This window comes from Festucalex cinctus, chromosome 19 (genome assembly GCF_051991245.1).
Source record: "Festucalex cinctus isolate MCC-2025b chromosome 19, RoL_Fcin_1.0, whole genome shotgun sequence".
Taxonomy (NCBI): domain Eukaryota; kingdom Metazoa; phylum Chordata; class Actinopteri; order Syngnathiformes; family Syngnathidae; genus Festucalex; species Festucalex cinctus.
In genome coordinates this window covers 18,430,744-18,502,832 of record NC_135429.1, presented here as the reverse complement: position 1 = coordinate 18,502,832, position 72,089 = coordinate 18,430,744, and the positions used below count along the sequence as shown (strand labels likewise).

General features: G+C 40.8%; 2 protein-coding genes and 4 non-coding genes across 6 annotated transcripts; 5 read left to right on the top strand and 1 right to left on the bottom strand.

Moving 5' to 3' along the window:
* Nucleotides 1–4,665: 4,665 nt before the first annotated feature.
* On the bottom strand, nt 4,666–10,333 carry LOC144007626 (uncharacterized). Its single transcript, XM_077507425.1, has 7 exons — nt 9,878–10,333; nt 9,361–9,657; nt 8,397–8,645; nt 8,143–8,283; nt 7,940–7,999; nt 7,247–7,785; nt 4,666–6,185 (listed from the first exon to the last, which is right to left on the bottom strand). The coding sequence occupies exons 1-7, from the start codon at nt 10,263–10,265 to the stop codon at nt 5,937–5,939; spliced, it is 1,923 nt and encodes a 640-aa protein (XP_077363551.1). The 5' UTR covers nt 10,266–10,333; the 3' UTR covers nt 4,666–5,936.
* A 10,231-nt stretch (nt 10,334–20,564) lies between these two features.
* LOC144007990 (triple functional domain protein-like) lies at nt 20,565–39,691 on the top strand. Its single transcript, XM_077507992.1, has 19 exons — nt 20,565–20,643; nt 20,714–20,780; nt 20,858–20,924; nt 21,018–21,498; nt 30,178–30,377; nt 30,516–30,660; nt 30,741–30,836; nt 31,046–31,166; nt 31,239–31,364; nt 31,682–32,991; nt 33,080–33,189; nt 34,127–34,193; nt 34,262–35,520; nt 36,012–36,248; nt 36,426–37,718; nt 37,838–37,928; nt 38,049–38,235; nt 38,412–38,533; nt 38,808–39,691. The coding sequence occupies exons 5-6, from the start codon at nt 30,225–30,227 to the stop codon at nt 30,636–30,638; spliced, it is 276 nt and encodes a 91-aa protein (XP_077364118.1). The 5' UTR covers nt 20,565–20,643; nt 20,714–20,780; nt 20,858–20,924; nt 21,018–21,498; nt 30,178–30,224; the 3' UTR covers nt 30,639–30,660; nt 30,741–30,836; nt 31,046–31,166; nt 31,239–31,364; nt 31,682–32,991; nt 33,080–33,189; nt 34,127–34,193; nt 34,262–35,520; nt 36,012–36,248; nt 36,426–37,718; nt 37,838–37,928; nt 38,049–38,235; nt 38,412–38,533; nt 38,808–39,691.
* Nucleotides 39,692–48,930: 9,239 nt separating this feature from the next.
* Nucleotides 48,931–49,003, top strand: trnav-uac (transfer RNA valine (anticodon UAC)). Its single transcript has one exon. It is a non-coding gene; the product is annotated as a tRNA-Val (tRNA).
* A 218-nt stretch (nt 49,004–49,221) lies between these two features.
* Nucleotides 49,222–49,294, top strand: trnav-aac (transfer RNA valine (anticodon AAC)). Its single transcript has one exon. It is a non-coding gene; the product is annotated as a tRNA-Val (tRNA).
* Nucleotides 49,295–55,245: 5,951 nt separating this feature from the next.
* On the top strand, nt 55,246–55,318 carry trnav-uac (transfer RNA valine (anticodon UAC)). The gene has a single exon. It is a non-coding gene; the product is annotated as a tRNA-Val (tRNA).
* Nucleotides 55,319–56,514: 1,196 nt separating this feature from the next.
* On the top strand, nt 56,515–56,587 carry trnav-aac (transfer RNA valine (anticodon AAC)). Its single transcript has one exon. It is a non-coding gene; the product is annotated as a tRNA-Val (tRNA).
* The last annotated feature ends 15,502 nt before the right edge of the window (nt 56,588–72,089 follow it).

Below are 72,089 nucleotides of genomic sequence, written 5' to 3'. Positions count from 1 at the left end.
AATTTTCAAAGTCCCATGCTGGCCAGAATTTTTTCTAAGTCTGACGCCTGGCCAAAAATTTTCAAAGTCCCATGCTGGCCAGAATTTTTTCTAAGTCTGATGCCTGGCTGAAATATTTCAAAGTCCCATGCTGGCCAGAATTTTTTCTAAGTCTGACGCCTGGCCGAAAATTTTCAAAGTCCCATGCTGGCCAGAATATTTTCAAAGTCCCATGCTGGCCAAAAATTTTCAAAGTCCCATGCTGGCCAGAATTTTTTCTAAGTCTGATGCCTGGCTGAAAATTTTCAAAGTCCCATGCTGGCCAGAATTTTTTCAAAGTCCCATGCTGGCCAGAATTTTTTCTAAGTCTGACGCCTGGCCAAAAATTTTCAAAGTCCCATGCTGGCCAGAATTTTTTCAAAGTCCCATGCTGGCCAGAATTTTTTCTAAGTCTGATGCCTGGCTGAAAATTTTCAAAGTCCCATGCTGGCCAGAATTTTTTCTAAGTCCCATGCTGGCTAGAATTTTTTCGAAGTCCCATGCTGGAAAGAATTTTTTCTAAGTCTGATGCCTGGCTGAAAAATTTCAAAGTCCCATGCTGGCCAGAATTTTTTCAAAGTCCTATGCTGGCTAGAATTTTTTCTAAGTCTGATGCCTGGATGAAAATTTTCAAAGTCCCATGCTGGCTAGAATTTTTTCAAAGTCCCATGCTGGCCAGAATTTTTTCTAAGTCTGATGCCTGGCTGAAAATTTTCAAAGTCCCATGCTGGCCAGAATTTTTTCAAAGTCCCATGCTGGCCAGAATTTTTTCTAAGTCTGATGCCTAGCTGAAATTTTTCAAAGTCCCATGCTGGCCAGAATTTTTTCAAAGTCCCATGCTGGCCAGAATTTTTTCAAAGTCCCATGCTGGCCAGAATTTTTTCTAAGTCTGATGCCTGGCTGAAAATTTTCAAAGTCCCATGCTGGCCAGAATTTTTTCTAAGTCCCATGCTGGCTAGAATTTTTTCGAAGTCCCATGCTGGAAAGAATTTTTTCTAAGTCTGATGCCTGGCTGAAAAATTTCAAAGTCCCATGCTGGCCAGAATTTTTTCAAAGTCCTATGCTGGCTAGAATTTTTTCTAAGTCTGATGCCTGGATGAAAATTTTCAAAGTCCCATGCTGGCTAGAATTTTTTCAAAGTCCCATGCTGGCCAGAATTTTTTCTAAGTCTGATGCCTGGCTGAAAATTTTCAAAGTCCCATGCTGGCCAGAATTTTTTCAAAGTCCCATGCTGGCCAGAATTTTTTCTAAGTCTGATGCCTAGCTGAAATTTTTCAAAGTCCCATGCTGGCCAGAATTTTTTCAAAGTCCCATGCTGGCCAGAATTTTTTCTAAGTCTGACGCCTCTCCGAAAATGTTCAAAGTTCCACACCAATCTTTTCAATAGCCTAGGTTAAAAGGGTTGCAGTACCGCCGGCCACCATCGGGGGGCGCTGCAGATAGGGCACCCGGTTCCCTATCTGGGGGCCTTTCCACCCAAACCGCAAAATGGAGTTGTCACGATTTCAGAAGGGAGCAATTTCAGACGAGGCACCTCCAGGGCCGAACAAGGGAGGCTCACCAGACTTATGTCCGACAAAGAGGAGGGTTGGGGCGGCCTCCTTGGGCAGACGGCCTGCTCTCTGGCCTGGTTGTCAAATTTTTTCAAATTCTGACGCCTGCCCGAAATATTTCAAAGTCCCACACCATTCATTTCAATAGCCTGGGTCACCAGGCCCGAAAATTTTCAAAGTCCCATGCTGGCCAGAATTTTTTCTAAGTCTGATGCCTGGCTGAAAATTTTCAAAGTCCCATGCTGGCCAGAATTTTTTCAAAGTCCCATGCTGGCCAGAATTTTTTCAAAGTCCCATGCTGGCCAGAATTTTTTCTAAGTCTGATGCCTGGCTGAAATTTTTCAAAGTCCCATGCTGGCCAGAATTTTTTCAAAGTCCCATGCTGGCCAGAATTTTTCAAAGTCCCATGCTGGCCAGAATTTTTTTCAAAGTCCCATGCTGGCCAGAATTTTTTCAAAGTCCCATGCTGGCCAGAATTTTTCAAAGTCTGATGCCTGGCTGAAAATTTTCAAAGTCCCATGCTGGCCAGAATTTTTTCTAAGTCTGATGCCTGGCTGAAAATTTTCAAAGTCCCATGCTGGCCAGAATTTTTCTAAGTCTGATGCCTGGCTGAAAATTTTCAAAGTCCCATGCTGGCCAGAATTTTTTCTAAGTCCCATGCTGGCCAGAATTTTTTCTAAGTCCCATGCTGGCAAGAATTTTTTCAAAGTCCCATGCTGGCCAGAATTTTTTCTAAGTCTGATGCCTCGCTGAAAATTTTCAAAGTCCCATGCTGGCCAGAATTTTTTCTAAATCTGATGCCTGGCTGAAAATTTTCAAAGTCCCATGCTGGCCAGAATTTTTTCTAAGTCCCATGCTGGCCAGAATTTTTTCTAAGTCCCATGCTGGCCAGAATTTTTTCTAAGTCTGATGCCTGGCTGAAATATTTCAAAGTCCCATGCTGGCCAGAATTTTTTCTAAGTCTGACGCCTGGCCGAAAATTTTCAAAGTCCCATGCTGGCCAGATTTTTTTCTAAGTCCCATGCTGGCCAGAATATTTTCAAAGTCTGACGCCTGGCCAAAAATTTTCAAAGTCCCATGCTGGCCAGAATTTTTTCAAAGTCCCATGCTGGCCAGAATTTTTTCAAAGTCCCATGCTGGCCAGAATTTTTTCTAAGTCCCATGCTGGCTAGAATTTTTTCTAAGTCCCATGCTGGCTAGAATTTTTTCAAAGTCCCATGCTGGCCAGAATTTTTTCAAAGTCCCATGCTGGCAAGAATTTTTTCAAAGTCCCATGCTGGCCAGAATTTTTTCTAAGTCTGATGCCTCGCTGAAAATTTTCAAAGTCCCATGCTGGCCAGAATTTTTTCTAAATCTGATGCCTGGCTGAAAATTTTCAAAGTCCCATGCTGGCCAGAATTTTTTCTAAGTCCCATGCTGGCCAGAATTTTTTCAAATTCCCATGCTGGCCAGAATTTTTTCAAATTCCCATGCTGGCCAGAATTTTTTCTAAATCTGATGCCTGCCCGAAAATTTTCAAAGTCTGACGCAGGACCAAACATTTTCAAAGTCTGACGCCTCTCCGAAATTTTCCATGTCCCACGCCTGTCCGAAAATTTTCAAAGTCTGACGCCTCCGAAAATTTTCAGTCTGACGCAGGCCCAAACATTTTCAAAGTCCCACGCCTGTCCGAAAATTTTCAAAGTCCCACACTTGTCCGAAAATTTTCAAAGTCTGACGCCTCTCCGTAAATTTTCAAAGTCTGACGCAGGCCCAAACATTTTCAAAGTCCCACGCCTGTCCGAAAATTTTCAAAGTCCCACACTTGTCCAAAAATTTTCAAAGTCCCACACCATTCATTTCAATAGCCTGGGTCACCAGGCCCAAACATTTTCAAAGTCTGACGCAGGCCCAAACATTTTTTTCCACATTGTCTTGGGGCAGGCCATACATTTTGGGCATTTCTGTCACAGTGAGTATGGAGGGTGATACAAAGGCATAATGTTGAGGGTGACAGGCCCGAAAAAAGACCGGTTGTTTGGTAAACTATCGAAATTCCTGATGGCCAGTCCGCCCCTGGGCATAAAGATGGAGACTTCAGAAAACATAATAATCATACAATTATCACTGAAATGAAATGATTTCCACCTAAATAAAATAATCAAAAGAATATCACAGTTTAGTCCTTTTGGATGCTTTACAAGGAATTTTCTCAAACAGGAGATTACGTTGATTTTAGTCTTTTATTACACACAATTCGAAACGTGCTAATCATTTAAGTAAAAGCAAGTTAAGTTAAAGTGAGTTGACTTAAGTTTAAAAAAAAAGTACTCACCATTTGAAAATAGCAGGCAAACATTTTGTTCAAAACATTTGCAATGCCTCTTTCCTAATAGATCAGTTGAACGTACGTGTTTTGTAGTCAAGGTTGAGCATTTTAGATTAATTTTGTGAACAGTGTTCCCTCGAACAATATTATAATAATTGTAAAACTAAACAAACAAACAAATCAAAGTTTCTTAACTAGAGCAAGTATTAGTTTGGTGCAACTTGTCTCATTCATTTTGGGGTTTGTTGTCACATATGCAAGGAATGGGCCAATGAAAAATGCACCTCTGGCAACTCTGTTTTCATATGCCAGAAGTGTTCTTCAGATCATGAGGCTGAAGAATGAGGAAATTAGTTTGCTAGTGTGGCGGAATAGAGATACGTTAACTACCACAAGGGGGCAGAGTGTCTCTAATTAGGCAGGTGCCTATAAATAGCAGTGACTTCGTCTATCTTCCACTTCCTTTTCCTCCTTTACGGAGCTGGCGTGGTCTGTGTGCGAGTGGCGTGAACCCTAAGTGAAGGTATGCATGCTTTTATCGACTTGGCCCATTCACGATTTTAGAAGCTTACTCTAGTACTGCTTGGTTACTGTTGCCTGGTGTCCGTGTGGGTGCGCGGCGCTTCCTGCAGGTAGGGCGTTGGCTGTCCGCCTTGTGCAAGGGCTGGGCAGGCGTGAACAAGCTTTAATTAGTGATGGCAAAATGAAGCCCCGTAAAGCAATGAAGCCCTGCAGTGAAATGCTTCACACACACGTAGGGGCTTCAAGATGATTCATTTCCTCGACTACGCCATCATGTGGACAGAAAATGTATAACATGCTTGGTGCATGCAATAAAATGGTGGGGTGCAAATCATGCTCGAAATACAAAAGAATATATATTTGAAGAGTGTTTTAACATGAATTGTTCTGTGTTACTTTGTCTATGTTTGTGCTTATGCAACAAGTGAAAATGTGAAAAAATGAGGTAAAATAAAGTGCTTATTCATTTTTATTTAAAAACAATATTTTTTCCAAAGTTTTTGGACTCAGGCGGTTTCTTTTTGTGCATAGAATTTCACCTGCTTTTGAAAAAACTCTTTCACATGGTACTGATGAAGCAGGGGTGCATAGATATGAGACAGCAAGTTTGTATAAACTTGGAAGCGCATATTTCTGTGATTCCCAGTACTGAAGGGGATTTTCAACTCTGGGGATATTTTCTTCTCTTTCTTGCTGGTTCCTTGAACTCCATCGCAAAAAAAGAAGCTCGTCGTCGTCGGTCAAATCGAATGCAAAATGCAAAGAAGTACCGCAGTAAGGGACCCGAAAACACAAAAAGTGAAGGGGAATCCATAGCTTTTCTTTGCCGCTTTTATTTCGAACTACACTCAAACCTAGCGAATCATTTCCTGAATCAGTCACGTGGTACACCCGCTTCGCGGGGCTTCAAACGTCATCACGTACGTCATCGACACACGCATTGAATCGCCGTTCATGAACCACTCATCTACATTACTCGGCACACGCTTCAGGGATTCGACCCGAGAAGCACATCACTACGCTTCATACAATACAACAGAGTAAAACTGTAGCTTTGTGTTCACTCACCAGGCTCACCCTTCACACTAAGTAAATTAACACAAGATTGTCATTATTTTACTATATGCAATATATTGCACATTCAGTAAAGGGTAACATAACTAATCATATAAAACTGAAAACTCATTTGATAGAGCCAGGCAGATGACAGATTGAATGTAATATGTCTTTTATCAAACAATTTAAAAAAAAATAATTGAAAAAATAATTAAGCTTTTGAGGTATCGAGTAGGCTCTATGCACTTGAGCTTATGGGATTCATTTTATGAACACTTTTACCTTTGCAAGAACCTTAAGGGATGCTTTCTCTTCTGACGTATGGGCAGCAACATTTCAATCTTTCTGAAAGATTTCAAGTGTGGTGCTTTTGTGATGTTTTTGTGTTCAGACTTCTAACCTTTACTGAATAGTTTACCAGGTTGGTTGTGTTTTGTTGTCTCTCTCCTCCCGTGTTGTCCCTATTCTATTGTCATTGCTTACATTTTTTTCAGCATCTCATTTTTCATTTTTTTGAACAAATCTACAGCTGCTTCTTCATCCATTGGATAGTTCCAGCCATTTTCAGTCATGATGTGCCTGCAATGTTCATTACAGGGGTTCCACATTTCAGGGATACGTAACGTCTGGCAAACATTGATACATCTCGGAACTTGTAGTTTGTCCTTTTCAGCTTTACAGCTCGTCTGCAATGAGTTCCAGTATTTTATAAGCCCACTCAGGTTATCCTAAAAAAAAAAAAAAAAAAAAAAAGCCATATTAAAACAATTTCACTTCACTCATCAGTAGGGTTGGGCATCATTTGAATTTGGACGGTTTTTGTTTCGATTCCTTGATTCGACTCGGGTTCCGAACGATTCTCAATTCCAATCCATAAAAAATGCATTCATCTGTTCATTCAGTTCATCTGTCCATTTACATTTGTACTAACCTGCACAGTTTCAACTTAACTTCTTTATTTTACCTCCCCAATTATGACTCACTCGTGTGGTACGAGGCTGAGGAGTTGCAGCCCAAGTAAGGCAGGAAGGAATCTGGAGGTGTTTTTATTATATTTGAAGTGTAACCTCCTTTGCACATTTTTTTTATTTTTTTTTTTATGATGCGTTACACAGAGCAGAAGACTGCTCATTAAAATTTAGCAATGACATTTATAAATCTGAGCGATTCCAGCAGTATTGGAATGTTTGTGCCTGTTCCACTCGGTATACGTTTATCAATGCCCAACCCTACTCGGCAATATCATAGTTTAGTAAGTAGTGTTGTTCCGATACCGATACTGCTATCGGCAAAGGCGCCGATACTGCATTAAAACAGCGGTATCGGTGACTATTCACAAGTAACATACCGATACCATTTATTCCAATGCTAATATAAGATTTTGGATGCAGCATTTTGTGTCTTGCTCGTGCATGACATTAACTGATATGTGACATGTTCACTGCATGCCGATCTAAGATATCGTATTGGCCCTTGAATGCTCTGAACCAATGGCAGGACAGCTTTTTTTTTTTTTTTTTTTTTTTTTTTTTTTTTTTTTTTCTTCCCATGTTGAGGAAAAAAATAACCTTAGGTATCGGTATGTATCGGCCGATACTGCAAAGCTGGGTATCGGAATCGGTATCGGGGGGCCAAACAACGGTATCGGAACAACACTATTAGTATCGTTCAAATATGTACAGTGTATTGTTCATGTTTTAGTGCATGTCTAAAGTTGGTAAAAGTACGATAATTTTAAAATATCTATGTCATATACTGTACATATTTGAATGATATATTTGCCATTTACCTTGATGAGTTTGAGAAAGCAGAACTGGATGAGCGTCTTGTCCAAGTCACTCCCTGTGAAATGTCCATCTAGTCTGAGATTCACAAAAACGTTTGTCCACTTCTCAACACTGCGTTCACATGGGATCAGCAACCAGGACTGCATCTGTTGATCGGTCGTGCTACATGCATCAATGAAGCTTCGTTCCCCTCCATAGCGGTCTGTATGATTATCGCGAAGGAAAATCTGCATTTTTTTGACGTTTCCGTTCTCCATACGTGGGTCAGCCCGCAGCCGCTGTGGACACCCTCCAATATCTTCCACCGTCTTTATGAAGGAGTTTGCAATGACTTCAGGATCGCCATTGACAGGTTCAGCTTCCAGCCACAATATGCGGTGAGTAAATCCATCAATGCAGCCATGAATCGTAATACCAAACGGCTCCAGGTTATCACATGAATCCAGATGCCATAAAGCGTTCGGATGCCTGATGTCGTACTTTTCAATTTGCAGTGTGTCACTCATTTTCTGCGTTAAGTGTTCATCTGTTCTCAATGGTTCTGTGAACAAAGACAAAATGTGTCTGTTAGCATTATCATGGACAATCACAACAATATTTATCACTGATTTATTATAATTAATCATTGAGCTTAATTCCATATTTGAAATAAACTCAGTCATTGTAGCTCTACAACCAGTGTTGATTGCTCATACCTCGTTCTATTGTTTTACTCTGGCATCCTAAAATCTTCTCGGTCATCTTTTTAGCTTGGTCTACAACAAAGAGTCTTGTTTTCATTTATTGGTCAAAAAGAGCATGTGTGGTTCACGTTCAGAAATCAAACATTAAAACAAACTACAGTAAGCATGAAGTCATTGCCTGACGAATGTATTCGTGTGTACTGAATAGTGAATACCTCGAACTTCTTTTCTTGACTCCCAGCATTGAATGATGGAAGCGATGATGATGGTGATGGTGATGATGATGCAAGTGAAGACGACAATTTGTTTGCTAGTTTTGTCTGTATGGATGTCATTTTCAACATCAGATGGCTCGTCTGCAGAAAAGTACAAAAGTCAAACATATTCCGATATTTCAATGTACATTAATTAAGTTCTAACATCATTGGAATCTTCCAGTTGCATGATTTCTAAGGATTATTAAGATTACCCTTGAAGCACTTGCTGGCGGTGAATGTGGCTGTTTGCTTGCTCAGAGGGTTGCTCACGTCACAACGATAAACTCGATCATCAAATTCACCCGTCAGGGTTATTGTTAGATTTTGACCAGGTTGCTCCTTTCCATGTGAGCTCCATTTAAACTCCAACAAATGAGGATGTTGGGAGTCTGTTGAGCACACAAGCGTCGCCTGGTTTGCGCCGCTCATCACACAGGTTATGTTGGGGGCAGTTAGTTGGTCTGTAAACAAACAAGCAACATTTACTGTGATTGTGAATGGACAGGTGACGCATTTTTGACACTTCCCTTAAAAAATAAGTCGAGTGTGAAAGATTTTGTTCCCAGTTTGTAGTATTTGATTGATTATGGGAGCTGGAATGGAGAAGAGCGGGGACACACACTCAAGCAACGTTACATTGAGTCATAGGAGTGCCACTGTATGATAATAATAATAATAATAATAATAATAATAATATAATAATAATAATAATAATAATTAATAATGAATAATAATATTTCAAATGGATGACATCAAATGCAATCAAATACAGTACTTCACCAATATGGCATGCCATGTGAAAGCACATATATATATACAGTATGTACATAAATTAACATGTAACATCCTATTGTTTTGAATGAATAAAAAAATAATAGTTTGAAGTTCTTTTGTTAGTTTTAATGCTGCTTTAGATCTTTGTCTGTTATTTATCAAAAGGATAGTTATTTCAAAGAGGCCTTTTTATTTATTGAATTTTGACACTTTTGGGCTTCCATATAGAACTGGAGTGTAAAATACGACGCGCTCAAAGAAATAGCACATCATGAGAAAAAGCCAAGATGTTATTTTCTCTTACTAAACCCAAATTCAACAAAAGTGACAGTGATTGCACAATAAACATTGCAGAATATTGTTTTGGTGTTAATCCAAGCATGGCAGGAAGCATGAACTTACCTATAACCACAATTCTATACTTGACACGATGATGCTCATTCTTTATCTTCAACTTCAAGTCATAGTTTCCACTGTCTTCATATGTGGCATTTTTGATGGTGAGTTCTGCTGTGTTGTGGTCCAAAGTGATTCTGTTCTTGTATTCAGGGGATAGTAACTCTCCCATGAGGCCCAACACAACCACATGTCTGACCACATCAACACGTACCCATACAATCACATCGGGTTGCCCAAAAATGGGTGGCACCAAGTGTTTCTCTTGACCTTTGAGTACATATTTCAGAACTCGTTCAGAATCTGGGAAAGAGGCAGGATGTATTGACAGAGACAGATGGATAAAAGCATCATTAATATAAATACAAAGTACAATATTGTACAGTATAGCATATAACAACAAGTCTGAGACAATAATATGCAGACATTGATGACTAATAATAAACCCAAATTCAACCAAAGCAATGGATTGCACTATTCTGTTTTTGTGTTAATCAAAGCATAGGTGGAAAGACAAACTTACCTATAACCGCAATTTTGTACTTTAAATGATGATCCTTATTGTTTATCTGCAACTTCAAGTCATAGTTTCCACTGTCTTCATATGTGGCATCTTTGATGGTGAGTTCTGCCGTCTTGTGGTCCAGAGTGAGCCTGTTCTTGTATTCAGGGAACTTTACCTCCCCCAAGTGATCAAAGAATGCCACACCTCTGCCATCATCACGTGTCCACGTAATTATTTGAGGTTGTCCAGGGATGCTTGGCACCAAGTGTATCGTATCACCCTTGAGTACATATTTCAGAACTCGTTCAGAATCTGGGAAAGAGGCAGCTGGATGGATAGACAGAGACAGATAGTTTCTCTTTTTATAATGCAGAAGAATCTCTTGTAACAGATGTATCACATGCATGTTTTATCCTTGCAATTGTTTGGGCACCTCTCTGCCTGTTTGCAATCTCATTGTTGGCATTTTGCTCATCTCACACCAAAGACCCATGTGATGGTACATGACCCCTCATCAACCCATCAAATGGGTCGATGAGGCGTCATGTACCATTCTGCAGTATTGTCACAGATTACTTGAAAAAGTAATGTGATTCCTGATTACTCCTCAAAAAAGTAATCTAGTTACTTTACTGATTATTGTATTGTCAAAGTAACTAAGTTACTCAAAAAGTAACGTATCAGTTACCTTTTAGTACCTATTTCCCCCCTTTGCTGCCTTAACATAAAAATGACAACCGGTTACTTAAATAATACTTATGAAAATGCATGAACTTGAAACATGAATATGTTTCTATGGATGGATGGATGGATGGATGGATGGATGGATGGATAACACATTACACCTGCAGGCTGGTTACAAACTGTAACTATAACATTTACATGTAGGCTGGTTGCAACTGTAACATTTTCCCTTTTCTCAAGTACCAGAGCTGAACTACAGTCATGCAGATAGGCTTTATTATTATTATTATTATTATTATTATTATTATTATTATTATTATTATTATTATTATTTTTATTATTATTATTATTATTAATAGTAGTAGTAGTAGTAGTAGTAGTAGTAGTATTTTGTATTTTTTATTTATTTTGATGTAACCGGCAAACCTCCAACGTTATTTTGCCATGAATGTCTTTGATTGGTCAATCAGAAGAGCGAGAACATGCCGTGATTGCTTGTAGACTTTACTCGCGGGTATGAATAACCCAAATATGCATGTTTACTCCGCTGCGCGAGAGCGACGCGCACGCCGTCTCGTTCGTTAGCTTCGGGGCCAGTTAGCATCACAAACTCAAGTCAACTAAATGGTGAGTTACCGGTCACGGTAAAACAGTCTGTTTCAATGTCCTCGCATATATCTGCACATCCTCTCAACTTTAACGGCAACCGTTTTCCTGCACAATTTGCAAACGACTGTATGTTATTGCATCATATCTGACAGTCTTCTAATCAAACAACCTCCACACGACGAAGGTAACTCACTTTTTTGGGGGGATTTTTCTACATAAAATTAGCATAAAAATACCAGACCTGATTGAGAAAAATGGATAACATTTTTTGATTCAGCAGTCCAAAATAGTCCTACTCCAGTTGAAAAAACAACCAAGTGTTTTGTACTGAGTAAGTATTGGCAGTGTCGGAATATATTTAACAATTATTGTATGTTTATTATAGAGTAAGTAATTAAGTGATACACACTCAGAGGCATATTCACTAAAGGTTTATCCGGTAAAAATGGAGCAATCCGGGAGAACCTAATTCACTAACCACACGCAGATGGGGAAATCCGTCACTAAGTGCCCTGCCAACCAGATCGCACCACGGTGCGCCGGTGTTATTTGCGCTTATTTAAATTAGGTCATTTGCATACATTTGACGCAAAATATGCCCACGCCAATGCAAATGAGACTCATTGATATACAGCGTCTAATTCACTAACGCCAGCGCTAATAGCCACAGTTTGTGTGGCGCAAATAACGTTCAAGTATTAACCTGCCGCAAACCCGATCCCGGGATCATGACAGCAGTCATGGCATGGTGCATGGCCCATGAGAGAGAGAGAGAGAGAGAGAGAGAGAGAGAGAGAGAGAGAGAAAGAGAGAGAAATGATCATTTTTACGTGCCAGATGCATACTGTACGCACACGCTAACCTCTGAAAATATACATATAGAAAACGATCGCACCAATAATTTGTACTTTATGAATGAATCCCGTTGTTGTTGTCTTCTCTGCTCTGTCAGCTTAACTCTTTCACTCCCAGCCATTTTCACAGGAACAATCCCGTTCGCTCCCAGCTGTTTTTCCTGGATTTTGACTGATTTTGCAAGGCCCACAGAATATTGTGTTCTATTGCTATAAAAGCATGGAACCTTTCAAAAGAAAGATTAAAGTCTCTTCTTTCATCAGGAAAAAAGTATGTTTCTATCTGTTTCCGTTTTGCAACAATTAGCATTAGAAGAGAGCTAAGTTTCATCAGTTTTCACAAATCTATTCAAAATTGTAAGTAATTTAGCTTTTTTTCTATATGGCTCTGGTTGATCTCCTTTGCTCTGCTGCCACCTGCTGGCCGTTTGTGTAATAATTACCATTTCTTCAACAGTTCTTTGCAGATGAGAGGCTGCATCAAAGCCTTCTGTATGCTCTACCATAAAATAAAAACAAAAAAAAACAAAAAAACGTATAAATACGTCTTTGGGACACCTAAAACATAAAATAAAAAAACGTATTTACACGTTATTGGGAGCAAATGAGTTAATGGCACTATAAACGCTTACTCTCGGTCCAACCTTGCTTTCTGATAATGTCATCTTTCTCGCAACTGTTACTATACTACAATGTTCTTGGCGCAAATACGTTGCTATGTGTGGTAAATCAGGTGCAAATTTGCTCCAAGCTGTCGGTATATGATTAGAGCAATATCATTATGGCGCTTTTCCACCGTAGCGGTTCCACACCGAAGCGGCAATTTTTGTTCCCGGATGTTAGTGTGTCCACGGGACCTTTTCGGGGCCGAGCCGTTCTGTTGTAACTGCTGTTTAGAACCATTTCGGCAGCAGTTCTGCAGCGCCGGTCGTTGGGGGACGAGCGGGACCGTGACCTCACCTGTCGTCTGGTTGGCCGACAGCAACGCCGCTGCCACCTCAAGAAGCGCCCGCTGGTCTTTGCCAAAGTCATGAAAATACATTTTATACAATTGATATAATAATGTTTTACAACAATGCTTAACTAAAAGGTACTTTCAAAGCTTCAGACTGAACCAGAACTCAGTCCCGTTTCAGCCATGCAGCTATGTGCACACCTCCCATTTACAATATGCTCTTTCGATCCCTTTAATCGCTAACTCCCTCTCTTTAAAGTGTCCGCATAAACACATACCTCACAAGCAGGGCTTGACATTAACTTTTTGCTCACCAGCCATACATTTTCACCAGCCACAATTTTGTTGCTGGGCTTTGGGCAACTCGTTTTAGCACAAGTAGAACGGAGTGGGATACAATTAGATATGATTCTATTTTCCAGGACAACAAAACAGGAAGGTGAAGAATGAAGGCACTATTTTAGAATCATGGACTTACAGAAACAATATAACAAACTCTTGACTCTATTAAGTGAATAGGATAAACATTGTAATTAAGACAAATACAAATAAAAAAAAAAAAAAGTAATGACAGAACTGACCAAAAGCAAGATTACCCAAAAAATAAACCAATAGATGTCGGTTGGCCATGATAAACATGAACTGCCACCATCCAGTAGGTCTATTTGAAATGAAACCAATTGTCACCTCTCAGGTGACAGGGTAAATTTCCAGTCTTTATCTTTATTATCACTGCTTCCAAGTTACAAATAGGTAATGTTTAGTTAGTGTGTAAAGGAGGAGGTGCCCAAACTGGACCAACTGCACAGAGCCCGAGATGTGTTTTTTTGATTAGCGAGCCAACAACAAACTTACTTAACTCATTCACTCCCAGCCATTTTCACAGAAACAGTCCCGTTAGCTCCCGGCTGTTGTAAAACGGCTGTTGGATTTTGACTGATTTTGCAAGGCCCACAGAATATTGTGTCCTATTGCTATAAAAGCATGGAATTAGCATTAGAAGACAGCTACGTTTCATCAGTTTTCGCAAATCTATTTAAAATTGTATGTAATTGAGCTTTTTTTTTTTCTAGATGGCTCTGGTTGATCTCTTTTGCTCTGCTGCCACCTGCTGGTCGTTTGTGTAATAACTACCATTTCTGCAACTGTTCTTTGCAGTTGAGAGGCTGCATCAAAGCCTTGTTTGCTCTAGCATAAAAAAACACTTAGAACATAAAAAAAAACGTATTTATACATTATTGGGAGTAAATGAGTTCAACACTTTTAAAAGTGAAATTAACTTGCTCACATAGCTATCAAAATACATCATATATACAAAATAAATCATTGTACATTCACCGTTTACAGTAAAATTGACACATAAAACATTTACTGTATATTGTATTTATTGTGACTTTGGAAAGCTTTTTTAATGGACATTAAAATGTAGTATGGAACTCTCGTTTCCACGCCAGAACTGAGGGTCTTTGTTGAAGTAGCCCTTCTCATGGCTAAGTTCATGTTCTAGACAGCAAATTGAGCCAAGTTGCAGAATTTGGTGTAATTGCTTGAAGATGGGGGTGGCACGGTGGGTGAGTGGTTAGCACATCTGTCTCCCAGTACTGAGGACTCGGGTTCGAGTCCAGGCTTCGGCCTTCCTGGGTGGAGTTATGCAATGCATGTTCTCCCCGTGCCTGCGTGGGTCTTCTCCGGGTATTCCAGTCTCCTCCCACATTCCAAAGACATGCATGGCAGGATGATTGGTTGCTCTAAATTGTCCCTAGGTGTGCTTGTGAGCGTGGATGGTTGTTCGTCTCTGTGTGCCCTGCGATTGGTTGGTGCCCATTGCCAGCTGAGATAGGCTCCTGCGACCCTTGTGAGGAGCAAGCGGTTCAGAAAATGCTTGAAGATTAGATTAATCAAGAATTAATTTCATACAATCACAGCGAATTTTTGATTGATTATTCTGCCAAAATAAAATCGGCACCTATACTGCAATGGCACAAAGGAACAAAACAACTCTATAGCACAAAATAATGCAACACCACAAAACAACAACAGGTTCATTTACACCCCCTACAGCAGTGGTGTCCAAACTCGGTCCTTGAGGTCCTGAGTTCGGGATGTTTCCCTTTTCCAACGCACCTGATCGTTATTCATCCATCCATTTTCTTGACCGCTTATTCCTCACAAGGGTCGCAGGGGCTGCTGGCGCCTATCTCAGCTGGCTCTGGGCATTAGGCGGGGGACACCCTGGACTAGTTGCCAGCCAATCGCAGGGCACACAGAGACGAACAACCATCCACACTCACAAGCACACCTAGGGACAATTTTAAGCCATGCCATGCATGTCCTTGGAATGTGGGAGGAGACCGGAGTACCCGGAGAAGACCCACGCGGGCACGGGGAGAACATGCAAACTTAGCGCTTAACTATTAAAGCAAAATCAAGGCATGTTAAGTTTTGCTTCACATTTACTTATTTTGTTTGGTTTGATGGCTGACTCTTGCGTGACCACGATGAAGTTTCCTTGAGACAGATATTGAGCACACAGTTGCTCCTGATGCTCCTCCATCAGTAAGTGAATAACAAGTACGTGTAAAGTGAAACTTAATATGCCATGATTTTACTTTAATAGTTGGAAAAGCGCTACCATTTTAGTAAATCGAGAAAAAAAAGCAGTGTTAAATAAATTCAACCTAATGGTGTTCAGTAAATTCAATATATTTGAGATTGATCATTTTTATTTAACAATGTCAATTCAACATACTTTCAGTAAATACAACGTAATAATATTGAGTAAGTTCAACATAACAGCATTGTGTAAATTCAGAACATTAGCTGAATTTTAGTCACCCAACATTCATCCAATTTAAATGAAACAGATGTGTGGGAGCGGTTGACGTCACCATGTTATTTAAATCTGATCAAGCATTTCTGCACGCACCCAAACAGGAAAAAAAGAAAGAAAATTAAAGTAAAAGGTAAAACAAAGCACATTAACACATCATATTTTATAATGCAAATATGGTCAAAACAGGTGACAATATATATATATATATATATATATATATATATATATATATATATATATATATATATATTTATCTGTGAATTAAAGACACTGCACATTATATGCAAATCAAACTAAATGAAAACAATTTAGCATTAGAGAAAATGAAGAAAAGTGAACACTATGCTTTCTGTGAATCAAATATTTACATTTATAAGGACTGTTTCTGCTTCACATTTGTGTTGCACGGAGTCAGTCAGCTTCTGGACAGTTTCCGGAACATTCTCTAATTTCGCTGCATTTCTTTGTTTGTCCTCAGAAACAACTTTTCTGATGTCATCCCACAAGTTCTGTACTGGAGTAAGGTTGAAGCACACTGATGTATACCTAATGTTTTTAATTAAATGTGAATAATTAAAAAAAAAAAAAAAAAAGTAAATATAAATATGAAACCGAGGTAATATTACAAGGGCAAAAAGTCATTTTTATCAGTGTATGGAAACATAATATGCACAACGTCTGCCATCTAGTGGTGAATGGTGATATATATCCAGTTATGCTCATGAGAACTCATAAGTGCTCATAAGTTTACATATCCCGTATGTAATTAGTATATTTTAATGCATATTAATGGATACCGAACTCTTGTTTCCAAGCCATAACTGAGGTCTGTGTGTATGTCACTTGTGATGCTTTGTCTTGTTATGGCGTGTTTTTTTTTGTTTGTTTGTTTTTTTCAGACTGTTGATGTGTGTTTTGTTTTCTTTTTCCTGCGCTTTTGCCTTCCCTCTTCTGTTGTCATCTCGTCGGCTGTCATGTTCTTCTCAGCATCTCATTTTTCAACATTTTATACAATACTGCAGCTGCTTTTTCATCCACTGGAGCATTCCTGCCATTTTCAGTCATAATGCGATGGAGAAGATTATAAACTGGTTCGAAAGGGGGTTCTCCCTTTTAGGCATACACAACTTCAGGCAATGATCAATATCCGTTGGCGGGACAGATCGGAGTTTGTCTCTCGCAGCTTCGCTTGTCTGCTGTGAGTTCCACTTTCGTAAAAGCCCATTCAGTTCCTCCTAAAGGCACAAAAAATGCACATTAAAACAATTTCACTGAGCTCATCAGGATGGGATTTTTTCATAATTTTAATATATATACAGAATATATTTCCATTTTTTAATGTTGCATGTTAAAAGTTAGTAACAGTCATGTTAACCGCTTACTCCTCACATGGGTCACGGGGGTGCTGTAGCCTATCCCAGCTGGCTTCGGGCAGAAGGCGGGGTACTATGGAGTCACGGGAGTGCCAAAATTAATAGGAAATACAAACACAATCAATAAAAGAGAACATTTACAAATCCCAAATGGGGAAAGCATTTGTTAATGTTCTCTTTTATTAATTGTCTTTATATGAGTGCTTTTGTAAATGTTCTCTTTTATTGAATGCCTTTGTATGTATGGATTTGTAAATGGTCTCTTATTGATTGCCTTCATATGACTACATTTGTGAAAGTTCTTTTATTGATTGTCTTTGTATTTCCTATTAAAAGGATTTTTTTTAACCCTTCCTAAACCTTTTTAGGATGAGAAATATTAATGAAAATCAACAGATAATGTCACATAAATCTACTGGTAATCAATTTAATCAGAAGATTGCATTTTTCTACATTAAATTAGCATAAGAAACCTGACCTTATTAAGAAAAATTGATGCCATTTGTTGATTCAGCAGTGCTAAATGGTCCTAATCCAGTTGAGAAAACGGACAATGTACAATTTATTTATGTATGGGAAACCCAGTGTTATGTATTAAGTATTGGCAGCATTGGAAAATATTTAACAATTATTGTATGTTTATTAAGTAATTTAAGTGATACACACTCAAAGCTCCTCCGGTTCGAGTCCAGGCTCGGACCTTCCTGGGTGGAGTTTGCATGTTCTCCCCGTGCCCGCGTGGGTCTTCTCCGGGTACTCCGGTCTCCTCCCACATTCCAAAGACATGCATGGCAGGTTAATTGGGCGCTCCGAATTGTCCCTAGGTGTGCGTGTGAGTGTGGATGGTTGTTCGTCTCTGTGTGCCCTGTGATTGGCTGGCAACCAGTCCAGGGTGTCCCCCGCCTACTGCCCAGAGCCAGCTGAGATAGGCGCCAGTACCTCCCGCGACCCTTGTGAGGAATAAGCGGTCAAGAAAATGGATGGATGGATGGACACTCAAAGCTTCAGACTGAGCCAGCTACGTAGCTATATGTGCACACCTCCCATTTACGATGTGCTCTTTCGATCCCTTTAACTCCCTCTCTACAAAGGGGCCGCATAAACGCATAACTCACAAGCAGGGCTTGACATTAACTTTTTGCTCAGCAGCCATCCATTTTCACCAGCCACAATTTTGTTGCTGGGCTATGTGCAACTCATTTTAGCATAAGTAAAAACAGAAGTGAGATACAATTATATTTCCCAGGCCAACAAAACAAAGGTGAAGAACAAAGGCACCATTTTAGAAACATGGACTGGTTGGGGGTCTGCATGTATAATGTTCTTTTATTGTGTCGTTCTAGACCCCAGCACAGAAGAAACACAGGATCAAGACCCAAGCGAGGAAGATGCCTCAAAAACCAGTGGAAGGAGTGACCCTGGAACAGATGTAAAAACATTTGAAGAACATGTGGACCATCCATCCATTTTCTTGGCCGCTTATTCCTCACAAGGGGTGCTGGCGCCTATCTCAGCTGGCTCTGGGCAGTAGGTGGGGGACACCCTGGACTGGTTGCCAGCCAATCGCAGGGCCAAAACATCGCTAATGAAAATTAAATTGGACTAATAAACTAGCCACTAGAGGGTGCTAGAAATGCACAAATGGAAATCAACCTGACTTTTTTTTTTTAATAGATGTGTTTCTTTTAAATATTGTGAACATGACGATGACGATATTGTGGTAGTTTTACTACCTTATCGTTACATCCCAAGTTCACACAGGATAATTGGCCCGATTTTAGCCCCGAATTTCCCCTCCCGACAATCGTAAGGACGCGCCGACACGCAAGCGATAATCTTAACAGATAATCCTGCCGTGTGTGTTGACGCCTCCTGATATCTGCACTCGGAAGGACCGCCGACTTGAAATTGGGGATATTCAACATGTTGGATTGTTTTGGCCCGACTTCGCTGTGTGCGCGGTGTGCCCCGAGGACAGACCACCGCGCAGCCGGTTGACAGTGACGTGCAGCCAATCAGAAAGCGAGCCGGTAAGGTGGGGAATCCAAAATCAAAACAGTCATGACGCAGAAGAAAGTCATGCTATTACACTCTTGTTATTTATTTATTTATTTTTTTATTAATTATTTGTATTTTTTTTTTTTTTTTTTATACACGCACACATATTCTCCATGAATAAACGTGGTCTCCGGGTGGGACGCGAACCCGCGCCACCAGCACGGCGAGGGCAAGCCATGTCTCGCCAGTGCCCATTTATACTCCTTTAAACAACACCTTTTATTTTTTTAGTATATGCGAAGCCGAAGCAACGCAAACACCTTTTCTTTTTTTCTTTTCTTTTTTTTTTATGCCGCTTTTTCAGCTGAAAACCAGGATCGACTAATGTTGACGACTCGGAAGCCACGTTAAATCTTGAGAGGTTTTGCGAGACTTCCCGTCACATTCTTGAATGAACTCTGCTTGTGTGTGGTGTGTGACAGTGTAGTGTAGCTGCACACCACACACGGTACTGTAACTCCAGTGATTTTTCACGTGTGGTGTCTGTCGAAGATTGGAAATTGGCCGATAATTTTAACTCATTCACTCCAAGCCATTTTCACAGAAGCAATCCCGTTCGCTGTTTTACTGGATTTTGACTGATTTTGCAAGGCCCACAGAATATTGTGTTCTATTGCTATAAAAACATGGAACCTACCAAAAGAAAGATTAAAGTCTCTTCTTTCATCAGGAAAAAAAAGTATGTTTCTATGTTTCCGTTTTGCTGAAATTAGCATTAGAAGAGAGCTAAGTTTCATCAGTTTTCACAAATCTATTTAAAATTGTAATTTAGCTTTTTCTCTAGATGGCCCTGGTTGATCTCCTTTGCTCTGCTGCCACCTGCTGGCCGTTTGTGTAATAACTACCATTTCTGCAACCGTTCTTTGCAGTTGAGAGGCTGCATCAAAGCCTTCTGTATGCTCTAGCATAAAAACAAAAAAAACAAAAACGTATATATGCGTTTTTGGTACACTTAAAACATAAAAAAAAAACATATTTACACGTTATTGGGAGCAAATGAGTTAAAATCTTGCCGTGTGAACCAGGCTTTAGTGGACTTAAAAAAAAAACAAATGAAAGAAAAACTTTTTTGGGGGGGAGGGTGATGTGGGCGGAGCTATTAGTAAATAAATCGTTAGAATAACTGATATGCAAGTCGATTTTTAAAAAAAAGAGGTTACTATAAATTGATGACACACAGTAAAAACGGGGTTATTTTCTAACCTATGTGGGAAAATCTACTTAGAACTTAAAATAACTGTGGCAGAATAGATGCCCCTTACCACAAGGGGGCAGAGTGCCCCTAATTAAGCAGGTGCCTATAAATAGGTCAGCGCAGCGCCAGTCTGTCTCTCTTCCACTTCCTTTTCCTCCTTGACGGAGTTGACAGACGTGCGCTGACGTGGTCTGTGTGCGGGTGGTGTCGGACCCAAGTGAAGGTATGCGTGCGTTTGTTGACTTGGCCCATTCATGATTTTAGAAACTTAATCTAGTACTGCTTGGTTACAGCAACGTGGCATATGTTGGAGCGTGACTGTTCCCTGGTGTCCGGGTGGGTGCGCGGCGCTTCCTGCAGGTAGGGCGTTGGCTGTCGGCCTTGTGCAAGGGCGGGGCAGGGGAACAAGCTTTAATTGCTTTTACCTTGTTGTCCAGCCATTAAATTGTGGAGCCGCGCTGGGTATCTCCTCCCCACGCCGTGATCTTGCCATTGTGCGCTCCGGTAAGGAATATGAATTCCTTTTTTTTTGTGCTAGTTGGGAAGACCTTCTTTTTTATTTCTAATTAATTTGTAATTGATTAATTTGTCTTCCAGTTTGGCACTACTCCGGGTTATACTGTTGTCTTGGCTTTTTAACATCTTAAAACTGGATTTTAAACACGTTACCTTCCTGACAACTTCCCCTCCTGTTTGGGCGGCGACCTGGGTCAGCTGAACTGTTAGGACCGACCCAGGCGAAGTGTTGCCGCCGCGGAGCCCTTCCATTCGTTTAACATTTTTATCTGTTTGGATTCTTTGTTTTATATTAATAGTTTTTTTGTTTGGCTATTTTAACAGTATGGCTATTTTATATGTTTAAGATTGTTTTTATTTTTGCTCTGCCAGATTACTTTGGGTGAAATGGTGTGGGTTGTTTGCTTTTTTTTTTTTTTATTTGTGTTTTTATCGTTGACAGGTACTGAGGGCACCTTGCGGCAGCGGTCCCCCTGGTGGTGGTCCCGTTTTTTCCCACTTATTTGGTTTGCTGTGTAGTGTTTGGAGTTCCACCCCTTTTTTTTTTGGTACCGCTGTCGTGGTAAGTCCCCCAGTCCTGTGGTGTTTTTAGCAGTCACACACCACTTTCTTTTGTTGTCAGGTGGTTGTTTTTAATTTGTTCATAAACTCAGAATATTTTGGAGTCACATCTTGTCCTGTGGATGTTTAAACTGCGTGCCTTTTAGTTAAGCGTGTTTTAGACTCCTGGGGTGCAAGTCCCCAGGTGGCGTTGTCCCCCACTACTTAAGCCACTTTGCCACATATCTATCTTTCTAAAGTGCTGCCACTACACTCTGAGATGATATACGACCCCTCCCCCTACCTTTCATTCATTGTAAGCGGCAGCAGCGGGTCAGGTTCAGGGCGCCAGGACAGCAGGTCGTTAACTTAGTCATTTATTTGAAATAGAAGTAATAAAAAAAAAAAGGAACTCAATAAAATATATTTGCTATATAACATTTTATGCTAGAAAACACGAGAGGGGGGAGGGCTTTTTGTGTTTTTTAAATTGTATTTTTTTTCCTTTCTGCAATTTGGCGCCCCCTCCACAAGATGGCGCCCTAGGCGACCACCTAGCTCGCCTGTAGCCTGGGCCGGCCCTGCAGAATTGTATCATATAGATGTTTTCAGGCCGTGACTATTAAGTTGCATGAGAAGTTTGAGATTTTTTGGAGCTTGTTCATGGGAGTTATTCAGCATTTTGTCTTTCTGGACAAATTAAATTTTAAAGGCAATATTTGATGCCCCACCCCCGTCATATAGTATTCCAAAAAGTTAAGATATTTTGCCCAGTTGTTGTCTTGGGCCTTGAGATGATACATGGCAAGTTTGAAGTCAACTGGCTGAAAAATATTTGCAAAGGGGGAAAAAGTTTGACCACAGTGAATGTGCCAAAATTGGACATTCAAAAATTCATAGCTCACTTCCTGTACATTTTAGGAAATGGCTTCCACTGACTTTTTTGTGCGTCTCGGGGTGCTACACGTGCCTGGCAGTTTTCGTAGCTCTCGGTCAAACGGGCCGGGATTGGTTTTTATTTTTCTACGCTAGGGGGCGCTATAGTCGCATTGTTATGGCAACTACATAATATCAAATTTTTCGCCGGGCCCGAAGAGACTGCAAAGTTTTGTGAGTTTTTGTAAATGTTTAGGCCCTCAAAAATGCGATCGTTTACGGAGAAGAAGAATTCTTACAAAAACAAGAGGGACCTCGCAGCGGTCGCTGCTCGGGCCCTAACTAGAGCTGCGAGCAGCTATAAAGGGCCCTCGCAGCCCGGGCCACGTTGGGGTACTGGCACGTTGGGGTACTGGCAAGTTTAGGTACGGCACATTGGAAGCAGAATTTCTTTGAAAATGGCATGATAAACCTTGACATGTGGAATTTATTTTTATTTTTTTGTAAAAATACCGTTAAGTTGGTGTATTTTTTTTTTTTTTATGCCTCAAGGGCTAGGTGGCGCTGTATATATAATGGAATGTTATCATAGGGATACCCTCAAGCCTTGACTCTAAACATACATGTCAAGTGTGGGATTTTTTTGGAGCATGTACCGTGGAGTTATTAAGCATATCCTTCATTCACGATATTGCTTTTAATGTCCATAGAGGCTATCAAAAATAAATAAAAAAAGTACATGTTTGGATAAGTCTGATGCCAGTGAACATTTTGAGTGGTGGAAAGTAAAAGAATATTCATAAATGACTTGGTTATCACACTTAGAATGAGTTTACATTTTTTGTACAAAATACCGTATGTGGGTTATTTTTTTGTTTTGCCTCAAGGTCGAGGTGGTGCTGCATATATAACTAAATGTTGTCATAGAGATACTTTCAGGCCTTGACTATAAACATACCTGTCAAGTTTGGGATTTTTTGGAGCATGCACCGGGGAGTTATTAAGCATATCCTTTTTCATTGCGAAATGTGTTTACAATTTTTGTAAAAATACCGTAAGTGGGGTATTTTTTTTTCATGCCTCAAGGGCTAGGTGGCGCTGCATATATAACTGAATGTTGTCATAGAGATACCTTCAGGCCTTGACTATAAACATACATGTCAAGTTTGGGATTTTTTGGAGCATGTATCGGGGAGTTATTAAGCATATCCTTTTTCAGTGCGAGACACAAATTTTGATGCCCTGCCCTCATCATATAGTATTTCCAAAAGTCAAGATTTTTCCCCCTGTCGTTGGCTCAGGTCTTGACATGGTCCAGGTCAAGTCTGTAGTCAGTCGGATGAAACGTGTAGGAGAAGTGGGCAAAAGTATGCCCCCTGTAAATGTGCAAAAATCGTCAAAAATGGGACATTCAAAAATTCGTAGCTCACTTCCTGTTCATTTTAGCATATGGGTACAAGAGACTTTTTTTGTAGGTCTTTGGCTCCCTCATGCACCTAAAAATTTTCGTAGATCTTGCTTAAACGTACAACCGGTGCTGCTTCATTAAATATTCCTAGGGGGCGCTATTGAGTCATTTTTGTAAAAATAGCACAATCTACAATAAAATATTGTTCATTTTACCAGGCCAGATGTGTGTGCCAAGTTTCATGAGTTTCTGCGCATGTTTAGACCCTCAAAACTGGCGTTTTCTTGGCGAACAGTGCTTAGCCACGCCCACAGCGATTCGCGAACTTCGTGTTGTGACATCATGAAGGCCGAAACCCTCATCTGAACAATTATGAGGTAGGTCCAGTTAACGTGTTTGGAGAAAAACGAAGAAAATTCGTAAGAAAAAAAATTGCCACTAGGTGGCGCTATCAGTAAGATGAAATAGAAGTTCGTAGATGTCTTTAAGGCTGGACTCTCATCAAATGTGTGAAATTTTGAGAAGATAAGATCATCTCGGTCAAGTTAATGCTGCTTTTATTGTCACGAAAAATCTTCAGACTTTGCGGCACCGTAGCGGCCACGCCCTTTGGCGAAAAGTTACAATATTCGGTGTGGGGCATGATCAACATCTTAAGGCTTTTCTGACCTTTTCATTGATGTCAATGTATAAACAATACAAGTGAGCCAACCATCTATCTATATTTCTAAAGTGCTGCCACTACACTCTGAGATGATATACGACCCCTCCCCCTACCTTTCATTCATTGTAAGCGGCAGCAGCGGGTCAGGTTCAGGGCGCCAGGACAGCAGGTCATGAACTCATATTTATTTGAAATAGAAGTAATAAAAAAAATAAAAAAAAAGGAACTCAATAAAATATATTTGCTATATAACATTTTATGCTAGAAAACACGAAAGGGAGGGGAGGGCTTTTTGTGTTTTTTAAATTTTATTTTTTTTCCTTTCTGCAATTTGGCGCCCCCTCCACAAGATGGCGCCCTAGGTGACCGCCTAGTTCGCCTGGAGCCTGGGCCGGCCCTGCTCCAGAGCCCCTATCTAGCCTGTTTTCCATGTCTCCGTAATTCAGCACAGCTGAATATAATGAGAGCTAATCAGCAAGCTTGGCAGAAGCCTGATAACGATCCTGATCACCAATCAGGTGTGTTAGTGGAGAGAAACATGGAAAACAGGCTGGATAGGGGCTCTCGAGGACCCTGGTGTAAGACAACACAAAAAGAGGGCAAATTTGAATTACTGATATCACACGTAGACATTCTACCAAATTAAATGTAGTCTATAACCTAAGCAGTCGTACCGAAACGAGAACGTTAAATCAAAAACGGAGCCGTTTGTGAATCGACAGTTTCCCCGACACCCATAACAAGCGCGGTTCTCTCACGTAACGGCTAAAATTGTGCAGTTCACAAGTTACACACACACACACACCGCAAAATCAACACTGAAAGTTTACATCAGAAAAAGTTTGGAAAAAGCAACACAAATTAAAGAGGACGTTTGCGAAGTTCTTAACGGCTATACCGACTCACAGGCATTACACATTCAAGTTGATATTTTAACGACATATTTGACTCGACAAAACATACACATAGAAAAAAAAAAAAATAGGAACACCAAAATGCTACGAGTGGCTGACCCACATATTTTGAAAAGTCAGTTTCTAACCACCAGGAACACATGCACTATCATGCATGCGTAATGCAACTCACCTTCAGCTTTTCAAAGTTAACAGCAGGTTGAAATCCAAGGGGAAAGAAAAGAAAGAAGACAAGTCTGTCTTTAGATGATATTAGTGTGTAGCTACTCCAAATCAGCACCGAACAGCGTGCGCCACCATCCACCTTCAAAACTCAGGAAGTTCTGCTCATGCGCAGTTGCTTCCAGTTGATCAAAGGGGCTCTCGTTACGTCACCTTCTGTGATCTCGACAATAATTTCAGCACCCTGGCCAGGGGCGGACTGGCCCACGTGGGTACCGCTAGCACTTACTGCCCTCCGGACCCGCGGTCCACCGGGGATTTCCCCGGTACGTGACGTAACGAGAGCCTCTTTGATCAACTGGAAGCAACTGCGCATGAGCAGAACTTCCTGAGTTCTGGAGGTGGATGTGGCGCACGCTGTTCGGTGCTGAAGTGGAGAAGCTACACACTAATATCATCTAAAGACAGAGACTTGTCTTCTTTCGTTCTTCCCCCTTGGAATTCAACCTGCCGTTAACTTTGAAAAGCTGATGGTGAGTTGTATTACGCATGCATGATTGTGTGTTCCTGGGACTGTGTTTGTAACGGCTCGACAGAGTCGATGAAAAACAGATCCCAGAAACGCAGGCTCAGAGGAGGAAAAACAATCTCGATTTATTTTTTGATAAACCGAAGAAACAAATCTTGCTCGCAGGCAAGACAACGAGATTTACAAAACGCACTTGCACACGGCAAGGAGCACAAATGTAACACAAAGCACTTGCACACGGCAAGGAGCACGAATGTAACACAAAGCACTTGCACAAGGCAAGGAGCACGAATGTAACACAAAGCACCTGCACAAGGCAAGGAGCACGAATGTAACACAAAGCACCTGCACAAGGCAAGGAGCACGAATGTAACACAAAGCAGTTGCACACGGCAAGGAGCACGAATGTAACACAAAGCACTTGCACACGGCAAAGAGCACGAATGTAACACAAAGCACTTGCACACGGCAAGGAGCACGAATGTAACACAAAGCACTTGCACACGGCAAGGAGCACGAATGTAACACAAAGCACTTGCACACGGCAAGGAGCACGAATGTAACAAAGCACTTGCACACGGCAAGGAGCACGAATGTAACAAAGCACTTGCACACGGCAAGGAGCACGAATGTAACACAAAGCACTTGCACAAGGCAAGGAGCACGAATGTTACACAAAGCACTTGCACAAGGCAAGGAGCGCGAATGTAACACAAAACACTTGCAAAAGGCAAGGAGCGCGAATGTAACACAAAACACTTGCAAAAGGCAAGGACCGCGAATGTAACACAAAACACTTGCAAAAGGCAAGGAGCACGAATGTAACAAAAACACTTGCAAAAGGCAAGGAGCACGAATGTAACACAAAGCACTTGCACAAGGCAAGGAGCACGAATGTAACACAAAACACTTGCAAAAGGCAAGGAGCACGAATGTAACACAAAGCACTTGCACAAGGCAAGGAGCACGAATGTAACACAAAGCACTTGCACAAGGCAAGGAGCGCGAATGTAACACAAAACACTTGCAAAAGGCAAGGAGCACGAATGTAACACAAAACACTTGCAAAAGGCAAGGAGCACGAATGTAACACAAAACACTTGCAAAAGGCAAGGAGCACGAATGTTACACAAAACACTTGCAAAAGGCAAGGAGCACGAATGTAACACAAAGCACTTGCACAAGGCAAGGAGCACGAATGTAACACAAAGCACTTGCACAAGGCAAGGAGCACGAATGTAACACAAAACACTTGCAAAAGGCAAGGAGCACGAATGTAACACAAAACACTTGCAAAAGGCAAGGAGCACGAATGTAACATAAAACACTTGCAAAAGGCAAGGAGCACGAATGTTACACAAAACACTTGCAAAAGGCAAGGAGCACGAATGTTACACAAAACACTTGCAAAAGGCAAGGAGCACGAATGTTACACAAAACACTTGCAAAAGGCAAGGAGCACGAATGTTACACAAAACACTTGCAAAAGGCAAGGAGCACGAACGTAACACAAAACACTTGCAAAAGGCAAGGAGCACGAACGTAACACAAAACACTTGCAAACGGCAAGGAACGCGAATCTAACAAAAACACTTGCAAACGGCAAGGAGCGCGAATGTAACACAAAACACTTGCAAACGGCAAGGAGCACGAATGTAACACAAAACACTTGCAAAAGGCAAGGAACACGAATGTAACACAAAACACTTGCAAACGGCAAGGAACGCGAATCTAACAAAAACACTTGCAAACGGCAAGGAGCACGAATGTAACACAAAACACTTGCAAAAGGCAAGGAGCACGAATGTTACACAAAACACTTGCAAAAGGCAAGGAGCACGAACGTAACACAAAACACTTGCAAAAGGCAAGGAGCACGAACGTAACACAAAACACTTGCAAACGGCAAGGAACGCGAATCTAACAAAAACACTTGCAAACGGCAAGGAGCACGAATGTAACACAAAACACTTGCAAAAGGCAAGGAACACGAATGTAACACAAAACACTTGCAAACGGCAAGGAACGCGAATCTAACAAAAACACTTGCAAACGGCAAGGAGCACGAATGTAACACAAAACACTTGCAAAAGGCAAGGAACACGAATGTAACACAAAACACTTGCAAACGGCAAGGAACGCGAATCTAACAAAAACACTTGCAAACGGCAAGGAGCACGAATGTAACACAAAACACTTGCAAAAGGCAAGGAGCACGAACGTAACAAAACACTTGCAAAAGGCAAGGAGCACGAACGTAACACAAAACACTTGCAAAAGGCAAGGAGCACGAATGTAACACAAAACACTTGCAAAAGGCAAGGAGCACGAATGTAACACAAAACACTTGCAAAAGGCCAGGAGCACGAATGTAACACAAAACACTAGCAAACGGCAAGGAACGCGAATCTAACAAAAACACTTGCAAAAGGCAAGGAGCACGAATGTAACACAAAACACTTGCAAAAGGCAAGGAACACGAATGTAACACAAAACACTTGCAAAAGGCAAGGAGCACGAATGTAACACAAAACAGTTGGAAAAGGCAAGGAGCACGAATGTAACACAAAACAGTTGGAAAAGGCAAGGAGCATGAATGTAACACAAAACACTTGCAAACGGCAAGGAACGCGAATCTAACAAAAACACACAAAAGGCAAGGACAGAATAGAAAACACAAAACACTTGCACCCGGCAAGGACTATACGAAATGAGACACGGAATCAATCAAAGACGGAATGAACAACAAAAGGCGACGCGGATACACACACGTGAATACAAAATTAACCGAGGACCAAAACAGATTCAATAACTTTACCAACAGGAGAACGCGGAGAACACTTTGACACAGTGGTGAGCAAATAATAATCCGACAGCTGACAGTGGCTGCTCGGAGTCCTCTTATAGTCTTGATTACTAAAGCGATGCAGGTGCGGGGCTGGGGAAGTGCCTGTAACGACAGGCACTGAAAACACAAGAGCACAACAGGGCTGAGAACCGAACCATGACAGTGTTAGACTTTTGGTTAGAAACTGACTTTTCAAAATTTGTGGGTCAGCCACTCGTCGCTTTTTGGTGTTCCTATTTTTCTATGTGTGTGTTTTGTCAAGTCCAATATGTCGTTAAAATATCAAATTGAATGTGTAATGCCTGTGAGTCTGTTTTGCCGTTAAGAGCTTCGCAAACGTCTTAATTTGTGTGCTTTTTCCAAACTGTGTGTTGATTTTGTGCATGTAACTTGTGAACTGCACAATTTTAGCCGTTATGTGAGAGAACCGCGCTTGTTGTGGCTGCCTGTGAATCCCCAACAACTGCGTTTTGATTTAACGTAATCATTTTGGTTCGACTGCTTAGGTTATAGACTACAATTAATTTGGTAGCATGGCTATATGTGTGACATCTAAAATTCAAATTTGCCTTCTTTTCAAGGCCTGACTGCGTTTATGACAGTTTGTGTTCAGATTTTTTCCGTTTGTCAACTATGCTAGAAATCTGCCGTTACTGTATTTTCAAACTTCATTGTGCATTCAGCCTGATCGGACGCGTGACGTACGTCGAACCGCCATTACCGAGGGAGCTATAACACTGGGGAAAAGAAAAGAAAGAAAAAAAAATTCCGTAGTCTTTACGGCAGCTGTGGTTGCCAGGCAAATAAAAAAAAAAAAAAAAAAAGTGGATGAAATGTAAACGACTTTACTTAACTTTATTTTACTGGTATTAATACAATAAACGTAATCTGATACATAACAAAATAGTATAACAGCAGCATGTGCCTGGAAATGGTACTTCATTTTCATTTGCTGCTTTTATACTATTTTGTTCTGTACAATTTACATTTTCTGTTTATTGTACATTCAATACCAGTAAAATAAACAAGCTGTTCTGTAAAGTTGTTTACATTTCCCCACTGCATTTATTACAGAATTTCCCTGGTAACCGCAGCTGCTGGTTTCCCACTGTAAAAACTTTTTTTTTTTTAAACTGTATTTAGTATATTTCATGTGCAATTTATGTACAGTGTTTTATTACAGCTGCTATTGTTTTGTTTTTGTTGTGTAAGTTTGGCAATATAATCAGAAATGCTGCCATGAAATTGTGCTTCCTTTATGGCAACAATCTCCTGATTGTTCTCCACCTCTTGCCTACAGAAGTCCCACCAGAGTGCTTTGAAAGTTGAGCAGTGCACACAAATAGGATGTTCTGCTGGCGAAAATCCAGAACCCAGGACATGGACCTGGACAGAGACTGCGCAGAGGGTGCGACATTCGACTGGCCGCAGCTCTTAAGCAAAACGCCAAGAAAAATCAAGCTGGTCGTTTCTGTGGCCTTCTACAAGACCTCAGAAAAAGTAGGACATGTATTAGATATCAATGTTTGACATTTGATTCCATAAAATTAATGAACCTACCTTGATGGCTAATTTGAACACATGCAATTCTGGGGAACAAGAACAACAACATGGACTGACTTCATTTCTCCCTTGCAGGTGTGCCGTGTGTTGGACTGCCTGGAGCAGGACTATCAGCGAGAGGAGGACTGGTGCGGAGGAGCAGACAATCTCCACCCCAAATGTGAGGCGGATTTGACCCTCAGGATCAGGAAACACTGAGCAGAAGGAAGTCTTCCTCAAGGTTCAAATGACACCTGGAAGATACAAACATAGTTTCATTGCGATCTTTTAATTTAAGTGTTTGTCATTTTTGTCACTCAGGCGTGCAGTATGGACAGGAGAATCGCAGATATCTTCTTGAAGTACATGGAAAGGGACTGTGTTAAGATGGGAATGCAGTGGCACGATGACGCTGATGTCAGTATGGACAAGTAATTGGATGTATTTACCAAAACGAAGGGATTCATATAGCCGTAACCAAATGCTGGCATAAGAAAATTGTACAAATCTGTCTTTAATTGAGCACAAATTGTCTGTGAAAAATTATTCAATGCACCACTAGAAAATTGTAAAATGCTGTTTTATCTAATCTTTCATCATCAGTTACCCTAATGTGTGATTGTTAGTTTGTCGTCATAAAAATCCTTGCTGGCGAGAGAAGATCGTGTCCTTCACTTGTGGAACATGAGGAAGGAGAGTTTGGAGCAGTGTCAGAGTTTTGTGGCATTTGAGCGTCGGGCCAAACAGGTCAGTTCGAAAACATTCGTCTCTTACTTCCTCATGAGACTCAATCAAAAACATACGTTTGTCTGTTTTTAGCTGCTTGGGACCATTCAGGACATGGGTGAGGTTTACATGTCCACACACCTCTCCACTGGCTCTCGCATCCACAAAAGCAGGCGGGAGCTTTTGCAAGATCGCGAGGACTTGCGCATCATTGCCAAGGTGGGTTGCGCGTCACACTCTTGCTTTGACATATGGATGCAAGCTAGGGGTGAACAATTTTGTAGCATAATCTAATTGCGAACACAATTAAATATTGAGATTTAATATGGGATTATCTTGTCAAGGTGCCAAAAAAAGTTGCATTAAAAATAAGACATTATAAATGATCATTTCTTTTCCTTTCTATTATGTTTGTCATTCACACATTGTTAATAGCAGTAAACTATTTTCCTGTCTAGAAACTTTTCAGTGCAACAACGTCCAACACAAATATTAATTTCTAATACAAGCATGCAAAAATTCTTACTCATCTGCAGGAAACAGAGCAGTGCGTGAAGTTGCTCATCCAACAGTCGGACGACGACTGCGGCAAAGGTCACCGTCACGCTTTCGAGATGAATAAACGGGCGACAGAATTGGCAAATTGCTTCCAGGACTTTTCCCTGCAAATGGACAAGCACAACCGCAGCATGGAGAAGACCTTGGGTGTAATGTACCGGCGTTACCGGTGGAATAAAGGATCCCAAAAACATAGGCCAAGAAAGGAAAATACAATTTGTATTTATTACAAAAAGTTCCAAACAACACTTGCAGACCGGCAGAGAATACAAAATAAAAAGCACTTGCCAGAGCTAGGAAAACAAGGAGATACAAAAAACGCTTGCAAAAGTCAAGGAAAACACAAAAAAACAAAACACTTGAAAAAGAAGAAAAAAAAAAAAAAAAACACTTGCAAAAGGCAAGGACCATAACTATGCGAGGAACCACACTCTTAAGCCAAAAACTACAGAAATAGAAATATTGCAGCAATACTTACACGACAATGAAAAACACGAGACTAGGAGATTTGCAAAAAAGGGAGTACAGAGAACACATTGAACACTGGCAGTGAGCAAGGAACAATCCGACATAGAGCAGCAGGTGTCCATGCCTTTTAAAGGCCCCTGATTAGAATGACCCACAGGAGTGGCAGTACAGGAAACGCCCCCGACTCACTCGCCACTGGAAAAAAACAGAAAGACAACAGAACTGAGAGACAAACCATGACATTGGGTACCTCGTTTGACGCCAACAAGGCTGTAAGTCTACATTCAGACAGTCAATTTTACATCATTCAATCTAATCAAATCAAAACTTGCAAATCCAATTGCCTTGCTTTTTTTTTTAGTCCTGTCAAAACCAAATTAAAGTAAAAGTACTTCAAAAGTTGCTTAGGTCAACAGATTCATTGACCTACATTTCCAGTAAGACAATTATGCAGTAATTTCTGTCTCATTTTTCAGATTAAGGATCCCCCACCGGATGTCATTCCTGCCACATCTCTGGGGTCAAATGTCAAGTTGAGGGATAACACTCAAAGTCAACGAGGAGAAAAGAAAGTGCACGCAAAAAAGTGAAAGTGATTCATGATACTATTTGTGAAGTTGCAAATGCAGTTCAACACACGAGGGGTGGCTTGATTGAATTCAACTAAGGCAGATTGTGGTTTAGTTATTAGCCATTGGCTGATGCAAAATACATTTGCAAGATTTCAGTGCCTTGTTTAATGATTTTGTATAGCTTCATCATTGCAGAGCTGATTGAGACGGAGAAGGCGTACGTGCAAGACCTGCGGGAATGCATTGATGTGAGTTTCACTTCTGTTTACATGTTTTGTTTTGTTTGTTTTTAACGCTAAAAGAAGCTCAAGTGAACTTTTGTGTGACTTCATGCAGATTTACCTGTCGGAGATGACCAACGGGATGGCGGAGATACCTCCAGAAATCCTCAATAAGCAGCACGTCATCTTTGGGAATTTGGTAGATCTTTATGAATTCCACCATAAGTAAGCATTGCAATGACTTCTTTTTTTTTTCCCCACCCAGAAGAGCTTTGTCCACTCAGCTAAAATAAAAAAGAAAGAAAGCTGTTAAGGGGGGCCGGGATGGCCGGCGAGAGTGGATCCCAGAATACGCAGACCAGAGGAAGGTTGATAAGGAATTTATTCCGCTGAGATGCGCGGAAACAAACAACCGAAAAAGCTGGTCAGACAACCAGTACAAAAACAACTCAACCGAAAACACTTGCAAAAGGCAAGGAGAAAAATAGTGATTCACGAAAAACACTTGCTTACAAAAGCAAGGATTCACAACAAACATCATACAACACGAAATAGAAAGTTCAACTTAAGAAAACGTGGCCAACAGCGCACACGTAAAAGGTAACACTACAAGTCTAGGTGAGAGAACGCAAACTAAAATCCAAACATTCTACAAAGTACAACAAAGGGCGACGTAGTAATACATGACGCGTGAAAAACTATGAAAACACTCGAATAAACACTTGGCAGCACAGCAGTGAGCAAGATTAATAATCTGGCAGTCAGCAGTAGTTGCGCAGTGGCTTTTAAAGTCCATTGATTGTCCACGAGGAACAGGTGCGGTCATTAAGGTGGGAAACGCCCACCAATCACTTGGGTGCTGGAAAGAAAAACAAACAGAGGCCTGAGAGCCAAACCATGACAAAAGCAAAGCAAAATGAGCCCTTATGATGTTGTTATAGCTCCTCCTAGTGTTCAATTAGCTCTTTACACAGAGTGGACCAAACAAAATAAATCAGCTTCTCACATTCAAATAGCACTTGTTAAACATTGCCTACCTCACATTACCATAAACCAGTAATCAAAGATTGTTCATGTTATCGAATGAAAAAGTTTATGCAAACATTTGACTGCAACTGTGCACTCACATTTTGAAATGGATCAACTTTCTCTCTTCCTTCAGCATCTTTCTCACAGCGCTGGAGAAATCTGAATTGACTGAAGACGTTTGCCATTGCTTTGTCACATGGGTATGTATCACTTACTCAATAGTCATAAATGACTCAGAAGGAACCTCGATCCATTTTTTTTTTAGTAGGCTGAAAAGTTCCAGATGTATGTGGATTATTGCAAGAACCAACCGGACTCCTCTCAGCTCATTCTGGAGCAGCGTGCTGCAAACTATTGGCGTCGCCAGACAGATTTCACTAGGGCAGTGCCCCAGTATTGATCTGTAGTGCCCCAGTAAAAAATTTCACCAAATTAAAAAAAAAAAAAAAAAAAAAAAAATCTCTTCAGAGTTTTACGTCTCCATAGCATAGCCTGCTGCAGCGCACATACTATTTACTATATAATTCGTTGCTCCTGTATGTATTCACTCCACGTCAACAATGCGCACATGGCGAATTAATATGGTAATTTATTCACGTCATGAGAGAGGGAGGGAAGGGCAGGCCATGAGAATCACTGCTTGAGTTTGGCAACGTTAGCACACAGCAACTTGTTACGGTAAAAGATTTTGATTTTGATTTGACTCGAACTGTAACACCTAGTTGGATATCAAAGTTTTTCGGCCGCAGTAGGGAGAAAGCAGCGAGGAATGAGAGAGGTAAGTGAAGTCCTGGCTTGCTGCTAGGCAACATGAGTCTGTCTTAAAGGGATAGTTCGGATTTTTTGACATAAATCTCTATTTCATCCTCACCTCCAGTGTGTGCGATCATCACTGACTTACCACTGACAGTGTTCTGTGACAAGAGTTCGGCTCCGGTGTTGGACGAGAAGAAAATAGCCCGGCAGCTTGGCTGGGGTCTTATAAATAAAGCGTTTTTCTTCCCAAACAAGTTGTGTTCAAAAGAGTGACACATTTTCATCACAATACTCTTTTCCCGAAAAAATCAGACGCCATTACCGCCCGGTACTATTTTTCTGTTCGTTTGTATCACTGCGCGGCGCCCCGCATGCAACCGCGCACTAATACACTAGTTGTTTGGAAGTGTTTACATGACGCGAGACAGCTAATGGAGAACAACGGCGAATAGTATATAACTTTACGGTTGGATACGCTGGTTGTATTTTATTATTCTCTTTGTAAAAATGGTGCGGACGTGTAGTTTCCCGGGCTGTACCAATAACAGTGCCTCTGGATCTCCGCACACTTTGCACCGATTTCCGAGCACGGACATAGCCATGAGGCAACTTTGGCTTCTTGCCATTGGATGCAGTGTGCAGACGTAACTCAAGAAGATAAAAACGCTTCGTGTGTGTAGTGCGCACTTCAGAGACGACGATTATGTTGCCCCATGCCCAGGATGGAGGAAGAAACGTGTTTTGAAGAGCGCTGCTGTCCCTGCATCCCAAGTAAGACAAAAGGTTTCCAAGAGAACAAGTCATCTAGCAACAGTAGTTGTGTTTTGCAATCACTCAATGTCATAAAACCAGTGAAGCTTCTACAAAACATAACTTTATATTTGTAGATTTGTTATTGTTGTCAGCAAATTACATGGACGTGTGGATGATCCAATATTTCTATGAGTAGTCCATGCCTTCAGAAACACTATAGGCTATATGCCAGGTGTATACGAGTTTCTAAGTGAGCGACTGGCCATTGTCATTTGGAAAACAGTCATAACACAAGATTCTGAAAGAACACAACATTTTGACATGTTAGAAAGACTGGATGTGGATTTATGTAAGTTGTACTATAAAAATATGGAATAATTGCACCGAATATTTGTCACATTTACAGTTTTTAGTGAAGTGAAATTTCAGATTTTGTATGACTGTGTGTTTGTAAAGCATGAATCCCTTTCTATTCCATCTTTTAATCTACAATGCATATTTTTTCATAGATATGCACCCCTGTTCCAATGGCTGCAACAGCACAGTCTGAGCCCAGTATGGAATTACAACATGAAGACATTGTCCAAGATCGTCCTGGACTCTCTCAGTCAACCCCTCTGAAGTCCAGATCTGACCATGAGCAATTGAAGTTGGTTCTCAACAGCCCAGCACAAATGGTTTCTAGGACAAAGCCATCCACATCTGGTACATACTTGGCCCTACCTCCCACCTGGACATAATCACAGGCAAGAACAAGTTCCCATCTTGTGCATGCAATTTATCAGAATATAAAGGTATTTCATAAGGTCAAAATATGATAATGCTCATTGCACAGCATAAATTTGATCCACATAAATGTTGCCATGTAGTAAACCAATTTACTTTGAATTGGACTTCACTGTATTCTTCGTCTTCATTCACAGTTAGCTGACACGACTCGGCTGAGTCGAAGAAAAACGAATCCCAGAAAGGCAGGCTCAGAGGAGGAAAACAATCTCGTTTAATTACTTTGGATGAACCGAGGGAACAAAGCTTGCTCGCAGGCAAGTAGGCGAAATTTACAGAGGTGCCCCTGCACACAGGCAGGGGACACGGAAGTAACAGAAAACACTTGCAAAAGGCAAGGACAAATTGGAAAACACAAAACACCTGCAAAAGGCAGGGAACGCGAATGTAACAAAAAACGCTTGCAACTGCAAGGAGAACTAACATAACCAAAACGCTTGCAAACGGCAAGGAGAACTAACGTAACAAAAAACCACTTGCAAAAGGCAAGGACTAGAAAAACACAAAACACTTGCAACCGGCAAGGACGACTCGAAATGCACACGGTATCAATCAACACGGAAGTATCAACAAAAGGCGACGCGGAAACACACACGTGAATACAACTTAACTAAGGACGACGGCAGATTCAAAACAACTTTACCAACAGGAGAACGCGGAGAACACTTGGACACAATGGTAAGCAAATAATAATCCGACGGCTTGCTGTGCCGCTCGGAGTTCTTTTAAAGTCCTGATTGTCAACGCGATGCAGGTGCGGGGCTGGGGAACGCCCCCCTCGTTGGTAGCACTGGAACACACACACAAAAGCACAACAGGCTGAGAACCGAACCATGACATTAGCAAACCCAAGCTCTGCAGTTCTATCTGAGACGCTGGATACAAGCATGAGTTCCATAGAGACACCGTGTGAAACAGATGACAGCGTATTTCTTCCACTGAGTACTGAAAGCTCATCCACAAGAACATCTTCCTCTAACCTGAGCATTGCATGCACAGAAAATAGAGGTGACTGGTCTGAGAGGAGGTGGATTCTCAACGAGTCTGCACTTATGGAACTGTTTGCCACTTGTCACACTTGTGGCATATCCAGAACTGACAAGAAGATCACCACCAGTGGATCCATGATCAAAATAGAATGGACATGTCTCAATCATCATAAAGGAGTGTGGCAATCCTGTCCGGAGGTCCGTGGGATGCCTGAGAATAACCTTGTATCTTCAGCAGCCATTATTTTCACTGGAAGAACACAAAAGGAAATTGAGGAGTGGTCCGATCTTCTAAATTTACAGTTGCCAAAGAAAACCTGCAATCAACGTATTTGATTCCTGTTATTCACAAAGCCTACAATGACATGCAAGAAACAATATTATCCGAACTCCAGGAAAGGCATCTGCAGGTGGACACACAGATATTGGTGGGGATGCAAGGTAGATTTTTCTGTTATTTATATTCCAGTATATGAGCAAAGTTGTGCTCTTATATTATAAATCAATCAAATCATAATTGCCAGCACTCCACAAGTAACTTCCTTGTTTGTCATCCACAGATCGGATCCCCCTGGCTACAGTGCCAAGTACACCTGTTATAGCTTTATAGATGACGCAACAAATAACATAGTAATGTCAGATTTGATACAGGTAAAACATAAACAATATTGTCAAGTAAATTAACGAGTGTTTTGGTCACTTCTATGTTTTGATATTTTGGGCTAAGTTCCCTGCATGTCTTCTGTTTCTTTTCTGCTACAATAAATACAGGTATCGGAGGCTACCAGTTCACCCGCAATGGAGTCTGTTGGTTTCAGGAGGGGCCTGGATCGTCTGCTGGACTCTGGAGTTAGTGTTGATGTTGTTACCACTGACCGGGCTACATCAATACGGAAGATCATGAGGGAGTCATACCCTGAGCTCAGACATCAATTTGACCCATGGCATGTTGCAAAAGGTATTATTACTTACTTACTGTTTTTTATTATTTGCAATCTCCAATGTTGTACTTTTGCATTTAAAAAAAGGTCAGTGGAGCAGTTGTGGAATTCAGAGTTCATTGTTATGTAATATGACATTTTTCAAAATCATTTATCAGGATATACCTTATGTTCATCTTCATATATTATATAGGTGTAAAGAAGAAGGCAACTGCAGCAGGGAGGAGGAAAGAAAATAAGGACCTGCAGCCATGGATCAAGTCTCTTGGCAATCACTTCTGGTGGTCGTGCAGCTCTTTTAGGGGAGATGAGAAGGTGATGCTCCTGAAATTGGCTATTCAAAATACAATATTCAATGCACACGATATTTTAGATCTGCTATTCACACCTACTGATTTTAGACCTACATGTTAAAACCTACATTCACAATATGTTTTGCATCGTTTCTATTTCGTGCAACTAGGTTGGTCCTAGCTGATGATGATCTAAATGCTGCTGATTTTCATGAAACAAAAGCATGGCTAAGCAAGCATATTTTGAAGCCACCAATAACTTTGATATATTTGCTAAGCTGTCTGCATTTCTGTAGGAGTTGAGACGCCAGTGGACTTCATTCCTGTACCATGTGTGTGGTATCCACCGCTGGGAAGAAGATGGGCAGGAGTACAAGTGTTACCATGACGACCTCACTGATGATCAACAAAAAAGGAAGAAATGGCTGCAGAATGGCTGTGCTGCCTGGAACGCTCTCAAGGCTGTTGTACTTGATTAAAAATCTCTTGAGAGACCTACGCCACTTGACATTGTTCAAGCACACTAGTTAGTTTGGATAAATTTATAGGCAATAGGTTGTTCACAGGGCGGCACGGTAGTCGAGTGGTTAGCACGTCCGCTTCCCAGTTCTGAGGTCTCCGGTTCGAGTCCAGGCTCGGACCTTCCTGGGTGGAGTTTGCATGTTCTCCCCGTGCCCGCGTGGGTCTTCTCCGGGTACTCCGGTCTCCTCCCACATTCCAAAGACATGCATGGCAGGTTAATTGGGCGCTCCGAATTGTCCCTAGGTGTGCGTGTGAGTGTGGATGGTTGTTCGTCTCTGTGTGCCCTGCGATTGGTTGGCAACCAGTCCAGGGTGTCCCCTGCCTACTGCCCAGAGCCAGCTGAGATAGGCGCCAGCAGCCCCCGCGACCCTTGTGAGGAATAAGCGGTCAAGAAAATGGATGGATGGATGGAAGGTTGTTCACATTTGACCCCAAACACATCAGAGAACCTATTTGTGAAACATGAATAATGTGTTTTGCCAATCCTTTGAGAATACAAAAGCAATTCTGCAAATACTAGTATACACCTTTTCTGGAAATACTTATAAAAAAAAAAATCAAATAAAATTTAATGATCATAGTAATTGTCATAATTTGAAGATGTTTTGTAGATGTATAAACTTATAAGTGGATAAATAATACTATACATATATCTATCTCTCTCTCTCTCTCTCTCTCTCTCTCTCTCTCTCTCCCTATATATATATATATATATATATATATATATATATATATATATATATATATATATATATATATATATATATATATATATATATATATATATATATGTATATACACACACATCTCAAGACTTCAGGAAAGACTTGGTGCAACAGGTCATTCGACGACGACTGGACAAAAACATCAGCCTTGGCGATCAATCTTTCCACATCAATCCTCCAGTCAGCATACAACATTCGTCCTACTCCAAAACCAAACAAGGATGACTTGGTGACACAACATGCATCACGTTTAAAAAAAAAAAAAAAAAACATGCTGGTGATGAATCTTAGTTCCTGAGACTTGTAAAGACTTATCTATTTCCTTTTCTAAAAAGAATTATTGAGCCCATATTGATTTTGTATTATTGTGTGTAGTTTTAGTGTTATAATCATCACAGCTGATGTGTTGGTGAACACAGTTTTATTGAACAGGACCGGATTCTGTGTATGTTTTGTATATATAATATAATAATATATAATAATAATGATACTAATGTTACAAAGTATATATAAAAAAGTACAATTAAACATTTCTATTCTAAACATCTAAAACAATTGCAGTGCATCCTCTGATTCTTTGAACCCTTTGTATTGTCCATTTGGTGATGGATATGATTTTCTTATCAGCTCCACCACACACGAGGGAAGAACTCTCCTGTTGCCTGGACCGAGCTTCTCTCCTCTCAGGGCCCATTCTATCACGATGCGATAGGCAACCAGCCTGTACTGTCTGAAATGTAAAAAACAACACAATTCTAAATATATAAACGAGTGTATACATAATATAACAACAATAATACTGTGATAATACAAAATAATAAAGCATTGTATCGCCATTGTAACTTATGTAACATATTATGATAATTCAGAGTCCTTCAATGCCTGACGTAGTAGCCTATTACCTGAACACATGACTAACGTATGCCCTAATAAGTAACTTCATAATTCACCACTTGTATGATATGAGGTTGTAATAGAGGAGTCAATACTTACTCTGAAGACAACCGACCATCCGGCTCAGCTGGCCTGGAACGCTTCTTCCAGTTTATTTGCGGAATGTTGAAAAAGGTCCGCAGGACACCAGCGTTCAGGAGTGCAGGAATGTCGTCGTGTTTTGTGATGCAGACAGGAGCTGCCGCGCTGGCCTCATCAACAGGGCCGGCGCTAGCCATTTTGGTGCCCTAAGCATAAATGTTTTGTGGTGCCCCCCACCCCACCCCCAACCATCCGTCCCCACACCCCATCACCCCTCCCCTGGTAGAAATGAACAATATCTGAGTATTTGTCAGTTTTGCTTTATTAAGTAAGTAGGGCTGGGTTTGAAATATCGATATATCGCTATCATATCGATACACCTTTTCATATCCCAATATCGATACATAAAGCCATGTATCAATATATCGACCCCCCCATTTTTGTCAATTTATTTACACAGCCTGTGCTGTGGTTGTAATTTATTTAAATTATTATTTATTGTTTTTAAAAGGCCATGTTAAATGAAACAGATTAATGTAACTGCAATGGATTCAATTCCTAATGTAAATATTCATATTCTTACTAATGCATTAAATTAGAGCAAGAAGTTTTTACTCTTTGCAGCATTGGTACTTTTGACTGTCTAAAATATGTGCTGCATGAATTCCTCAACTGAATCGAAAATCATTGTGAATCATGAATTGAATCGGGATACTCGATACTCGATACTCGAATACTCAAATAAATAAAGCTAAATGAATTAAAATAAAACTCAAAGCCACTACTATTAACAAATAAACATCTGGAAATAAACAAAGTACAAGCAAGTTAGTAGAGGCCCTACAGAGGCATGTCTCCATTTCTGGACTGCAAAATCGGCTATCAGGTCATCATATGACAGCTTTTGTGCAATTTCCGCATTTATGTTAGGGTATGAAATGCTCCTTGAACATATTGAAGCATTGATCCTGTATTCATAAATACAAGACAATATTCAGGGATTCTACAATGAAATATGGTTTTGAACCAACCATGGTACAAACATTTTCTAAATTGATTAGGATTATGGTATTGTGCAGGCCTATATTTAAAACACAGGTACATGAAAATTTTAATAATCTACCTTTTTAAAGAAGGACTGATAGGGCACTATGTAAAAATTCTGGACATAATGTTAAAACTATGAATATGAAATGAGGAAATCTACTTAGCCTTAAGATGATGATGATGATTATTATTATTAGAACTATTATTATTATTTTCAAATTACTGACACGACGAAAAGGAGGTAGGACTCAGACGCAGAATTAAAGTTGGCCAACAAGGCTGCAGCTTTAATCACACGAAAACCAAAACACCTCTTAAAGAGGGAAAAAAGTCTGAACAAAAAGAGCTCCAAACTGGAGATACAAAAAGGGCACTCAAAAACAGGGACAACAAAAGGCGCTCCACTAAGGAGGAAAACAAGGGGCAAACTAAGGGCGCAAGGCAAGGCAAGGCAAGGCAAGGCAAGGCAAGGCAAGGCATAGCATAGCATAGCATAGCATAGCATAGCATAAAACTAGTGATGTGCTTCTCGGGTCGAATCCCTGAAGCGTGTGCCGAGTAATGCAGATGAGTGGTTCATGAACGGCGTGTCAGTGTGTGTGTTGATGACGTACGTGATGACGTTTGAAGCCCCACGAAGCAGGTGTACCACGTGACTGATTCAGGAAATGATTCGCTAGGTTTGAGTGTAGTTCGAAATAAAAGCGGCAAAGAAACGCTATGGATTCCCCTTCACTTTTTGTGTTTTCGGGTCCCTTATTGCGCTACTTTTTTTGCTTTTGGCATTCGATTTGACGAACTTTTTGCGATGGAACCAACAAGAAAGAAATTTTCCCTTTCTTTGGGAGCACTTTGAGCAGATCTCACCTCAGAAGGTAATGCACTGCAATTACGCTACTGTAGCGAGCAGTGACGGGAGTCGGAGGCAGAGTGTTGAAGTCCGGAGCCAAAGACCGGCGGTTTATTGATATCAGCTTCTCAGCGTTTAACAGCAACAACAACTCACTCTGCGCGAGGCTCACAGACCTACCAACATTTTGTTCTTTTATCCTTTCATCCTTTCATCCCAACAAACTCCCCCTTCGTCCCAACGTTCCGTGGGTGAATTATGTTCTAATCACTACACTACTATTTTAACAGATTCCAAAAATAAAATTAAATAAAATGTGACAACACATAAAATTCACATTTTTCTGTTAACAGTTGAAAGTCCCCTTCAGTCCTGGAATCACAGAAATATACGCGTCCAATTCTATACAAACTTGCTATCTCATATCGATGCACCCCTGCTTCATCAGTACCATGTGAAAGAGTTTTTTTCCAAAGCAGGTGAAATTCTCTGCAAAAACAAACAAACCGCCTGAGTCCAAAAACTTCGGAAAAAATATTGTTTTTAAATAAAAATGAATAAGCACTTTATTTTACCTCATTTCACATTTTCACTTGTTGCATAAGTGCAAACATAGACAAAGTAACACAGAACAATTCATGTTAAAACACTCTTCAAATATATATTCTTTTGTATTTAGAGCATGATTTACACCCCACCATTTTATTGCATGCACCAAGCATGTTATACATTTTCTGTCCACATGATGGCGTAGTCGAGGAAATGAATCATCTTGAAGCCCCTACGTGTGTGTGAAGCATTTCACTGCAGGGCTTCACGGGGCTTCATTTTGCCATCACTACATAAAACAAGGACTGTGGTACGAGGGCTGTGAGGACGCTTCCATGCACTGAGATGTGACACTTCGGCCCTGAGGGGAACGTGCAGGTGGCTTTTATTGTCAGGGTTGATTGGAAGCAGGTGGTGGTGATCATGGGCGTGGACCGGTAATCAGTGAACTGCAGGAAGGGTAAGTGTCCTGGGGTGAGAAGGGAATCAGAATATCAAAATAAAACAGGAAACATGACTATGAAAATAAAAGCATGGGCCGTCACGCCGGTGGCGGCGTGACAATTACACTTTCACCAGTACATGCCGCTCTTGGCCTAGGAACCTCTTGAAAATGTCGGCATACTTGTTGGCGTTCCATATGAAACAATATTGTCTCGTCATATTCCATTTAACATACCGTATAATGAACGTGCTGGTCACAACCATTCCACTGCAGCGTTTTTTATTTTATTTTATTTTATTTTATTTTTTGCTAACTGTGGTCATGTAAACGTAGCTGTTACAAAATAAACAAACAAATTGTCATTGTCATACCTGCAAGTGACGCGCGAGCATCATCTCGTTTTTTCTTTTCCTCTTTTCCGCCCCCAATTCTTGATGCCTTTTCGATGACATGTTCAGACATCCAAGAAGAAACTTCTGCCAAATTTGCGATTGAAGCATAAGTGCACCCCACCCCCTCCCCCTTTCTCTAGTAGTTTGCTCCGTTGGAGCAAAGGTGCAGCCACCCCCACCCCCATTCCCTAGTACAGTAGTTTGCTCCGTTGGAGCAAAAGTGCACCCCGCTCCCTAATAGGAGCAAGCTACTAGGGGAGGGGGGGCACCAACGTAGACCGGTGATACCGCTCGTCAAGTAAATAATGCTACGTTATTTTTTGTATTTATTAACATGCTGTACAAGCTTTTATTTTAAATATTAGACACTGATATTCTAATTACTAAAATGATTATTTTTACGGGCTTGTTTGTTTTTTGGTGCCCCCTTCGGCAGTTGATGCCCTACGCGCAGTGCGTGGTAAGCGTATGCGGAGCGCCGTGTCTGCTCATCAATCCTAAGGTTTTGCATCTGTGGCATGATGAGCTCCCATTCACGGCAACAGTAGGATTCGACTTCTGTCGGCATGAGTTCACAATTCGAGCAAGTACACCACCATTTCTCAGTCACCCGCTCTCATATGGCTGAGGCTCCAGCAACAACCAATTCTCGATCCCTCCTCTCACTCTGTGTACGTTGTAAATCCATCTGACGAATTTCGACATCAGTATATTCGGGTTCATAAAGATACCCCCTTGGCTCAGCGTTAAAAACATTTTCTTCTTCGTCAGTATCGTAGTCAGACATGTTACCGTGACTTCTCGGAGTTATAATTACGGCGGAAGGCTACTAGCTGCATGCGGGGCGCCGCGCAGTGATACGAACGAACAGAAAAATAGTACCCGGCGGTAATGGCGTCTGATTTTTTCGGGAAAAGAGTATTGTGTTGCAAATGTGTCACTCTTTTGAACACAACTTGTTTGGGAAGAAAAATGCTTTATTTATAAGACCCCAGCTAAGCTGCCGGGCTATTTTCTTCTCGTCCAACACCGGAGCCGAACTCTTGTCACAGAACACTGTCAGTGAAAAGTCAGTGATGATCGCACACACTGGAAGTGAGGATGAAATAGAGATTTATGTCAAAAAATCCGAACTATCCCTTTAAAGAAATTTGAAACTTTGAATTAAGTAAGTAATGATGGTTTTCAGCAATGATGATATTGTAAAGTGTGTAGAGGCACCATTTGGCAAATTGCCAAATGGGGAAGGCCTTGATATCACCCTGATAGTAGAAGCTTCTATATGGAAATGCAATAATTTCATGACTTTCTAACAGAGTAAGACCGGTAGTAATTTAAACCTTATTGACTGAATTTGAAAATACTTACTAGGAGTTAAATGTTCTAAAAGTTCATTACTGTGGTGTTTGCATTTACTAATAGATTTGGTGTGACTCATGCAGATCCAGATTAGAGAACATCAAATTGCAAGAAACAGCCTGTACAATGTTGTTTTGAATATAGTCCTAAAGTTTGTATAAAAGATTGGTTACACGGAGGAATGTTTTCCTAATTGAATTCTGTTTTAGCTCCTGCTGTGATTGAGTGTGAAATTTAACAAATTCTCCCTCACCAGAACATGATACGTAAAATAGGCATTGAAGGGAGAAGATTATTAATTAAAATGGTTTAGAAGGCAAACATATTATTAGTGGTGAGTTATTTAAAATAAATGAATAGCTGAGATTTGTATTTGATTAAGATGAAAAATGGCATTTAGAATTGAATTTGAATGTTCTTAAAAGAGCACAATTATTAATAGCTGCTTTTCTACCAACAAGCCCAGGATCTTTGAGTTCTGGGTTAAGTGAGTTTTTGGCTGTAAAAGATCAGCAGGGAATTTAGAATTGTGTTTTTACAGTGTCTTAGAGTTACTGACCCCTCAAAGTAACCAGCCTAGGTTAGCGAGACCCTGCTGCCAAGATAGTACTTGGATGCCCCTTGGGGAATTTTAATGACCCTGGTAATTGTTGTTGGTGGAAAAACGCCCATTTATTTCAACAAGGTGAACATAAAAAACAAAGATGAAACGAAACCAGTAAGCAGAATTATATTAAATGGGATTAGGCCTAGTCTTGGTGTCTACATTAGATGGGAACATGGTAATAAAAAGATGGAAAGCTGAGTAGAAAAAGGGATATCTCAATGTGAAAGGTGTAGGATCTTTGCATTTTTACGACGTAGTATATATCCTAAATAAATTCTTAAATGGGAGCTGACGCCGTATTACAAAAAGCGAGGGAATTGATTGTAAAGAAGGGAGATAGAATGGGAGATGACAAACTATGTCACTCTGAGCATCAATATGAGAATGAAAACACACAGTAGTCACAGTTGACTACTTGTACACTGATGATGAGTTTGATGCAGTGACACTGCATATAACAATTATGGCAGAAGAAATAGAAATGACAGAACTTTTGTTTTTGTTAAGGTTCGAGGGCGCAGGAGGAGGACCCGAGTGCAGAGACGGGAGGAAGGCAGAGTCACTTGAGAGTTTTTAATCAGTCAACACAGTAGTGAGAAGTAGAGCAAGGTGGGGGTCGAGTCCAGGCAGGTGATAGGTGATCCGCAGGCGGGTTGGCTTCGGCAGGCAGGTAAACGTAGGGCTTCAGCAGGTGAAGGAGATCTGGACAGAGAATGATAATCAAAATAGGTTCTACACAAAGGCAGGCAATGAGCTGGAAGCAACTGACTGTATCACAGTAAGAGTTGATCTGGCGCTGGAGTGGAGTCCAGGGCTGGCTTTTCTAGGCTGTAGATTGTGATGACGTGCACCTGGCTCCTGCTCCAACTGTGCCTCCCAGCTCACACCCACACACACAAGTCCTCATCTATACACGTGTCTAAGGCCTGTTGCTCCTTCGTCCACGGGAAGGCAGTGTTGCATTCTCCATTGAACGGGAACGAGCCGTTTCTTGTTTAAAATTGGAAATTGAAAAACAGAAAGGGCGGCACGGTAGTCGAGTGGTTAGCACGTCCGCTTCCCAGTTCTGAGGTCTCCGGTTCGAGTCCAGGCTCGGACCTTCCTGGGTGGAGTTTGCATGTTCTCCCCGTGCCCGCGTGGGTCTTCTCCGGGTACTCCGGTCTCCTCCCACATTCCAAAGACATGCATGGCAGGTTAATTGGGTGCTCCGAATTGTCCCTAGGTGTGCGTGTGAGTGTGGATGGTTGTTCGTCTCTGTGTGCCCTGCGATTGGTTGGCAACCAGTCCAGGGTGTCCCCCGCCTACTGCCCAGAGCCAGCTGAGATAGGCGCCAGCAGCCCCCGCGACCCTTGTGAGGAATAAGCGGTCAAGAAAATGGATGGATGGATGGATGGATGGAAAAACAGAAAACGAGCTGTTATCTGATCCTCTATTATGTGTTTATTTTACACAAGTCGCTTCTCTTGAGCTTGTTTTGCCTTCACTCGAATGACATTCTTCTACTCTTACCTCTTTGGATGCTGCTGCGTTAGTGGCGTAGAAGAAGAAAATTTAACAGCAGAAGAAGAGTTTATTTCAAGAAACGGCTCGTTCCCGTTCAACGGAGACAGCAACGAGCCGGTACAAAGTGAACGATGAGAGCCCCCATAAAAGCCGGCTCCGTCATTTTCCCTCGCTTTCTCTCTCTCTCTCTCTCTTCCCATGTCGCTCTCTCTTTTTCAAGCGTCTGGAGCGAGGTTTGGCTGCGCTGCAGAGACGAGAAGGGAAAGGGGAGGGGAGAGGGCATGCAGTGAATGTACTGCATGCGAAGCACATGCTGGTGAGTAACTTAATAATGCTTGTTTTGTTCGCCGCTGCTGTTGCACTTAAATTACTACTTACTCGTTTTGTTATTTGATTGTTATTGGTCTTAAAGTTTAAATATTGCTGCATATTTGTTTTTTTCTAGCCCTTTTATCCATCTATTTTCTTTACCGCTTATTCCTCACAAGGGTCGCGGGGGGTGCTGGAGCCTATCTCAGCGGGCTTTGGGCAGTACACGGGGTACACCCTGAACCCCAGTCTTCCGCCTGATAGGTGGAGATACTATCCACTATACTAACGAGGAAAGGACTGTGTGTTTGCTACCTGGATAGGCGTAGAGGGAAAACTGTCACTAAAATCCGGAATGCCAGCCAGCTATGCTCTTTGCCAACCCTGTCAGCACGTGAAACTCCAGTGTCTGTTTCCATGGTTTAGTGGTTATCACATTCGCCTTACACGCAAAATGTCCCTGGCTTGAAACGAGGTGGAGACAGCGCAATTTTCTTTGTATTTGCAATGAAAACTGAGTATACAAAAATTGAATTGCACATGCACTCACCTGCCAGTCAGGGAATCAAACCCCAGTCTTCAGCGTGATAGGCGGAGATGCTAACCACTATACTAACGAGGGAAGGACTCTGTGGTCGATACCTGGACAGGCGTCCAGGGAAAACTGTCACTAAAATCGGGAATGCCAGTACTATACTAACGAGGAAAGGACTCTGTGTTTGCTCCCTGGACAGGTGTAGAGGCAAAACTGCCACTAAAAATACCAGACAGCGATGCTGTTTGCCAATCCTGCCAACAGGGTAAATGACAGCGTCTGTTTCCATGGTTTAGTGGTTATCACATTCGCCTTACACGCGAAAGGTCCCTGGCTCGAAACGAGGTGGAAACAGGGCAATTTTCTTTGTATTTGCAATGAAAACTGAGTATCCAAAAAGCAGATCACACAGGCACCACCTCCCCGTTGGGGAATCGAACCCCAGTCTAACGCGTGACAGGTGGAGATACTATCCACTATACTAACGAGGAAAGGACTCTCTGTTTGCTACCTGGACAGGCGTAGAGGGAAAACTGTCACAAAAAATGCCAGCCAGCTATGCTCTTTGCCAACCCTGTCAGCACATGAAACACCAGTGTCTGTTTCCATGGTGTAGTGGTTATCACATTCGCCTTACATGCGAAAAGTCCCTGGTTCGAAACTGGGTGGAAACAAGGCAATTTTCTTTGTATTTGCAATGAAAACTGAGTATACAAAAATTGAATTGCACATGCACTGACCTGCCAGTCAGGGAATCGAAAACGAGTCTTCCGCGTGATAGGCGGAGATGCTATCCACTATACTAACATGTGTAGAGGCAAAACTGTCACTAAAATCAATGCCAGACAGCGATGCTGTTTGCCAATCCTGCCAACGGTAAATGACAGGGTCTGTTTCCATGGTGTAGTGGTTATCACATTCGCCTAACACGCGAAAGGTCCCTGGCTCGAAACGAGGTGGAAACAGGACAATTTTCTTTGTATTTGCAATTAAAACTGAGTATCCAAAAACTCAATTGTACATGCAGCCACCTCCCCGTCAGGGAATCCAACCCCAGTCTTCCACGTGACAGGCAGAGATACTACCCACTATACTAACGAGGAAAGGACTCTATGTTCGTTACCTGGACAGGCGTCGAGGGAAAACTGTCACTAAAATCGGGAATGCCAGCCAGCTCTGCTCTTTGTTTTTTGTTTTTTTACCATGTTTATTTAGAAACGTTTTCAATGAACAACATACAACAAGCAGTGACAATCAATTTCTAGTAATCAACTGCTTTCAAATGTCACCTTGACACCCAAGACAAACATGTACACACACCCACAACCAGAGAAAGAAACAAAAAAACAAAAACAAAAAACAAACAAAAAAAAAAACAAAAAAAAAACAAACAGGAAAATTAAAATCACAGCAAAAAAACTGTACATCAATTTGTACATTTGTAAACTCTGCACGAGTACAGTTTCCAAAAACATATACTATACATATTCCCATACATACATATAAAGACAAAAACACATTGAAGTACTTATCCAAATTTTCCCTTTTTTTTCTATACCAAAGTCCACGTATACCTCAAAAGATGACTGAAGAAAAGGAGTAGGGGTCTAGCTTAATTTCAAGTGTTCTAAAATTGGCTTCCATGCAATGCAAAACTTTTGGGTGTTCCCTGATACCTCATATCTCAATTTTTCTATGTGTAACACTCCTATAAATTCCCTAAGCCAAGTTTCAAAGTGGGGTGGGACGTCAGACTTCCATAATTTTAAGATACACCTTTTGGCTATTACCATGCCATAAGCAACCACAAAAGTCTTACCATGACCCAATTGTTGCAATGCATCCGAGAAACCAAACAGAGCAATCATGGGGTCAGGGTCAATGGTTAATTTGAATACTTGAGAGTACCATCTAAATATTGAAGACCAAAAACCTTGAATCCTTGGGCAGAGCCAAAATTGATGTGCTAATGTACTATCCGCTATCTTACATTGTTCACATAGAGGTGATGTTTGTGGGAATATTTTGTTTAACCTCACCTTTGAATAATGTAACCTAAGAACTACTTTATACTGAATTATCTGTAGCCTAGAGTTAACAGAACATCTTTGAATGTCACTCAGCGCTCTCTTCCATGTATCCTCCGTAATTCGATGCGCCTTATACCCCCAAATGAAAGGCAAAATAACAGAGTCAATCAACTTAAAATACTTTTTTGGGATATACACAGGAATATTCTGAAATAAATAAAGAAATCTAGGTAGGGAGACCATCTTAATTGTATTAATTCTACCAATCATGGATAAAGGTAGCGTTCTCCACTTTTCTATGTTCTCTTTTAGGGCATTTAATCTTTCAGTAAAATTTTGTTTAAATAGAGAATTTGGGTTTTTTGTAACTTTGATACCTAGGTATCTAACCGTATCCGAAATCTTAAACTGGATCGAAGCTGCAAATTCAGGCTCTAAATCTGTTGTAAGGGTCATCAGGTCACTCTTCTGCCAATTAATGGTATACCCAGATACTGCACCAAAACTATTAATTAGATTTAACAGATTGGGAATAGAGTACTCAGGATCTGAAATGAAAATGGCAATGTCATTAGCATAAAGTGATATTTTATGGTTAACTCCCGCAATCACTATGGGTTTAATGAGTGGATTTTCTCTTATGCTGATGGCCAGGGGTTCAATCGCCAAAGCGAATAGCAGTGGTGAGAGCGGGCACCCCTGACGAGTGCCCCTCTCCAACATAAACGGACACGATCTATCTTGGTTTGTAACAATTGAAGCAGAGGGGCGTAAATACGCTTAACTGAACCCAGGATACAAAGGATTCACCTAGGCCAAATCTTTCGAGAACCTTAAACAGATATCCCCACTCGACCTGATCAAACGCCTTCTCAGCATCTAGATATAAAATAGCTTGTTTTGAACCCGATGGAAATTTATAGTATGTTATATTTAGCACCCTTCTAGTATTAAAAAAAGAATATCTGTTTGGGATGAAGCCAGTCTGATCTTTATGCACAATGGACTCAATACATACATTTAATCTATTAGCAAGTATTTTTGTAAAAATCTTACAATCAAGATTTAACATAGAGATTGGACGATACGATGCAGGATTTGAATCATCTCGATCAGGTTTTAGAAGCAGGGTTATATTTGCATCATATAAAGTGGGAGGAAGTGCTTTTACTTCCATAGAGTGTAAGAACATTCTAAGCAGGAGTGGGGATATCTGTCCAACGAACTTTTTATAGAATTCCGGTCCATACCCGTCGGATCCGGGGGCCTTCCCAGAAGCTAATGATTTAATTGCGTCTGAAACCTCCATCATGGTCAGAGGTTGATTTAAGGCCTGGCATGAGGTATCGTCCAATCTTGGAATGGGGACATCCTTCAACCAGGAGTCCACATTCCCTTGAGCCTGTGACCTGTACAACTCCTTATAAAAGTTAGCAAAACATTCATTTATTGATTTTGGGAGTGTGAGTATTTTCCCAGCACTAGATTTAATTCTACGTATAGCCCTACTATTTTGTTGACCTCTAAGTTGTCGAGCTAAGAGAGTATGCGGCTTGTCCCCAAGCTCAAAATAACGCACACGTAAACGAGAAATTTGGGCGCCTACTTGTTTCGTTAAAATTGTATTATATTCATATTTAAGTGTAATAATTTCTTGCAGTGTAAGATTGCAATTGTTTTGTCTATAAAGTGTTTCCAATTGTGATACCTTGTCATCAATCTCCCGCAGCCGAGAATTTCTCATTTTCCTTTGTGAGGCCTCATATGAAATTATATGTCCCCTCAAGACCACTTTAAAGGTTTCCCATAAAATGGAGTCTGATGTATCCTTGGTGTCATTAGTGAGAGTAAAATCCTCAATTTTTTGTGTTAAGTATTTACAGAAGTCTGGGTCATTCAATAAATATGACTGCAATCTCCAAGTTGACCCTCTTTTTGGCACATTAAAATCAAAGACCACACTAGTAGGTGCATGGTCCGAAATCAAGATGTTATGGTATTTACTATTAATGACATTCGGTAGGATCTTAGAATCTAATAAAAAAAAATCAATTCGGGAATAAGAATTATGCAATTTCGAAAAAAATTAATAATCTCTATCTGTAGGGTGTTGTAAACGCCAGACATCAACTAAATTGGTAGAGGAAATAAGACCATTCAAGGCTACAGAAGCATTTGAAGGTGCAGATTGTTTTTTAGAAGATCTATCCAAGTGCCAATCCAAAACCACATTATAATCTCCTGCGATTATTAGAGTGGTGTTTGCAAAATCTGGAATTTTGTCAAAAACTTTGCGAAAAAACCCTGCATCATCGATATTCGGACCATAAATGTTCACTAATGTAACATGCACAGAATACAGTTTTCCGGTTACAATCAAGAACCTTCCATTAACATCACTAACAGTTTTTTCATGTTCAAAAGGAATGTTCTTCTTTATTATGATAGCGACCCCTCGTGCTCTACTTGAAAAAGTTGAATGGAATATCTGCCCCGCCCAGCTGCATTTCAAACGTCTCTGATCCTGTGGTCTAATATGAGTTTCTTGTAAGAAACAAATATCTGAAAACAGAGATTTTAAGTGTGCAAAAACTTTAGCCCGCTTCATAAGGGTACCCAAACCCCTCACATTCCAACTAACCATATTGACCCCCCTATCTTTCTTATTAACCAATGTCATCAAAAATGAATGTTCCTCTTCTTTGGTAAATACTCCAAATCAGTACTCCTTGTGAACACAAAAAACAAACATACAACAAATATACAAGACATACACAGAATCCCTCCCTCCACCATGCCCTACCTTCCACAACAAAGCAGGGCAAAAAAAGACAAACTAACATCTCTCTAAGGGTACTCCTAACAATACTTAGTAATTAAGCAACTAAGCTGTTAAAACACAATTGACTACTTCCTAGTGTACTCCTCCGAGCAGGAAAAAAAAAATTCAATGAAATAAAACACCTAAAGTATATTGACCTTAAAAATATAAGGCACCAATATAGCTTTGAAATCAGCAAGGATGAAACATCCAACCATACTCAAAAACAAGATATATTTTCCTTATCTTAATAGAATTTTTGAAATAAAATAAAAATATCCAACTTCACAAACTTTTACCTGGAACGATCATTCAATATAACCTGAGAACTTCCAAAGACCGAATGTAGTTCAAATGACATCAGTGTCCGGCGCCAAAGTTCTCTTCAGTCATCCTCGTTGGTCACCAAGTTGTCCGCGAAAATCCTCGCCTCCTCCGGCGTGTTGAATGTAGTTGTCACGTTGCCATGGGTAACCCGAAGACGCGCTGGATAGATGAAACCCGTGCGATGACCCGCAGCCTTCAACTTCTTCCTTGCGTCCTCGAAAAGTTGACGACGTCTCACGATCTCAATAGGGAAATCCGGGAAAATGTGGATATGGTGTTCCTTGTACCTTAAGGGAAAGTGTTCCATTGCCAACCGCATGATGAGCTCCTTGACGCGGTAGTTGTGGATCCTCGCTATCAATATACGAGGCCTGTTAGCAGACTTAGCTGGCTTGCTACCTAGCCTGTGTGCCCAATCCACTTCAATAGGCTTCGGAAAGTGCCCATCCCCAAAAAGACAGGGCATCAACTTTGACACAAACTCCACTGGATTCCCAGATTCAATATTTTCTGGCAAATTCACGAATTTAATGTTCTGTCGTCTGGAACGCGCCTCCAAGTCGGTGACTTTTTCCTGCCAGGCCTTGTTAGCTTCTTCCAGCTGCGCGGCCTGTTGCTCCAGTTTAGCCAACCTGCAGTCATGATCACTGGTTGCTTCTTCCACCGCAGACAAACGCCCCTCATGCTCTTTCAAAATGGCCTGGTTTTCCTCCAGAGTCGACTGCAAAGCATTAAATCTATCGTCCATTTTCCGGCTCATTTCCCCGATAGCTTCAAGCACGGCCGTAGTATCGGCGGAGGGCCCGACAGCTAGCCCGGTTAGCATGTTGCTCCCGTGCACTTCATCGGCTACCTCCGTGGGTTTTTTAGTTGGACACGGTTTCTTCGGGGCCATATCCAACAACGATCGGCAGCCAAACTCTTAATAAACGTTAAACATCCGATGCCTTCACATTTAAGGTGTTTTAATCATATAAAACTCAGATTGTCGGAGGAGCACCCCGCAAACACGTCTACTCGCACATGCGCGCCGTGCCGCACCCAACTCTGCTCTTTGTTAACCCTGTCAACACATGAAACACCAGTGTCTTTTTCCATGGTGTAGTGGTTATCACATTCGCCTTACACGTCGGAAGGTCCCTGGTTTGAAACCAGGTGGAAACAGGGCAATTTTCTTTGTATTTGCAATTAAAACTGAGTATCCAAAAAGAAAAGAGCACAGGCACCACCTCCCCGTTGGGGAATCGAATCCCAGTCTTCCGCGTGACAGGCGGAGATGCTATCCACTATACTAACGAGGAAAGGACTCTTTGTTTGCTTCCTGGACAGGCGTAGAGGGAAAACTGTCACTAAAAATGCCAGCCAGCTATGCTCTTTGCCAACCCTGTCAGCACATGCAACACCAGTGTCTGTTTCCATGGTGTAGTGGTTATCACATTCGCCTTACATGCGAAAAGTCCCTGCTTCGAAACTGGGTGGCAACAGGGCAATTTTCTTTGTATTTGCAATGAAAACTGAGTATACCAAAATTGAACTGCACATGCACTCACCTGCCAGTCAGGGAATCGAACCTCAGTCTTCCGCGTGATAGGCGGAGATGCTATCCACTATACTAACGAGGAAAGGACTCTGTGTTTGTTACCTGGACAGGCGTCGAAGGAAAACTGTCACTAAAATCGGGAATTCCAGCCAGCTATGATCTTTGCCAACCCTGTCAGCACATGAAACTCCAGTGTCTGTTTCCATGGTTTAGTGGTTATCACATTCGCCTTACACGCGAAAGGTCCCTGGCTCGAAACCAGGTGGAAGCAGGGCAATTTTCTTTGTATTTGCAATGAAAACTGAGGATACAAAAATTGAATTGCACATGCACTCATCTGCCAATCAGGGAATCGAACACCAGTCTTCCGCGTGATAGGCGGAGATGCTATCCACTATACTAACGAGGAAAGGACTCTGTGTTTGCTCCCTGGACAGGTGTAGAGGCAAAACTGCCACTAAAAATACCAGAGCGATGCTGTTTGCCAATCCTGCCAACAGGATAAATGACAGCGTCTGTTTCCATTGGCCACGCGAAAGGTCCCTGCCTCGAAACGAGGTGGAAACAGGGCAATTTTCTTTGTATTTGCAATGAAAACTGAGTATCCAAAAAGCAAATCACAGAGGCAGCACCTCCCCGTTGGGGAATCAAACCCCAGTCTTCCTCGTGACAGGCGAAGATACTATCCACTATACTAACGAGGAAAGGACTCTGTGTTTGGTACCTGGACAGGCGTCGAGGGAAAACTGTCACTAAAATCGGGAATGCCAGACAGCTTTGCTCTTTGCCAAACCTGTCAGCACGTGAAATTCCAGTGTCTGTTTCCATGTTTTAGTGGTTATCACATTCGCCTTACACGCGAAAGGTCCCTGGCTCGAAACGAGGTGAAACAGGGCAATTTTCTTTGTATTTGCAATTAAAACTGAGTATCCAAAAACTGAATTGTACATGCAGCCACCTCCCCGTCTGGGAATCGAACCCCGGTCTTCCACGTGACAGGCAGAGGTACTATCCACTATATTAACGAGGAAAGGACTCTGTGTTTGGTACCTGGACAGGCGTCGAGGGAAAACTGTCACTAAAATGGGAATGCCAGCCAGCTTTGCTCTTGGCCAACCCTGTCAGCACGTGAAACTCCAGTGTCTGTTTCCATAGTTTAGTGGTTATCACATTCGCCTAACACGCGAAAGGTCCCTGGCTCGAAACGAGGTGAAACAGGGCAATTTTCTTTGTATTTGCAATGAAAACTGAGTATCCAAAAAGCAAATCGCACAGGTACCACCACCCCGTTGGGGAATCGAACCCCAGTCTTCTGCATGACAGGCGGAGACACTATCCACTATACTAACGAGGAAAGGACTCTGTGTTTGTTACCTGGACAGGCGTAGAGGGAAAACTGTCACTAAAATCAATGCCAGACAGCTATGCTGTTTGCCAATCCTGCCAACAGGGTAAACACCAGCGTCTGTTTCCATGGTGTAGTGGTTATCACATTCGCCTAACACGCGAAAGGTCCCTGGCTCGAAACCGGGTGGAAACAGGGCGATTTTCTTTGTATTTGCAATTAAAACTGAGTATCCAAAAACTGAATTGTACATGCAGCCACCTCCCCGTGAGGGAATCGAACACCGGTCTTCCACGTGACAGGGAGAGGTACTATCCACTATACTAACGAGGAAAGGACTCTGTGTTTGGTATCTGGACAGGCGTTGAGGGAAAACTGTCACTAAAATCGGGAATGCCAGCCAGCTGTGCTCTTTGCCAACCCTGTCAGCACGTGAAACTCCAGTGTCTGTTTCCATGGTTTAGTGGTTATCACATTCGCCTTACACGCGAAAGGTCCCTGGCGCAAAACGAGGTGAAACAGGGCAATTTTCTTTGTATTTGCAATGAAAACTGAGTATCCAAAAACAAATCGCATAGGCACCACCTCCCCGTTGGGGAATCGAACCCCAGTCTTGCACGTGACAGGCGGAGATACTATCAACTATACTAACGAGGAAATGACTCTGTGTTTGTTACCTGGACAGGCGTAGAGGGAAAACTATCACTAAAATGCCAGACAGCTATGCTGTTTGCCAACCCTGTCAGCACATGAAATACCAGTGTCTGTTTCCATTGTGTAGTGGTTATCACATTTGCCTTACACGCAGAAGGTCCCTGGCTCGCAACCAGGTGGAAACAGGGCAATTTTCTTTGTATTTGCAATGAAAACTGAGTATACAAAAATTTTATTACACATGCACTCACCTGCCAGTCAGGGAATCAAACCACAGTCTTCCACGTGATAGGTGGAGATGCTACCCACTATACTAACGAGGAAAGGACTCTGTGTTTGCTACCTGGACAGGTGTAGAGGCAAAACTGTCACTAAAATCGTGAATTCCAGACAGCTATGCTGTTTGCCAATCCTGCCAACAGGGAAAACAACAGCGTCTGTTTCCAAGGTGTAGTGGTTATCTCATTCGCCTAACACGCAAAAGGTCCCTAGCTCGAAACTGGGTGAAGACAGCGCAATTTTCTTTGTCTTTGCAATGAAAACTGAGTATCCAAAAAGCAAATAGCGCAGGTACCACCTCCCCGTTGGGGAATCGGACCCCAGTCTACGCGTGACAGGCAGAGATACTATCCACTCTACTAGCGATGAAAGGACTCTGTGTTTGCTACCTGGACAGGTGTAGAGGGAAAACTGTCACTAAAGTTGGGAATGCCAGACAGCTATGTGTTTGCCAATCCTGCCAACAGGGTAAACGACAGTGTCTGTTTCAATGTGGTTATCACATTCGCCTAACACGTGAAAGGTCCCCACCTCAAAACCGGGTGGAGACAGGGCAAATTTCTTTATATTTGCAATGAAAACTGAGTATCCAAAAAGCAAATTGCCCAGGTACCACCTCCCCGTTGGGGAATCAAACCCCAGTCTTCGGCATGACAGGCAGAGAAACGATGCACTATACTAACGAGGAAAGGACTCTGTGGTTTCTCCCTGGACAAGCGTAGAGGGAAAACTGTCACTAAAATTGGGACTGCCAGGCTGCTATGCTCTTTGCCAACCCTGTCCGCACATGAAACTCGAGTGTCTGTTTCCATGGTGTAGTGGTTATCTCATTCGCCTAACACGCAAAAGGTTCCTGGCTCGAAACTGGGTGAAGACAGAACAATCTTCTTTGTATTTGCAATGAAAACTGAGTATCCAAAAAGCAAATAGCACAGGCACCACCTCCCTGTTGGGGACTTGAACCCCAGTCTTCCGCGTGACAGGCGGAGATGCTATCTACTATACTAACGAGGAAAGGACTGTGTGCTGTGCTTCTGCTTGAGAATGGAGCCACTCAACAAGCGAAGGACCAGTTTAGGAGCCTTTCGAACAGATATAAACAGGCATCTGTTCCAGTTGGCACTTCAGTTCCTTTGCACGCCTGCTTCCTCTGTCCCTTGCAAGAGGGTTTTCTCAAAGGCAGGGGAAATCATATCGGGAAAAAAAAAAGGAATTGACTGAGCCCCAACAGTCAAAATGATTTTATTCCTTAACAAAAATCAATAAAATACACCATTCCCTCTATCCAATGTGTGTCCCAGTTACACAAGCACATCAAGTAACTGAACATACAACTGACAAATATACGGACAATATTTAATGGACAAAACTTCCATTATTTTGTGCACAGATTTTCTGATTTGTTGCCTGTGAACCACATAACATTTGCGTTGCACCAAATGACCAGCAGATGTCAGCACTACTAAATGAGCTATTAAATGAGGCCTCAACTGCAGCCTTTTGGGGAAGCAAATGGCCCAAAAGACTTGATAAATTCACGGGTCTTCATCCCGCCATCACTTTAGGCAGGATGGCAGACGAGATGGCAGGTGAGCAGGCAAGGCGGGAGCCGGTGAGGATGACCTGGACAGGTGGGACACAAGTGGTTAGGGAGCAAGCTGAGTGAGTGAGTGAGTGAGTGAGTGAGTGAGTGAGTGAGTGAGTGAGTGAGTGAGTGAGTGAACTGGACACTACTGACTGGTGTACTACTCAAGACGCTCTGGCGCCGAGATGTGGTCCGGGGCTGGCTTAAGTAGGCTGGCACTGTAATTATCCACACCTGGCTGCTGCTCCAGCTGCTTCTCATCTGCCTAATTAGCTGCCTTGTCTCACACCCACACTGACACTGTCAATTGTGGACCCAAGAACATAGGAGGGGAAGAAGGTGTACTAAACAAAGTTGTACAAGTTTATTAAATAAAATTGCTGTTGGAAACACAAAAACTAAAAGCCAAATATTGTAAATACTATAACAAAGTACCAACAAAACACAACACACCTGACAATGATTCAACAAGGCTGAAAGTAAATACAAGCCAACTGATGAGACTGTTAAGATTCCCACACTTTTTTTTTTTGTACTTCAATAAATTGACAGTATATTTATTAAACCTCCATTTATTTTCTACATATACAATACATACAATGAAAAACTAAGTTTGTATTTTATTAATAAACAAAACAATTATACACTAAATACAGCACAAATGTAACAGTGCCAAACCACTTGTCTGTGGCACAGTACTAGTCAGGTAATGGCCACCTGATGAGTTGCACAGACAGAATCAAACCCGGTCACAAAGTCTGCACCCACGCACATGATGAAAATAGGGGGCAATTATATGATTAAGAATCGTGACATAACGGAGACCAAATGTGAGAATATGTACTTCATCAAACGTGACTGGACTGACAGCAAGGAATCTGGAAAACTTTTCCTCCTCCTCCTCCTCCTACAGAATCAGAATTAACTCCTGTATCAGAAAGTAGTTAACATGCAACACAATTCTTTTAATCATTTATCTTATTACCATATTTTAAAATTTATTTTCCTACCCAGCCCGTGTCTTTGCTGAAGTCCAGCAGCAGATACCAGTGTGACTGATCCTGATGGCCTGTAAACAGGGGCATAGCCTGGAAGCCCATGGACAGATGTATTCTCTGCTGCTTTATCATTTTGTGTTGACAATGTGCAAAGAGCATCCAACACTGCAATCCTCTACACCATTGTTTTCTCCATACTAATACCATTCTTGTGAGCTATAACTGAGGTACAACATGCACTCAAGACAGTGATCTTCAAGCATTTGTAGGGCCTAGCAAATGTCCAAGAAATTTACTTACCCATATCCTTAATCCTGTGGTGGTATCGCTCAAAGCGGTGGCAATCACCAATCATGAGTTGGCCCGGCACATCTATTTGCTCCCCAGTGTGATAGCCACAATGGATGTTGGTCCGGTTTGCCACCTCTGCCTTCCATATCTTAAAAAAAAAAAAAAAAAAAAAAGTTCCTAAATGTCTAAATGCCAAGTAGCATTGGAGAAAAAAAAACAAAATGGTAGAACAGATTTACCCTCTTAAATAGTATGTGATGGTCACATCTCTGAACCTGGAGTTGCCTTGCTTCCTTGTCAGTAAGACTTGCCGATCTGATTGAGGACAGGTAGCTACTCAGCAAGAGGTTGGCTTTGGTGAGAAGGTGGCAGTTGTTGTGGCCAAAGTATTCAGCAGAGGCTGCTGTAAATGCCTCTGGGCAACACAAAACATCTCTTCCTCCATCTTGTTCAGATGTGGCCCATAATATGGGCCACATCTGAACAAGATGGAGCACCTCACAGCCTTGTCTGAAACAAAATACAAAACAACTGTAGTATTGTCTGGGCATGGTTTCTATTATACATGCTTCCCATTTCAATCCTTGTTCAGTCCGTTGGTATCGTTGCTCAGAGCTCAGTTGTGTTTACATAGAAAAACATTTTCTTGAATGTGTGTTTCAGTGATAATGTCATCGGAGAACAGCTGGTTGTTTGGGCTGGACAGGGTCCCCGTCTCCGTTTCATAATGTTTTCTTTCCACAACACCCATTTCAGACATGGCAGTGATAATGTTTTTGCTGTTGGCCTTTGTCCTGCGTAGTGCTTCACTGGCAACCTGTGGGTTGGAGAGGTCAGCCTTGTCCACTGTACAGAATCTACATCGAAGAGAGAGCAGAGTCAAAGGGATTACTAATACATTTGAAAGATTTTTCACAAAACCAATGCATGTAAAGTAATATTTAATCTAACCTTTTGTTTGCAGTGGATGACAAGCAATTGGCACAGTGGTTTGCCTGGGGCATGTCTGCATTGATTTCACCAATTCCTCCACAAACAAACACCTCACCCCCAAAGTTAAGGACAGTCAGCATAATAACCCTCCTGTAGTTTTTTTTTTATGTAGGGTGAAATTGCATCCATACATTGCTGAAATGATATTCCTGATTTTGAAAAAAAGAAACCGTGTCAAAATCCTTCACAGACCATGATTTAACAACAAACGAAACTGTAAAGGCTACATAAAATGAGGTTATTTTATCTTTTTTGGGTGAGGTTTTTTTTTTTTAATTAGTGTACCTTTCCCACATTTGTCTTGACAGACTGTATGCAAAAAAGCTTGCTCTGGTGAAAGAGCCTTGAATTGAAGGCGTCCCTGTGGCAGTCGGTCACTGGCACAAATGTCATTTTGGCCATGTGCATATTGTTTTCCAAGATGTTTTCCACTGTCTTCTCCATATTAAAGTGGCAGAAATTGGAGTCATCACCATGTACACTAATAGGCACCTTTGGTATGTTTTTCCTTATCCTCTGAAATGGGGAAAACGGTCACATGAGTACAGCATTTTAAAACAAAGCGTTTTTCTTGACTTACAGTAACAACGGGGAAGTCAACCCCCCCCAAAAAAATTTCAAAATAATATGTTATATGCAGCCCCACTGCTCTAAATATGGTAATTTGGTTGATATTGTTAGTGGGATATGAGTTTAGCAGCACAATCCAGCAGTTTTTATCATTATATATAAATAAAAGTTGACTTGACTTGATTGTCAGAAGGCTGAAAATTATATCACAGTCGCTCTGGCAAATTAATCACAGCTCCGCGTAAGAAAACAGGAGAGCTGTGATTGGTCGTTGCCTGAAACCTGAGCAACTGTGATGTCTTCAGCAAGTGACAAAATGTCTGCGGCCTGAGATGGATAAAAACGGCTGCATTTTGCTGCATAACTCATATTCCAAAAATGTAATGTTAATCAGAACGTCATGTTTAGACCGGTGAGGTCACATATACAATATTATTGTCAAGAATAAGAATGCTAGAATGTCAAGACCTTTAATGTGAGGTATCCAGCTTTTCTATGCCTACCTTGAAAACACTGACACTTGGCGGTACATCCTCCTCCTTGAAACTGTCGTGTGACAGGATTTCTAGTAAGAAGAGGTTTCAAAGAATAGGCAAAGGGGTGCCTCAGTGAAGGAATTGAATGGATATGGATCCACCTGTAGAGGCAAGATATGAGCAAACATATGTCAACATATGACAACCCTTAATGTGGAAATTACATCATTTCCACATTAAGGGTTATATGTGTCAGCTGTGTTTTTTTCTTATCACAGTAATTTTGTTAGTAGCCTAACCTTCAGTTGTACAGACAAGACTGCACACAGTAGTGCTAACGATACAGAGGAAATTTCCTGACCTTCGTCTTGCATCTCTAAAGACGCATTAGAAATTTAATTTACATTGTACTAGCCATCCATTTTCTTGACCGCTTATTCCTCACAAGGGTCGCGGGGGCTGCTGGCGCCTATCTCAGCTGGCTCTGGGCAGTAGGCGGGGGACATTGTACTAGCCTTTATCTTAAAACCAAGAGCAGCAGTAGTAAAAAGAAAATATTGCAAGTGGTTCATGAAGCTTCATTTTCCCATCACTAACATATAGCAAAGGAATGTTTTATCACAGCGCATCAATTGGACTATAGATGACAGTAATGTGGTAAACCTTATAAATTCATTATCATCATTATTATTAATATTATTATTATTATTATTATCACGTGGTTGTTCATCTGTGTGTGCCCTGGATTGGCTGCCAATCAGTTTAGGGTGTACCCTGCCTGCTGCCCGATGTCAGCTGGAATAGACTCCAGCACTCCCGCGACCCTTGTGAGGAAAAGCAGCTCAGATAATTTATTATTATTATTATTATTATTATTAAGGTTTGTTATTAGCTTCCCATTTCATTTTCAGTATTATCAGTGCTTCCTGGCTCAGTCGCGTCCTCAATATTTATGTCCATAATGTCCTGGTCTGGCTGAGTGATGACTTGATCTTCATCACGAGGCATGACTTGATGTTCATCCTCATTGTCTTCTTCAGAGTCCTCCTCATTGTGAACTTAAGAAGCATAAAAGTAATAAGTGGGCAATATATATATATGGGCTGAGACGCCCACTCTGACGAACACAGCGGAGGAGGACGACATTTGTCCCCAGAGCAGTAAATCTCTTGAACAGTGAACCCTCCTTGCCCCATTTTTTTTTTTTAAACTTGCTCGTATGCCATTGAATTGCCCCTCGGGGATAAAGTGTTTTTGAATTGAATTGAATATTTACCTACCCTTCGGTGTTATTTTGACCGGTTTTCGGCTTTTTGCTGGTTCTGACCAAGTCATTTAAAAATAAGATAATGCCAAGGGGCTATAGGCCAAATGTGAAGTAATTTCATAAAATACCATCTAGGGTCACAATTGAAGCATTGAAACACTGTCCAACAAATAAAGTATGAAAAAATAATTTATATGTTATATATTTGACGAAATAATCGCTTTTCCGAAGTTCGAGCCTGGCGGGCGACAAACCCGGAAGTGATACGTCACACCGGGAACAGCGATGGCAGCGCTCCATGCAGACGCTATACAAAGCCACTCAAACGTCGATTCAGACAGCGATGTCAGCGATAGGTTGAGCGAAAATGAGGAGAATAAAGTTTTTAAAGAGTTGGAGGAAGAGGAGGAGGTTGGTATTTTATACGTTGGACTTTACATGTACGAGCCAGATGCTAATCAGGATGCTGATAATGCGCCCAGACACCTGACATGGAATGGAGACAAGACCCGTCGAAATTACAAGATGGGTAAGATATATATATAGGCAGTGGTATTTTTTTATGATTTGAAGATGCCAGCATTTGCACATAATTTTATATTTTTGTCTGATGACATTTTAAAATAAATAAATAAATCAGACTATGTTCAAAGCAGTTACTCAGTACTTGAGTATTCTTTTCAGCAATTTTTTTTTTTTTACTTGTACTTGAGAGATTTATCAATGACTATTTCTTACTTTTGTACATGATTCCGTCCACGTACTTGTATATTTTGAAACAAATGTTTTCATAAACAGAATTATTGACTGATTGGTATAGCAATACACTTGTTCAATAACATTTCTGCTCATTGTGTCATCGCTCAGTATTTTACTTTTTCTTTTTCTTTTTTTTAAATATAAATTTCAGGTGTACTTGTGGTAATTGCCAGCAAATGCCTACAGCTGTATAATGTGTTTGCTGCCATGAAATTCAAGAAGTACAAGGAGAGGAACACTTCAATCAGGTACTGGACTGCATCACTGATCATCCTGGATTCAATGCTGTGTGCCTGGACCTGTATGGATTATAGGTGGAATGGAAGACCTACAAGCAGCAGTACAAAGGCAAGGCATTTGATGGGCCACAGGATGCCAAGTATAGACATATTGCCTACAGACAATTGGTGCGCTGGTGCTGGAAGTTTCTTGGTCTGGACAACCGTGTTCTGCTCCCAGCATGTTGCAGTGTCTTGTATCAGGGCACATTTTCCACCACCAGGAGAAGAGGAGTCAGCTGTATTCAAAGGGTTTCGTGTTTCACAGAGAAATGTTCCAGAACTGTGATTTGTACTGGTTGCATCATAATAAGAATAAACAAATGAGGACAACTTAATACAAGGAATGTGATTCTTTATTTCCTGAGGAATCTCGTATGGTGCTCAGCAATAACATTTGTCTTGTCCGGTCTGTTCACTGCTGCTGTAAGAAATTGTGGCTCGACTACCACATCATTCGGTTTTGTACTTATTTGGAACGTCAATCACTTTCATCGCCTCTGAAAGGCAGTCATTCACATAGTCTACAAAAAAAAATAAAAAATTGGGATGATAAATATTTGGGTGACATATGGGTTACACTCAGTAATGCATCTGCCTGGAATTGTTTTTGTTTCATAACTTACCATAAGTTTCATCCACCAATATCTTTCTCAGAGAATAGCCACCACTCTTATATTTGGGATAAACGATGCAGTAGGAGTGTATTCCTTCCCTCGTCACTTTCTGTGGTCTCCCAGCATTTTCATTATAATGCATAGCAGCGAGAATGATTCTGGAATTGAACAAAAATTGCCTTATTAACAAATTGTCACATTGTGATGAAATAGCTTTATATCTCAAAGTTCTACATTTCATCCACATGTTCTACTAGTCATGGACAAATCACACTTGAAGAAGCACATTATATATAAATATATATATATATATATATATTTTTTTTTTTTTTTTTTTTTTTTTCGATTCTTTGAGATGGCATTTTTGGTTGAACAGAGGCAGTGGAAATTTAATAAATTTCCATTGCACTAGCTGTTATGTTTAGGCCATGAGCACCATCTAGAGGAGGCTCAAAGCAAGTGCTTCATTACGTTACTTTCCCCCCTCATCACTATAGTCTCCATTTCATACATATCAAAGTTTTCTTCAACGCACCTGCTTTTCATTCCTTTGTACGAGAAGTTGTACATCTTTGGGGCAAAGTGATTCACTATGAAAAGCTTCCACACCACTGGTCTGTCCGAGGTGAGACATCTTCATGACATCGTTGACAAACATGGTCTTTGTCAGGAGTTCCACCACTGCGACATTGACTTCAGTACCTTCAAATGAATTTCATTTCCTTAGTTTGTTATAAATGTTAGTTGGCGTGTGACAGATGTTTGGTTGTTATATGTTTTTATTACTCATCGTTGATATGAATAGCACCGAGACGTTAGCTTTTGGTTCACGTCGCTAGCTTCTACTGTTCATTCCACAACTGTTGGAAGCTCTGCTTTGTCAAAGTCATCAGTGATCTATCTATAAATTCCACGTTTTTTCTAAATAATTGTACTTGTAATTGTACTTACTTTTTTTGCAAATCCATTATCATAAGCAGACCGGTTGAGGAAGCAGGCATCTTCGAAGTGTTTGTAACAGAGAACACTCCTCGACGATGGCGTGAAATTTATTCGCTTCGTGCGAATGAAAGTTGACCATTTACGTGCCCTGTTATCTTTTGGCCACTCATACAACTTTTCTTTAGCTTGAGAACAATACATCACCACACATCGCCGGGTTATCTTACCGAGTAGCAATGCAAACAATGCAGTTCAATGGCCGACTTCTCTCGCAACTTCCCGGTGTGACGTCATTTCCGAAAATTTCCGAAGATTGTCGAAGAAAAGCATTTTCGTTGTCAAGGGCGTTGCTCTGGGTTAAACTAAGAACCTGAAAGGGTTGCGTTAAAAAAAAACAACGAAAATATGCTGACAATGGTTTAGCCATTGGTATTACTCAAAAACATGGTTGGCCAACCTTACTTCACATTTGGCCTTTAACTGAAGTGCATCGAATCGGAACAACGTTGAAATCGAATCGAATTGAACTCTTGTGAATTGAAATCGAATCAATTTAGAAAATTAGAATCAATACTCAGCTCTGTTAAATATACAGCAGTTAACACATTTATTAAAACGAAAGTTTAGTGAGTCGAGTCACATGTTGTACATTAGGAAAATCTTAAGGCAAAAAAACAAACAAAAATTCTTATGCTGAAACCATATACGGAAATAATTTTCTCATCTAACTGGCTCATCAATTTACTTGTTGTAAAATCTGGGCTTGTTTATTTGAACAAAGTTATTATTCTGTTGTATGAATGGCAAATCCCTGGGTTACATTTTTAAGAGTTGATTGGAACAATTTCAATGTTAAATGGTATACAGAGTAGGTGTTTTTTTTTTGTTTTTTTTTTGAGCTGATGAATCAGTGTTAGATTTACTCTTCAGGGTGTTAGATTAACTCCGCCTCGGCACCTGTAGTTTTCCATCTTAAGAGACAAAACTGTTGGCATTAAAACACTTCGTAATTTTCATTATTTTAACAGTGTTGCTTGAACCTTTTGCTGGTAGAACAGCAATGAGACGAGCAGGGTATTTCAAATCAAAACAATCTGAATGAGAATGATGCACAAAGAAAGGCCCATGCCCGAAAGAAACTTGTTGACTTCCCACAAAAAATTATACAACATGAATAACGCAAAGCACAGTCCAAACATCAATAATCAGGCCGAATTTCAGCATTCACAGCATTCTGACAAAGACAACGAAGCCCAAATTAATCGAAAGCCCTTCAGAAATTCCGCTATATTATTTCACACCAGTGTTTAGATCAATCAATATTGAAGTGAATTCATTCATTCAGATGAGGAAGAAAAAAAAAAAAAAAAGAAAAGACTTCCACATGGTTGGCGTTTACTCAATCAGCAGTTGGTGTGTTGTGGCCTCCTCGATGTTGATCATCACATTCACCAGCCACTGGGGAAACTGCTCGTACTGCAACAGGTATAGACGACAATAGTTAAAAAAAAAAAAAAAAAAAAAAAAAAAAAAAAAAAAAGAGAGATATGAGAATAATATATCGTTGCGGGCATCTTTAAAATACACAATGATACAGAGGCATCAGAATCGATATGGCACAATCATATTCATAAATTTTCCTGTTGCAACCCTGATATGGGTCTATCTATACTAGATAGATAGATAGATAGATAGATAGATAGATAGATAGATAGATAGATAGATAGATAGATGTCCTCCATACTGGCACACATTTCAACCGGAATAAACCAGAATCATTGCTAACATGAGAAGAACTACCGTATTTTCCGCATTATAAGGCGCATCTTCAATGAATGACATATTTCAAAATTTTTCCATATATAAGGCTGTGGTTTATTATTTTCACTGAGGTAAAGTATTAGTATTAGCTAGCGATCCAAGATGGCGGGATTTTCTGCGCATGCGCGGCACCGATCGTGCAGGGTCACCGATAGCGTCTTGACAGCGAGACCTGTTGCGGCTCAATATTGATCCATATATAAGGCGCACTGGATTATAAGGCGCATGGTCAGCTTTAAAAAAAAAATTGAAGGCTTTTAGGTGCGCCTTATAGTCGTGAAAATACGGGTAAACATTTTTACCACCCAGCATTTGTGCATACGCATCGGCTTGAAGGTCATGTTATCGGGACACATGTGCATCGTGATACGCATCGTATCGCCACCTCTGTATCGTGAGGCTATTGTCAATATACTACCCCAAGTAATGAGTTGACAACAGTTTGTGTAGTTTTGACTATTTCATTGAGCATTATTGCGTTTTCACATCCTATGGCAGTTAAGAACGTGAACGTGTTACTTGAAACATTAACCAGGTAATTGAGGGTGTTTTTTTGTTTGTTTTTTTTACACTTTGATAAGAGCAAGAATGTTAAAATGTGATTAAAAACATAAAAGCACCACTAAAAGGCTTAATGTTGAAAATTTAAGTTTGGAACAATTTCATGGGTGAGTAGTTCTATAAGTCAAATTGGTTTTACACTTATAACTTATAATGTTCTTCTTTGAACCATCTTAAATGTTCTATAATACAAAAGTTGAGCCTTACATGAATAGTTTTTGTTTTATAGTATTCTAAACACTTTTACACATGTATGACAGTTAAGAATGTTACTTGAAAAGGTTTGATCACGGCAACAATTGTTTTATTCTTACCATGTATTGCAACGAAGATTTCTTGCGTCTTCTCCTCCTCCTCCTCTTCACGGCTCTTTTGCGCTCCTTCTTCACTGACCATCCGGATTGGTTCCATAATTCAGGATGAGCAGCTATTTGACCGCTTGGCCTCCTCGGCGACTCCAACTGCGCCGACTCCAGATGCTCTCGGCGAGATGTCATATATGATGAAGGCCCCCCGCTTAAGGAGCGAGACCTCCGTTCAGACACGAGAGCCCTCAGTGGGACGTTGTCCTCGTCACTTCCACACGTCGCACGTTCGTCACCATCTTGTTGGGCCGGTGAGCTGCTCGCTCCGGCTCCACTGTCCAACTCGGACTCCTCCGGGATGCTAGACAGCCTTTGATCTTGGAGTGATGAATACTACTTGGAAATTAAAGCTACAGTTGAGGATAACTGGGAATTTTTGTGCTCCAAGGTTCCTTATTGACATTCAAAACAATCAATGTGCAATTGTGACACCACTCACAACAAATTAGTGATTACTTGCCTTACCAGCAATTGACTGGCAACCAGTTCAGGACGGACCCCAACTACTGCTCGAAGCGATCTGGGAAAGGCTCCAGCACCCCTGTGACCCTTGTGAGGAAGAAAATGGATGGATGGATTTGGCGTACGTTTTGGTTGAAATTTCATAACATTTTTGTTGGTCTGAGTGGCATATTTTTGTAGGTCAATTGGCGTTTTCCCTGCGATCGGCTGGCAACCAGTTCAGGGTGTCCCCCGCCTACTGCCCAGAGCCAGCTGAGATAGGTGCCAGCAGCCCCCGCGACCCTTGTGAGGAATAAGCGGTCAAGAAAATGGATGGATGGATGAATCGGCATTTTCCCACTGCAGGAACTTTTGGAGAACAGGGAACGTGTGCTGGGGTTAGACCGTCGTGAGACAGGTTAGTTTTACCCTACTTTTTACCTTGGTACATTTCAGTTTGGGTGTTTTTCCACCAACAACAATTTCCAGGGTAATTAAATTCCCCAGGGGGAATCCAAATACTATCTCAGCAGCAGGGTCTTGCTGAGCCAGTCAGAACTTTGAGGGGGCGGGCTGCAATGACCACAGCTGATTGGTCAAATTTGGGGGCGTTGTTTTTACATCGGCTGGACTCAATCAAACTTATTTGAATTAATTACAGAGAACTCGAAGACGCTGTGGAAACACAATTCTAAATTCCCTGCTGAACTTTTACCACCAAGAACTTCCTTTACCCAGAATTCAAAGTTCCTGGGCTTGTTGGTGGAAAAACAGCTATTCTTTTCCTCGCTAATGCCTTCTGTTGAAACTTTGAAGTTTGAAGTTTGAAGTTTATTGAACATATGCATATATACACATATAATTATATAAACACATAAACAAATAAAGAAAGTTAAAAGTAAAAAAATAAAAGAAAAGAAACATCCAATAAATATCTATGTATATGTTCAAGGGAGTAGGAAGAAGTTGAAAACTTATCCAGTCCTACCCCTTATTCTTCATATCCTATCACTTATTTATAATAAATTACATTTTAATAAAAGAAAATATAATCCTACTCGTATAAAAAAATAAAATAAATAGAAAAATAAAAATACACAATAGTAACACACATATATACAAATTTCATTACACTCATATTAATACATCAAAGAAAAATAAGTAAATGAATAAATCATTTCTACAATCTTCTTAACTCATATCTGATTTAAATAATAATATTGAACTTTACTTTTAAACATTCTTTTAAATTCAACAAGTGAATTACATCTTTTCAGGTCAGCTCCCAAATTATTCCACAAATTAACTCCTTTAACGGAGACACACCTTTGCTTAATATTTGTTCTTGTTTTGGGTTTTTTGTATACACTTGTACCCCTTATCTCATAAGGACAGTTTCTAATTTCAAACAACTTTTGAGTACTGTGGCAGAGTAGATTATTGTATACTTTATACATTATATGTGCTATTTTAAACTCAACCAAGTCATAAAATGTCATTGTATTTAATTTAATAAATAGTGGATGTGTTGATTCTGTATATTTTGATCTATTAATAATCCTTATGGCTCTTTTTTTGCAATTTAAAAACAGTGTCGGTATTTGTTTTATATGTGTTTCCCCAAATTTCCACACAATAGGTCAAATATGGTAATAATAATGTATTATATAATGTATATAGTGAATTCATGTTCAGGACCGCCTTGGTTTTATAGAGTATCCCTATGATTTTTGACATTTTCCTTTTAACATTTTCTATGTGTGGTTTCCAACATAATTTATCATCAATAACTACTCCAAGGAATTTATTTTCATACACCCTTTCTATTTCAATTAAATTCACCATAATTTTAACTTGATGAGTGATTGGTCTAGTACCGAAAACTATGAACTTGGTTTTATTTAAATTTAATGATAATTTATTCATATCAAACCAATTTTTTATTGTACTTAATTCATACTCCACAGTAGTCAGAAGCTGCTTCAAGTTGTCTCCAGAACAGTAGAAAGTTGTATCATCCGCAAACAAGACACTCTTGAGTATTTTCGAGACACAACAGATATCATTCATATACAATATAAATAATTTAGGGCCCAGCACAGACCCCTGAGGAACTCCATGAGTAATCTTCAATTGTTTTGAATTTGTATTTTTAAACTGCACATACTGATATCCATCATCCAAATAACTTTTTATCCATTTATATGCTAAGCCTCTTATACCATATTTCACTAATTTATTCATTAATATAGAATGGTCTATGGTGTCAAATGCTTTCTTTAGATCCATAAATATCCCAACAGTAAATTTTTTATTGTCTATGTTGGTAGCTATTGCCTCTACAAGTTCCATGACTGCCATTGAGGTGGTCCGTTTTTCTCTAAAACCGTACTGATATTCACTCAAAATCTTATGTTTCTCAATAAAATTATCCAGTCTATATAAAAATAATTTTTCTAGAATTTTTGAGAACTGTGGCAACAATGATATTGGTCTATAATTACTAAATATATGTCTATCACCACTTTTGTAAATAGGAATTACTTTTGCTATTTTCATTTTTGATGGAAATATACCAGTTTGGAAAGACAATTTACAAATATATGTAAAAGGTTTTACAACATATTCTATAATACTTTTTACCAGTGTCATATCAATATTAAAATAGTCGGTAGACTTTTTATTTTTTAATGTTTTTACAACATTTAATACTTCAATATCATTAACACCATTTAGGAACATAGTGGATGAATTATTTACAACGTACTTATCTATTTCATGTTTATTTCTTGTCTCTGGA

Coding starts and splice junctions, on each gene's coding strand:
- LOC144007626 (XM_077507425.1), bottom strand. CDS start 10,265: ATGCATGTGATACATCTGTTACAAGAGATTCTTCTGCATTATAAAAAG. Junction 8,646..9,360: donor GTATAGAATTGTGGTTATAG/GTAAGTTCATGC, acceptor GTTTGTTTACAG/ACCAACTAACTGCCCCCAAC. Junction 6,186..7,246: donor GCTTTCTCAAACTCATCAAG/GTAAATGGCAAA, acceptor TTTTTTTTTTAG/GATAACCTGAGTGGGCTTAT.
- LOC144007990 (XM_077507992.1), top strand. CDS start 30,225: ATGTTCTGCTGGCGAAAATCCAGAACCCAGGACATGGACCTGGACAGA. Junction 30,378..30,515: donor TCTACAAGACCTCAGAAAAA/GTAGGACATGTA, acceptor TCTCCCTTGCAG/GTGTGCCGTGTGTTGGACTG.